The sequence below is a fragment of the Siphateles boraxobius genome, unplaced genomic scaffold (assembly GCF_051911475.1).
Source record: "Siphateles boraxobius isolate OS27281-9 unplaced genomic scaffold, OSU_SipBor_1 119, whole genome shotgun sequence".
NCBI classification, from domain to species: Eukaryota; Metazoa; Chordata; class Actinopteri; order Cypriniformes; family Leuciscidae; genus Siphateles; species Siphateles boraxobius.
This window is the reverse complement of record NW_027508721.1, coordinates 2,071,966-2,127,997: the sequence shown is the minus strand read 5'-3', so window position 1 is coordinate 2,127,997 and position 56,032 is coordinate 2,071,966. Positions and strand designations below refer to the sequence as shown.

The window sequence follows — 56,032 nt, the reverse complement described above, 5'->3', positions numbered from 1 at the left end:
AAAAGAAAGCTTTATTAAAATGCCAATCACATGCACAATAGTCACATAAAAGTCTGACCTGCAGTGCAGTCATGAAATAAATCACAAGGGATGCTCTGTCTCACACCACAGGTTATTCAGACAGACACAACTCAGTAAGTTTACAGCCCTATAATCATAAAGGCGCACCGCTGAGCCTTGGTCACTGTAAATGGAATTTAAAATGCTGTTAGTCTGTTAGAGTGGTTGCAAGGGGCATGTGACTCTGCATAAACGTGCTGCTAATGAACAAAGTGCTCAATTGCCAGATCAAAGCACTCTGACTGTGAGAGAGTAATGAGTATAAAAGCTGAGCTGCACTGGTTTATCAGCACGGGGAGGACTAGATAAAACTGAGACTGACAGAGAGAGAAATACAGACCCTCTCTCTAATGGAGCACAGGAGAGTTGTACGGTAGGCTGTGAAATCATTTTTGTGCATTTTTACTTCCAGGTCAAGTGTGAGCTGACTGATTAATAGCTTTTCACATCAAATATATGTGTGATTTTCATTATTTTTACAAATAGCTGATATATGAGTATGCAAGGACTAAACGCCCATTAAGGAATCTTTTTTTCTGTTCTCAAAATGCATAATGAAATCATATTAATTTGTATTAAACATTAGTGAAGCAACATGTAAAAAGAAGTTTGTTTTGATTAAAAAAAATGTAAACATGAAAGCAACTATATTTTATAATACAATATAAATATATTATAATAAAACATTATTTATATCATATTTATTTGTAGAAAACATTGGTAAAGCTACATGTAAAAAGGTAGTAAAAAGTTTGTTTTGATAAAACAATTCCGTAAATTTGAAGGCAGCTAGAGACAAAATGGCTAAAATATATAATATAATAAAACATAAATTATATTATATTTCTTTGTATTAAATATTGGTAAAGCTATGTGTAAAATAAAAAAAGTGGTAAATTGTTTGTTTTAATAAAAACGCATGTAAATTTAAAGGCAGCTATGGCAAGAGGCCTAAAATAAAAACTAGAATAAAACATAAATTAAAATGTATAATAAAATTCATACATTTTATAAACTCTTCAATTTATATGTATTAAATATTGGTGAAGCAATTGGCCTTTGTCTTTTGTGTCAAAATATCTTATAGTTTCAGCGGTTCTGATTTGCTATATACATGTAACCTTTACATTTGCTAGTTCATTATTTTATTTTATTTCACTATTTGTAGATTGATTATTGTATTTGGGGGAAAAAGAAACAGATATTAAACAATAATAATTTATTTAAGAAAATGTTTTTCATACATTTTTATTTGTCTTATACAAAGTTTTATATATATTGGTGTAGAGATTATTTTGTGCTCCTGCCTCTTTAAGGCAGGGCATGCTGGAAAAAAAGAAAAAGAGAAGTGAAGTGAGTTGTATGTGAGTTAGGCGACTGTTCATGCTGTTATGCCTATGCTTCTGATAAAAGAAGAAACGTGAATTATCACCTTTGTAACCCGTGTTTCATTTATGTTACCCACGATGAATAGAATAGATGGAGTAATCGCCGATACGGTATCAAGAAATAAGGGTTACAAAAATTAAAAAAAATATATTTAATGTTAATCAAATTACTTCAAATTCGACCTCTTGAATCATGACAGTTCAACAGTGTATAATAACAAAGAGGCAGTTTAGAAAGTAAGGGCATTTAATGTAAGTGCCCTCAAGTAAAGGACATTATGGTCCTTTAGATCTCTCTGTAATTTAAACAAAAACATAAATGTAACAACTCCAGCATCACAGCTGTTTAAATGCTCTGTAAATAGCAGGATAACACCATAATTAAAGAGCTTTGTGATGATAAAGGACAGGTTTATGAGAGGTTTTCATGCTAGTAAAACAAAAGTTGCTGTGTGGCTTGGACAAGCATAATCTAACAGAAGCTCTGCACACTAATGAATTATTGAGTGATAGGCTCTTCTCTTTACTTCCAGTCGACTTGACTGAGATGCGTGTGAGTGAATGTGCACACAAGTTTGCATGAGCATTTACTCTCTTCCTCATGTATTTTGGTGACCATCGTCAGATATGTATGGCACTATGATATGTATGTTTTAGGTTTCCAATCTAACCTGAATAGAGACAGGGGTGGCATATTTAGTAGAATGAATGACATCTGTATGTGACTGTGCCTCTGATTTGTGCTTGTGTGTGTTGGACTGTGAACTCTTTACACTAAACACACTAGAGGCTTAAGCAGATGAACCATCCAAAAATCACACCTGGGGCCCTTTTATACTTCATGTGTGCCAATAGCTAATATTCTCTTACTGTGTAATTTTTCGGAAATTACTTCAGTGATGAGCACACTGCTTTTAGAAAGAGTGCTCACATTGATTTATCTATAAAACATTTCCTTGTTAAAGCCTTCTGAGAGATCCATTAGACATTTAAAAGCTCTTTATCCCTCCATTGTGTCTCTATGTGTGTGTGGAAACCAACAAACATTCATCAGCTTTGCTTTATATCCCTGTTAGAAAAAGAAGAAAGAAAATAATAGTATAAACACAAAAGACAGTGGGGGTACAAGGAGGGTAAAAAGTTTGAGTTTTCATTTATTTCCACTGTTTGAGAACGACCATACACAAAGGCAAATACATAGATCAGTGCAGCATTTAGTGTTCTGTGAGTTAAAATGAGGTGATGTCCTTGAAAGACCAGCAGTGACAAGATAATAACCAAGCTAGTCAGTCAAGCTTAGGAAATGATTCTGCATGCCTGATCAAAACAGGACAGAGAGAGGATTTTATAATGTAGTTTGAAGAGAAAGAGAGACAGAGTGAGTGAAACGCCTCAATGCTAATGTAAATGACAGGCTGTCCTTAGAGATCCCCGAAACTCTACTGACTTATCATGTGCCACCTCTTGAGAATATAACAGATAAAAACAAAAGTTTTAAAATTGGGATTATCAAATAAACTACAGTTCCTTGGGCAGACACATGCTACAAATAGGTCAGTCCACCATGAACCAACTAGACAGCAGAAAAATCTGTGTTTGAGTTATGAAGGTATGTTGTTGCTGTAGGAAGCACTATGATTGGGGTCTCTGGTGTAGAATGTCATACTATGATCACTAGCCTTGAGTTTGGCATTAATAAGAATCCCTGGCCTCTTACTATGAGATGGTACAATTTAATCATCTAGACCGAGGACTATGTAAAAACACAGCAGAGGCAAAGCAGGTGGTCAGTCATATAGGTAACTTTTTCTTCATATTGGGATACTCATATACTATTTAAGTCTCTAGGTGTTTTGCCAGCCATGTCCTGTTCTGCTATTTATCTTTATGGTCATGTGCTAGTGATTAGTGGCCGCTGTCCTTGGTTCTGAATGGCTGCCTTCAAAAAAGTGACTCAAGTGTTTGCTTGTTTGCTTCACTATAAAGCAGACAAGGTCAATCTCTCCTGCAAACATCACCTTCACCATGCCCTAATATTTGAGCTCTCAAAAAAATAACACAAACTACAGGATCCTCAGTTCCTGCTGGCTCAGCCCATCAGCGGGTGTGTGTGTGTGTGTGTGTGTGTGTGTGTGTGTGTGTGTGTGTGTGTGTGCGTGCGTGCGTGCGTGCGTGCGTGCGTCCGTGCGTGCGTGCGTGTGTGTTTTGTGTGTTCTTTAGAACACATAAACAATACGCTTGGAGAAGGAGGCTTTGCTATTGGATTATTGGCTATGGTTGCAGTGACAAAAGCTTCAGATTCCATATATAGTGACTAGCCTGGACCATGGAGACCAAGGCACACCACAACAAAGAGCTCAAAAACAACTACTAAAAAAAAAAGGGTAACAATAATATGACAACAGCACAATGTTGCCTGACTAATCCAGGAAAGACGGAAATGCAGTATTTTGAGGCAATCATGACCTCAGAATTTAAGCACTGCAAAAAAAAAAAAAAAAAAAAAAAAAAAAATCTTCTAAGAGAGAGGATTGCAGGAAGGTAAACATGATTTTTATTTAAAGATCTTATGTGCTCTCATGCTGAGCCACAAACATCCAGCTTGGTAAGCAACCAAAGGAATAAATGACAAAAGAAGAGTAATACAAATGCAAAAACATGCAAATGCACAAACAAATGTTAATTTTAGATATGGCTTCACATCCACAGTAATCTTTATAATGATTCAGATGAGAACACAGAAATGAAGAGGGTGAGAGAGAAATGGGGTTTTGATGAGCACTCTTATTTTCAAACTATCAAAAAAATTAACTTGATGTTCATCCACTTGAGTAAACAATTTTCTAATTGCCCATGTCACGTGTTCATCAAAAGACATCTAAATGAATAAAAACATTTATTATGATCACTGAATGAAAACACAGATCTTGGACTATTATGTGTCCCAAATTCTACTCTAGACCTATGTGAAGGACAACAATTGTGCTTTTTTATTCTGTGACTGTGTAAAGTGTATTGCATTTTGTTTTGTGTGGTAGCAAGTGCCAGACAAAGCACTTCACTTATACCCCAAATGTTATTTGTATTATGCATTAAAGTGTGTCCGCAAGGTATGATTTTCCTTTTCCACACACATACACAGGGGCAGATATGGTGCATTTTCCCCTTGACAGCCCTCTAATGCTCAAACAAACAAACCCGAAGACATTTTCCTGCATTAGTCTGTGATTTTCATAAAACCTATGATAAAGTGCATCTGCTCCCTGAAGCCATATATCAATAATGAGCAGTTTTATGGTCTTTAGCGTAATGCTAATTCCAGCCAAATTTGGGTAATTAGCTATTTTCCCTGCATCAATGTGAAAGCATATTTTTCTTTGGAATGAATGCATTACATAAGCTTTTGGAGCCACGGCCAGATGTTGGCACATATCAAAGATGCTGTTCCAGTCTGTATGCTTGAGTCGATATTGATTCAAGACAATTCTGCTGATATTAAGAAAAGAAGAAAATAGACATTCCTGAACATAAAAAACCCAAAGCAGTCTTATAGTGTTTCTACCCTATTACATTTGCCATATCTTTGTTCTCTCTCAAAAGATAGCCCTGTAGGAACACATACCATTTTTAAAAATCATTCTCTTGCAGTAATTTAAACATGGAATTATGAATGAATTGCTGATTAGGATAGCTACATTAAATACAATTTTTGAATAATTAAAGTAATATGATTCATCTAATGCTATATTTTCACAATTTGTTTAGAGCTTCTCTACTGCTCTAAAGTCATATGCGTACATTCCATTTAAATTGCAAAAATTTTAATTTCCACACACCATAAACAGTGGTATAGTACAGGATTATATTGTGCTAGAATTAAGTCAGATATTCTGAAGCTGCTTTTACACTTAGGAAATGATTATAAAAATCTGCTACTTCAAAAGGCCTAATACTACTAAAACCAATCATAAAACCAGAGGCACTTTCAACTTCTGCTATAGCAGCCAAACCAAGATAAGCATGTGCGTTTCACAGACATACGCTACGTTTCCCAGTCATACACCACATCACACTCATTGCTTGCTGAGTTCAACACACAGGCAGTAAGACAGAGAGATGATAGTGTGAACAAACAAAAAAAATAACTTATTTTTATTTGAAAGACATCTTTCTAAAAAAATGTTTTACAAAAGTGTCAGAAGCTGACAAGTGGAAGTGGAAAAAAAAACATTGAAATGTTGGTATTAAAGAGGGGATTATGTCTCTGATGGAGCAAGAGAGAGAGAGAGAGAGTAAGATAAGGGATAAGCAGTCACAGCACTAAAAACAGTAATGGATTTAGACATTATGGTCAATACATCTGCTTCAAATGAAAAAAATTAAAAACTTCATGCAGTATCATAGGGATGAAATACACTTAGAAAAAAAAGATTCATAAATCTCATTCTAAACACAAATAATTTGGCATAAATGGGGCTAAGTAGTCATTTTTATTCTGGAATGCAGCCATGCTACGACTCACAGCTATTTAGAGATAACTCATATTCTTGACGAATTTCATCCCATAATCACACAGCTCACTGTTTATCCTCAGATATTTTGGTGAACTAATCTACACAACACATTTTTTTGTGTTTAAACTAGATTTCCGCTATTCCCCCAGGCAAGTAAAACATCACTGTCTGTTGCAGATTTTCCTGAGTGACTGTTGAGTAGTTGGTTGAGAGAAGATGGACTTGTTGTTTGGTATAAAACACCACATATAATGTGTGTGTAATCAGAAATTGTAAGTGGAATGTGAAATTGTGAGTAGTGGACACAGAGCACCAATCAGTCCGATTAGTCTTCTTATGGGCATTGCAGTGCTTCAAGATGGAAGGTGATTAGAAAGGCAAGCAGTCTTTAAGTCTTCAATTGATTAGTGGCAGAGAGAAAAACAGAACACCTTATTAGCTATTTTCTTTTTGCGTAAGGAAACCAATATATAGTTTTAAAAGAGCTTTGTTGTAGTTACGGAAAACAATTAAATATGGAGCATGTCAGTGACTCAGATAACTGTTGGTTAAAACAGATAAGCTGGCATCTGTGTTTCATAGTTAATTATGAGAAGAAGCCAATTAGAGGTTGTAGGAAAAGCCCCAGAGTTCCCAGCACACACACCAGCACAAAGACCCAAAGGAAGATGCGGTCAATCACCATGGCAACATACTTCCAATCATCCTCCACCTAAGAGAGAAAGGGCACACAATAAATAGTGAAAAAAGAAAGATTCGGATTTTTAATAAATGAAAGAAAAGAGAGGTCAGAGGTAACAAGGAAAGAAAATGAGAGAAAGAAGGAAAAGGAGAACACGTGATGTGAAATGTGATTCAGTAGTGAGGCTCTGAGCCAAGAGTGAAGATGAAGGATTAAGTGGTGAGACTTTCCGTATCAAAGTGTGATGTCTCTGTTGAGGGATCTAAAGCACTTATTGTCAGTGAAGCACTCAGTAAACATTTCCACTGAGAGTAGAGGAGTCTGTAAGCTTATGCTTGATGTCTGTGATGTATAACCTGTCCTTCTGAGGATATTACAACCAAAACATGGTATGATATTGGAATTCGAGTCAGACACTAAGTGGGAACCTTCCTCCAATGGCCAATGAGGATCTTTATTATAAATACATTATGATATCTGAATGGACAAGTGGATGGAACAATGGCACTGCATGCATTATCATGTGAGTAAAGGTACAGTTAAGCATACAATTACTGTTCCCAGAGGGAAACAAAGTACAACACATTGACTATTAGAAATTACACTTGAAATGCATGCTTGAAAAGCCTCCAACACACAGTGACACCAGGTAGCTACACTGTTACAAATTGCTGTAGTTTTTACAGCCAAATTGTTCAGAATATTACCGTTTAAACATTTTAGAAGATGTAGCCGTATAGGTTGCAATGGGTCAAACACCATTTTACAGTTTTATGAAGCGACGCAAGCGCTTTGTGCAAAAAAACAGAATTTGATGTAAGAGCAGACATTGATGCGTGAACGCATGTCAGAGATTAATATTTCGTAAATAAAGTGGTAAGTTTTGTTTTTGTAAATTATGTTAAGCACTAGTGTTGCTTCATAAAACTGAGGTTAAACCCCTGGAGTCACTGGATTACTTTTACTTTAAGTCTTTGCTAACTTTTTAGGGGTTTGAAAGTAGTAGTTGCGTAGGTGGTCAATGGAGGGTCAGAAAGCTCATCAAAAAGATCTTCATTTGTGTACTGAATTTGAACGTCTTCTGAAAGTTTTATGGGTTTGGAACAACATGATGGTGAGTAATTAATGACAGAATTTTCATTTTTGGGTGAACGACCCCTTTAATAGAAGATAAGCTCAAACAACATATTTTGTGGCATACTATTGATTAAAGCATTTTATTTTAATCCTTTTCTTTAAGAAAAATCTGTGCTACAGTGAGTTTCAACAGGAGTCAAATTTATTTTTGGGTACCAAAATGGCCCAAATTCTGTATTTGACCTTAATTTCTATTGAAAGTTAATGTTCTATTCAGAATATGACTTAAAATGGCTTTTTAAAAATAGATCGATTTTTTGATACTATGTAATTTTTATAATAAGGTTTTAACAGTTTAACAGACTGAAAATGTTATTTTAGCAGTAAAAGCCTTGCAACGCCTTGCTGCCAGTTTTAATAAATATTTACTTCCAACACCCTTGATTTGGTTTTTATTCATTTTTAAATTTATATTCAGATAGTGTTCATCCTAATGCATTTAAATCAATGTATTACAGTTTTCTGTTAAATTTATTCTTTACAGCATTTTCTATCTTAACATCATCTTGGATTTTGAGATATTTACAGGATTTTATTGGCAAATTTAGTTGACAAGTAAATACTGTACTTTAGTGAAATTATAAAATATTGCTGTAAAGTAAACTACAAGTTTAATTCAATGTTACTTTAAAAACGAATTACTGTATTTTACATACAACAATGAACTGTAAATTGCTTTGCAGTATTATACTGTAATCTATTTTACAGCAAATAACAACATTGTACAGGACTTTATAGGCAACTTTTTTGCCAGTAAATTTCTGTCAATTCTACAGTACATTTTTTTCACAGTCTACATCCACCTGGCAGGAATACAAATACTGCTGTGTACATCATTCCCACCGTTCGTAGAGGCTCTTCACTTAGAGTGGGGATGTGATGTCTTGAATATCGTCCCCCTGCTTCTAGGACAGTCATTATGTATTCATAGTTATAAATAGTTGATCTACTCTGTTCAATACATTGACTAAAGGACAAATATCTAGCAAATATAGAACAGGAATAAACACGACAGCTTGGAAACAGCCATCCCACGAGTTGAATGACTGTGCAAACCCTCAGGCTGTTACAAGCCAAGAGATATCTTCCATAATTCAGTGAGAAAGACGTTACTTAGACTGCGCTGTACAATGAGCCAGATTGGCAAAAGAGACAAAGATTTGATCTAACAATTGAAAAGGTCTTTAGTTTAAGGCACCTCACATTTCTCAAGGGGAACCCCACAGATTTCCATATGGCATGCTGGAAGTTAAATAAAAGGGGAAAATGAATAACAAATAAAGGTATTTATATTATATTCGCCATTATGAACTCTAGAGACAACACTGAGCCCACAACACTGACTTCAAAGCCCACAGCTCTGGATAGGGATGCAGAACTTCCCCCTTTGCTTGGGTGAGCAGAAGTGCATTAAATAGGAAACACTAAGGGGCAGATCTACTAAGAGCTTGTCCAAGCGCAAACCCTCTTTTGGCCTTAAAAAACTGATGACAGGATTTACTAAAGACATGCGGTGAAAAATTATCGCTGAAAAGGCTTGGACAGTTATTTTGCGGCTGACCTTATTGCATATGCATTTGTAGAAGTTTCCTTTTCAGGCGCCTCCAATTTATGGGAGGAGAGTATTTAAATGAATCTCGCAAGGAGATTTACTAAGGTTTGCGCTCATCAATGTACTGGTGTTTATGCCATTATTTACCGCCCCAAAAAAAGCATGTCTTAACCAAGACTCTACCTGATAGATAGCGTGGGTCATTATGTAAATGATCTGGCTGCATCTGTGTTCTTTAATTTGCGCGTCGTCAGTAGATCACGCGCAGAGCTTTGAACTCCCATCGGTGCTGTTTTGGAATTGCGCTGTTATGCTAATTTTCCCTGTTTAGTCAATCTGCCACTAAGGCAGACCTACTAGAAGGTTAATGATGTCAGCATACCATGTTTTCCCTCCATGTGACTATGTCACTCCCACCATCCTGTCAGCAGGATATACACAGACGCCTGGACAAAATAGAGCACTAAACAGGAAGCCTAACTACTACTATCATAGAGGTCATCAGCCCAAGCAGGCGCAAAAGTCTAGTTTGCTGCCCAGCTTTCACTAATGTGATAGTTGTGAAACACAACTCTCTGTTGTGACAGAAAAGCTCTATTGCAAGTGGAGTCAAGTTACATGACAAGGAATCTTATATGTTGGCAGGGGAATACAATTTTGGCAGTATGTTTATCCAAAAGAACAGTTTTTTCATAGTCAATGTGTTATACAGAGTGTATTGACTGAATAGGAACCTCTTTACCTCTTTGGCTTTGTTGCGGCTCCTCATGTTCTCAGCAATATACTTCACACTCTCAATAGCCTGTTTGATCTCTGGTGACACCACAGAGAAAGCCACGACTGTGTTAATAGCCTGTGGACTCAACTGACGACTCACTTTCCCACAATCCCCCTCGGTTGCCTCTTTCATTGGGTGACAAGGGCATCCCCCTTTCTTTCCTTCTAATGCTGCTTTCCCTTCTCCAAATTCCAAAGAGTTCATCGCTCCCTGTTGGGGGCCACTATTTTTCCTCTTCTTTCCCTCTCCACCTCGTCCAGCTGCAGTCCCAGACGAGCTCCCGCTTTCTAGTCCTCCTTTTCCAGGGGACTCTGATAGATCGAGAGGCCGGCGCATGAGCATGATGCGGGGTAATGCTCGGAGGAAGACAGTACGTACCCAGCTAGGCATAGTATGGGTCATAGGGGTGCGATAGTGCACATTCAATACAAAGACGGTGATGACAATAGAGAGGGTGACGAAAATCATGGTGAAGAGAAGATACTCGCCTATCAGAGGGATCACAAGTGAGGTGGAGGGGATGGTTTCTGTTATGACAAGAAGGAACACAGTGAGAGAGAGGAGTACAGAGATGCACAATGTCACTTTCTCCCCACAGTCTGATGGAAGGTAGAAGACGAGTACTGTCAGAAATGAGATGAGGAGGCAGGGGATGATAAGGTTAATAGTGTAGAAGAGGGGTAGTCGGCGTATGTAAAAACTGTAGGTTATGTCTGGGTAGATCTCTTCACAGCAGTTGTACTTGATGTCATGCTTATAACCGGGTGCATCAATGATCTCCCACTCTCCACTCTCCCAAAAGTCTTTAAGGTTGACCTTTGAGCCAATGAGAACCAGGTCAATCTTTGCCTTGTCATAGGTCCAGGAACCAAACTTCATTGAGCAGTTCTGATAGTCAAAGGGGAAGTAAGTGATGTCCATAGGGCAGGATGATTTGAAGATTGCAGGAGGGACCCAGGTGATGGTTCCATCATATTTCAATAGAGCTTTGGTTTTGTCTTCCACCAAGAAGTCCCCAACAGCACTGTGTTAGAAAATTTTTATTTTAATGTTATGACATTATGAAATTTACCCCTTAGACTATTAGCTCAGTTGATGCTCATTTCGCTCCAAAAGAAATTAAGAATTTGAAAATATCCCCCAAATTACTACATTTCTAATATTTTAATATTCAATTTATACAAGTTGCATGTTAAGTTTGAATACTTGACTCACTTGTTGTAAAGTACAATGTCAGGCCTCCAGATTTTATTTGATGGAACTCTGATGAACTCAATTCCATCAAACTCTGCTGGTAACCACTTCAGCTTGTAGTCATTCCATATCTATGACAAAATCACAAAAGATGAAATCTGCCATTTACACTGGTATGTGCTCCTCAGTCATCTGTGCCCTGTCATAGTCTTTAAAAGTCTTTAAGTGTGTTTTTGCGTGTGGACATCGCTCCATCTGCAAGGGGAAAAAATGCTTTTTCTGTTCAAGCAGGTATATTGTCCAATACCGTTTACTATCAGATGTGTATACAGAGCTGTAAATGTTTATAGTGGTTTATTTGCATAGTTGGGAATCTGTGCTCATTTTGGGTGCACATCAATGTTTTCTGGCATGCCTGTGTAGATATATCTTATTAAGACTGCTTATATCTATGTGTTGATACTGAGATACTGCTATCAGGCGTTGTACAATACTAAAGGATTTTAACACAAGCACACACATTCTTAGAAAAAATTGCAATAATCCAAAAATGCTAATTTAAGCAGTAAATTCAGCAGTCATGCAGGAGCATCTTGTATTTTTGTAGAATTTAAATATAACCAGACATTTCCAAAGAAACCCTATTACTAATAAGGTGCAATATTATTTTCATTATAAAATAATAAAAAACTGCAGCACTTTAGACATATAAAGCTATTTTTATTAATTCATATGATTCATCATATGTAGATGGTAAAAATAGGTTGACTAAATTAATAAGTTCTAAACTAAATAATTAACAAAACTAATTAAAAAAACTTTGCTGACTGTGAAATTACCTTTCAGAACAGTAGTTTATAATTATTCAGCTGATTATTAAAAACAAAGTGAATTGTTTGATCTAGTTAGACTAAACCCTTTCTGCACATATTTTACCATCTTTTTAACCTCTTTCTTTCCGTTGGTTTTGGAGATAACAACTGTGCTAAAGTACCTCTCAGTTTTCAATTATTTACATAACAGATACCTTCTCATCTGTTCCATCTATATATCTACTTTATTCTTCTTTCCCTGCATTACTCAATTCCATCCTATTGAATGTTTATGCTACACAGATTTTCTTGTCACAGTACATTCTTACCGTCAATGAGACAACAACGAGATGCACAAGGTGCAACGATACATGCTGCACACATACATCACTTACATGTCTCAGCCAAAGGTTTGTTTCCATAATCTGATTGACTTCATCCTTTAGAGAGAAAGACACAAGCAAAGACAAAGACGAAGAAGAAAGACAGCCATGCTCTATTATTTAGAACGGAACATGTTCTAGCAACTGTTAATTAATGGGAAAGGGAAATCTGACAAGATCTTAGAAAAGGTTTGGAGGGCTACTTTCATTAGTTATTAGTTATCTTAAAGTGCATACTGTATGCCATTCATCACAGAACCCTCAAAAGTGATAATAGCTTCCGCATATTCACTAGAAAACATCTGATAAAAAAATAAAAAAAAAACCTTGTTCAGCAGAAATCCTTAATCCTGTGAGTGAGTATATTCCAGGATATAATATAATATATTCCAGTATAATCCAGGATTTTGCTCCATATAGTGATGGGTTATGGCTTGTTAATCTCTCAGGTGTGTGAAGCAAGAATAAAGGTGTGATGATTATCTTGGCCGCTTTCCCCTGGTGAAGTGGAAATTTAATCCAGGAGTTACAAGAGGCATAATGATTTTGTATGACGCCAGGGAAAGCACAGAGTCTGCACTACTTCCTGTAACAGCCGGGCACAAAGGCTTTTAACTCAATTGCACTTTCTGACCACAGTAAATGAAACAAAAAGCCCTCACAACAACTGAAAACAGCACAGAATTCCACTCATAGAAAGCAACCTGTGCAGAAAACAACCTTGCACTATATCCAAGCAAAAAAATCCTATATTGAGCTTTATTAAGAGGTCAAAAGTGCTTGCATTTGATTGAGCTTTTGTTTAAACAACTAATTTATTTGGACAAGAACCTTCTAGTGTTTAGATGCTATGTCTCAGCTTTGCTTGATTCTCTTTTTTCTATAATGCTTAACAATATGATGATTTTTAATTGGATGTCTTAGAGGGTTCCTTCTTTAGATAAATATTAACTAAATATGCACAAATATATAAAAAGTCTGTCCAGTCCAATACTGATCAGGTGCTCTTACATACCAAAATACTGAAATTGTACACTATTTTGTCACCATAAAAAAAAACCCAAAACAAAACAATTAATTGTTGTAAATTCTACAAGTTATTGTAGGCATCACAACATTATAATGGATAGTATGAAGAATGGATATTCATATTAAGATTGGCTAAAGATAACATTTGAATGTTATTAAATGTATGTTATTTATTCAATTATTGTTTTTAAAGATTTTAAGTAAATGGGTGTTCAATGATTGCAGACATAATAATTTTTTTTTTTTTTTTTGAAAACGTTAATACTGACTAATAACCAATATATTACGTAGTGCTAGTAATACTGACCACAGTTCAGGTGAGAGTTCCATCTTATCACAAATGTCTGAACAAAAATCAGGTTAAATGTTTTGAGGCCATGGACACTTTTTCTTACCACTTTAACAAGCTGTGAGATGGAGACCTCAAACTCCACAGTGACAGGGTCAGACACATTTTCGACTGGCCGAATGAATTGATTATACCTCCTGAATAAACGACGAAACAGCCTGTCTTCTCCTTTAGATGATAAACAATCTGCACAAACACACACATACAGAGATAAACACATACAGGAACAGAAATCTATTTTAGTATGCAGTCCACTGGGTGGGACCCAGGGACAGACTTCATTCATTATACAGTGGATGGCGAAATAGAAGAGAATGAGGCACATACCGTATAACATTCGGAATCGGGAAAGAAATGTATACGTAAAAGTGGTTGACTGATATGAGTTACAACCAAAGAAAATCAAGAGAACACGGTCGATATCTTTATTTCAATGAAAGCAAGTAAGCCAAATTTGCGGAAGTTATATGATTATTTTACAAAATATCTACTTAATTCACACACACACACACACACACACACACACACACACACACACACACACACACACACACACACACACACACACACACACACACACACACACACACAGACACACACACACAAAAAAAACTTAAAGGGGTGGTTCAGGATTTTGGACATCGGACCTCATTTCCAAGTTGGCCTAGGTGTTATTTATCAGTGGAGACATTTTTCGAAAATTTTCATCCAATCCTTCCAGTTGCATAGTTCGCCGGTGCTAGGCTAGCACGAGTCAACGGTATCTGCTAGACTGCCATTAAAACAGTTTTACCCACTCCACAGTACACCAAAAGCAAATAAATTATAACGCCACACTATCGACGTAAATGTCTGTTAAGAGAATAATGTTAGAAATCAAACTACCCTTTCATTGCATTGCAATAGTTATACTTTGTTCCCTGTATTTATTAGCACAGTCTACAGCAGCAGCGGAGTGTTCTCTTACGAGAGTATCTCTCGTACTGCGTAATATCTTACACTATGGGGAAAACCTCTTTTCCACGAGATATTGAAACCAAAAATGATCCTTAATTTTGAATCAATGTAAAGCGCGTTGCGACAGCATGCAGACATAGGCAAGGCGGCTCACGTGCCTATTGGCTGACCTGTGGCAACAGCAGCAGTCTATCGAGAGAGGCCCTGCGTGACGTGATACCCAATGGGGACGCTTCACGCCCATTTACGTCAAGTCCCGCCAGAATAGGCGTGGCCTTGGCCTATAAATATAGCTCGACAGGCTGATACACACTGATTTTCATCTCTTCAGTGAAGCACTGCTGCATCGCTGGATCCGTAGTGAGAAGCCGCGCCGTCTGAGAAAAAGCCTTCTGCGGGCCGAGCCTTCGAGTCTGAAGCCGCTGGCCTTCACCTCGCCGCCTTCAGCCGCCGTACCTGCTACGCTTTACGGCGTTTATATCCTTTCACTGCTAAGAGTGTGTGTTCGCCGCTGCGACTCACACTCTCTCTCTGTCTATATCCCTCTCCTAAAAGAGCTGTTCTTTTTAAAGATGCAAAGATCCTGCGGCTCGTGCCGAGCCACAATCTGCGACGGGGACCGCCATGTCATCTGCGCCTCCTGCCTGGGTAAGGACTACGCGGCTCTCGATTTCGCTGACGGCGGATGCCCTTCATTGCGAGCTGATGCCCATGGTGACTCTGAGGACTCGCCTGGCATCCTTCTCAGAGCCTGCTCTTCCGCCTACTGTAGTGCCGCACCGTAAAAGCGCCGTACTCAGCGGGTCCCCGAGCCTTCTCCAGCCAGTGAAAGCTTGCCGGTTCGCCCGCCAGCTTCACCAGCTTCACTCGAGTCGCTCACTGACGGACACGGCCGCCGCCGCTTCCACCGTTAATGACGACGAGATAGCTGCATCTGTAGAGAAGGCCACCTGCTATATCCTGGCGTCGGACAGTGAGGATTGGGCGAGCTCTGTGGACCTCCCCCCTTCTGCTCGCGAGTCGTCACGGAAACGTGCCAGTATCAAAACCGTGGCTAGCTTTCTTTACTTTATAAGAAAGCTACCCTGCCCCCCGTGGGCATGCGTCACCGGCGAAATGAGGAAAGAGTGTGTTTTAGTCCCGCCGAGGCCGGACCAATCTCCATTTCTCAGCTCTTCGTAGTTTGAGCGGCTGAAAATGTCAATATTGCAGCAATGAGCCTGTTTTATAACACGCACGCCTGCAAACAAACGACGACACACACAAAACTGTGATGACGCTCTCTTAACCCGTGGGCATGCGTCACTGGCGAAATGAGGAAAGGGTGTGTCTTTAGTCCCGCCGAGGCCGGACACACAAAACTGTGATGACGCTCTCTTATCTGGTCAAGCTAATTTAAGCTTTTGTTGTTCCCCCCTGTGGCTCAGTGGCGAAACCCAATGCCTTCGCAGGGGAGACCCGTGTTCAATCCCAGCTCTCGCAGCAGATAAAAATTTTGTCTCACCGCAGCCAGACTTCCGCCAAAACTTTTCGCTCGTTCAGTTCCAGAAAATGCGACTGTTCCAGTGTATTTTGCAGTAAACAAGCCGGTACCATGCCCCGCTTGCCTGCACACAAATGCCGTTTCCTGGTATTCCGGCCACAGCCGATGGTGTTATGAGTGTAATAAAAATGCCCACAGCCCAGTGTTCATTTCTACTCACAAACACAGCCTGCCACAGTGCAGGGCTCGCACAAATGAGATTGAATGTGCACGCTGACGACGGTGTTTAAGTTTCGCCGCGGCCAGACTCCACCGAAACTTCTCACTCGTTCAGTTCCAAACAATGTGACTGTTCCAGTGTATTTCGCAGTAAACGGTACCACAGCCCGCTTGCCTGCACACAAATGCCGTTTTCACGGATACCCAGATAAATCCCAAAAAGAGTGTACTTTCTGGTGTTCCTGCCACGGCCGATGGTGTTATGAGTGTTGTAAGAATGCCCACGTCTCAGTGCCCATTCCCACACACAGACACAGCCCGCCACAGTACAGGGCTAGCACAAATAAAATCGACTCACGTCGATTGTGCATTGTGGCAAGGGGGGTGAGGTTTTGCAAAATCTGTAATGAGAGAGGAGCCAGTGTCAGCTGTGCGGTGAGTAAGTAGGTCAAGTGCAGATGATGAACACCTGTGTCTGATTGCAGTGATTAGCGTGGAGAGACCGCATATAAGCCAGTAGGAATGAGAGAGCGGGTGAGAGAGAGCAGGACTCGGGACTCGCACGCTGCACACGGACTGAGAGCTGGAGACACAGTTGAGCTGGAGAAGAGTTTGTTCTGTGAACGTTGCTGTAGCTAAGTCTACGGTGGAGGCGCATGTGGCGCAACTTTTGTTTTATTTACTTGTTACGAGTCAATTAAGTGCGAGTCCCAGTCAAGCCGACCCTGTCTTCTTCCTTCCACACACATTGAACCTCACTACATGCATTAAATGTAGTGAATGTGCCCACGACGCAGTGCCCACAAACCCTACACGAAGCATGTCCCACGGTTTCTGTAAAAACGAAACCAGCACACATTCAGTCAGCTCAGGCCGACGGTGCTCTCAGTGCAGTGAGTGTGCCGCCCACATTCCCTCACAGACATGCTAAACCCCACGGGGTTCGTCCCGCTCACCCTCTCTCCACAAACTGTCATAGAGAAGTTGAGCGCGGCCAGGCTGCCCGCTGTGATCAGCGCGCCCCCCGCCTCGTACACTGCATCACAGTGTTTATTTCTCAGCACAGCGGAGCTCTCGGGCCGCCGCTATGCCGCGGCGAGAGCCCAGATTTCATTCTACCTCTAGCCATTCATGCAGATGCGTGGGCAAAGGTTCCCGGAGTATCAGAATGGGTGCTGAACACTATAAAAAGAGGCTATTCGCTGCAGTTCGCATGACGTCCCCGCCGTTACACGACGAGATTCGAAACTATGGTAAAAAACGAAGTAACTCATTTACTTTGAGCCTTTATCTCAGGCTCAGAGCGAAGGGGGTGTATACAGCAGATATTTTTTGGTACCGAAAAAAGACGGGGTTCTGAGACCCATTCTAGATCTGCGACAGCTGAACAGAGTGCTTGTGAAGCACCAGTTCAGAATGCTTACAACCAGGAAAATCCTCGAGCAAGTTCGCCAGGAGGACTGGTTTATGTCAATAGATCTGAAAGACGCCTATTTCCAAATACATATAGCGTCACGTCACAGGCGATTCTTGAGATTCGCCTTCGAGGGCCAGGCATATCAATACACAGTCCTGCCGTTCGGCCTGTCCCTGGCACCCCGTACGTTTACGATGTGCATGGATGTGGCTCTCGCACCCGGGAGACTTTGGGGCATGCGAGTTTTGAAATACTTGGACGATTGGCTGATTCTAGATCGATCACACTCAGAGCTAATAGAACACAGGACCACATTACTCGAGCATCTCGAGAATCTGGGTCTCACAGTCAATTGGGCGAAGAGTTCGCTGTCTCCCAGTCTGAAAATTTCTTTTCTGGGAACAGTGCTGGACTCGCTCTCCATGACAGCACGTCTGTCGCCAGAGCGCGGACTAGACATTCAGCGCGCCGCGAAATCCTTCCGCCGTGGCTCTATAGTCCCGCTCAAAAGGTTTCAGAAAATGCTGGGCCTCATGGCCTCAGCGTCTTCGGTACTCCAGCTGGGTCTGCTTCGCATGCGCCCACTGCAGTTATGGCTGAAAGCGCGAGTTCCACTCCGGGCATGGACCTCTGGTCTGTTTTGCCTCTAGGTCGATCTAAAATGCGTCTCAGCTCTGGAACCTTGGAAAGCAACCGACTGGTATCAGTCAGGTGTGAGTCTGGGGACTTCCTCGAGTGTGAAGGTGGTGTCCACCGACAGGGCAGACCGTTCTTTGGCCGGTGGTCAGAACGGGAAAAGTTTCTACATTTAAACTGTCTAGAAATGATGGCAGTCGACAACGCGCTACGGCGCTTCTGTCCCCAGATAAAAGGTCACCACGTCTTGGTCCGGTCGGACAACATGTCAGTGGTGGCATACATAAATCACCAGGGTGGCATCAGGTCCCGAAACCTTTACAGGCTGATAGAATGCCTCCTGGTCTGGGCTCAGCAAAACCTGCTTTCACTGAAAGCAGCGCATGTGCCTGGTCGCCTGAATCTGGGACCAGACAGACTGTCCAGAAACAATGTTCCAGCAGGAGAATGGTCGCTGCACCCGCAGACGATCTGTCTGCTGTGGGAGACATTCGGCAGAGCGCAGGTGGACCTGTTCGCGTCCCAAGAAAACGCTCACTGTCCGAACTTTTTCTCCAAGAGCAGGGATGCGCTGGCCCACTTATGGCTCTCGCTTCAGTGAAGCGCATAGGGGACTTACAGGCGCTTTCAGTAAGTGCGTCATGTATGGAGTTTGGGCCCAATGACTCAAAAGTCTTACTCAAACCAAGGCACGGGTATGTGCCCAAATCCCTCAACACACCATTCAGGGCCCAAGTTATTTCCCTGTGCGCCCTCCCGGTTCATGATGAGGAGGAGGATGCGAGTCTCCTTAGCCCTGTCAGGGCACTGAGAGCTTATGTGTCCCGCTCGTCTGTCTTCAGACAGACCGAGCAGCTCTTCGTTTTGTTTGGCGGACGCTCCAAGGGACTGGCCGCATCAAAACAGAGCCTATCCAGATGGATAGTCGATGCTATAGCGCTGGCTTACACTTCTAAGGGCCTGCAGTGTCTTTTGGGTGTCAGAGCGCACTCCACGAGAGGCGTGACCTCGTTGCGCGCGTTGTCTAGCGGGATTTCCTTGCAAGATATCTGTATGGCGGCAGGCTGGGCCTCGCCATTTACATTTATAAGGTTTTATAACCTAGAGGTTCGCGCCTTACAGGGCAAGCTGCTGTCGGTCTAGAATTCAGTACTATCTGCCCCACTGCTCCGGCGCAGAATGCTGAGTTTTGCTTGTGCATCGCTCAACTGATCGATAGAACAGCTCGATGGGTGTTGAATAACCCGTACTGTTACCCAGTTCAGGCTGAACACGTTCACCCTGTCTGTTTGAAACACTGTTAACATAACTAGCTCCTGTAGGATGCTATTTCATGGGGAATGATGCTTGCAGCCTCTCTTCTCCGACTCTCTGTGAGTCTATGGTGATTATGCACTATATGAGCCCCGGGTTTCTGCCCTTGGGACTTTGGTGTCGGATCCCAGTACGCACGGCGTGTTGCATTGTGTTCCCCATAGCATAAGATGTTACGCAGTACGAGAGATACTTTCGTAAGAGAACGTACTCGGTTACTAACGTAACCTCGGTTCTCTCTAGAGTGGGAACGAGTACTGCGTATCTTGCCGTGCATACAACAGCTCTGGTTCGCTTCAGCGATGAAAACCAGTTTGTATCAGCCTGTCGAGCTGTATTTATAGGCCAAGGCCACGCCTATTCTGGCGGCACGTGACGTAAATGGGCGTGAAGCGCCCCCATTGGGTATCACGTCACGCAGGGCCTCTCTCGATAGGCTGCTGCTGTTGCCACAGGTCAGCCAATAGGCACACGAGCCACCTTGCCTATGTCTGCATGCTGTCGCAACGCGATTTACATTGATTCAAAATTAAGGATAATTTTTGGCTTCAATATCTCGTGGAAAAGAGGTTTTCCCCATAGCGTAAGATATTACGCAGTACTCGTTCCCTCTCTAGAGAGAACCGAGGTTATGTTAGTAACCGAGTACGATATTACAGTTTTTTTCGATTGCTAAACGACAGTGAGCACAACTGGAGCTACATGTGCAAAACTCTAACTACAGTCTGCACAGCAGCGGTTCATGTGGACCAAACTTTAGTTCGTTTTGCATTGCTTGAACACAGTTTTCAAAACTCTACACACTTATCCCATGACTTTAACCACAACTTGCACAACACTGTGGTTTTACAGCACTTTGTCCAAATGCTAACACACTGCTGTCAAAACTGTGAACCACACATTCAAAACAGAATAGATTTCAGCCTTGTGCCTTTCAAACACTGCTGATTGCAATTTCAGCTAAAAGGCTAAGCAGGTGTCTTGTTTGTTATTTGTTCGAATTACAGTGTGTACTTTTAGATTCTACCTTTTTTTTCTCATTACTGTATTCCGTAAATTACTACAGACTATTGAAGCAAACTGCTAATTTTAATTTACCTTAAAGAATTGTTATGTTCTAAAAATTTAAATAAATCATGTGAAAGAATGTCACTCTTTTATTTGAAGAAAATATTACTTTGTATGAAGTCACTGAAATTGTTCAAACTGTAAAGATGAAAAGTTTGTATTTTCTGTATTGGTGTTTGATGCTAGTGTTTTTACTCTTAGTGTGTTCTGAGTGACAGTGTGTGTTATCTCAGTGAGGGTTGTGCATAGTGTTTGGCTGCACTGAGCCTGTTTTGAGCCATGTGTTAAGAGTTGTGTTGCTTGGAATGAGTTTAGCAGGTGATGTGAACTGTTTAGCTCAGGTGACTGTTGGTAGTGCAGACTGTAGTTAGAGTTTTGCACATGTAGCTCCAGTTGTGCTCACTGTTGTTTAACAATTGAAAAAAACTGCAAGTTACCTAGGCAACTGAGAGAGCCGGTCCACATGACAATCACGCAAGTGTATTTACCTGCCTCTGTATTTAAAATTTCGAAATGCACACCGAATCCCCATGTTGCCAATTCCTTCGTTTACAATCGAATGTTTCAAATTCGTTGTTCAAGGCTAGTACTAGTTAGCTAGACGTCCCGACTGTAGTGCGCTTCTGTTCTGTGTTAACTTTTCGGCACAGTACTACTAACCGGAGCGAAGTAAAATTCAGCCGCTGCTGAGAAACTAGTTCCTGTAAATGTAATGCGATCATTGAGATGCAAGAGTAGTTTGATTTCTAACATTATTCTCTTGACAGACACTTACGTAGATAGTGTGTCGTTATAATTTATTTGCTTTTGGTGTACTGTGGTGTGGGTAAAACTGTTTTTAATGGCAGGCTAGGAGATACTGTTGACTAGCCTAGCACCGGCGAACCTTGCAACTGGAAGGACAGGATGAAATAGGCTAACTTGGAAATGAGGTCCGTTGTTCAAAATCCTGAACCACCCCTTTAAGGTGGAATTACCACTTATGTTAATAGCCCAAGGCCCCAAGCACAGTTGTCAGCTACTGTCAGTAATCCAAAACGGGCAAATAATTTTGTACTTGTATATGCCTGTGAAAATGTAGTTTTTTTTTTTTAATGTCCCCTCACTCTATTTCTGGTTTTTTATTTCGAATGCGTGTTTTTTTGTAAGAATGTGAGTGTGTTTACTCTGGTTGCTTTTAGCATATTCCTTGGGGTCAGAGTCAAAGTCCTAACACCAGACACTATAGGGTCCAAATATAGCTCTCAAGGTTAGAGGTCATCATCAGCTATCACCAAAGAGACCAGGTGTAATCAAGTGGAAAATGGAACCACTTTAAAATAGTGCACTCTGATGGACCTAGACAAGTCTGAAGTAACACTGAATAACAGACGACGAGTCAAGAACAGGGTAGGGTCGCACTTGAATGTAGGTATTTACTTAAAATGGGATGTACAACTTAACACTATATAGGATTAGTTTTTAACTTTGAACTTAACTTGTTTGCACCGTTTCTTCTTATTCAATCTAGACAGTCTAGTAGGATACTGGTCGTAAGCGTAGTCACATAATGAGGTTTGCCTGTACTAATGCAAAAAGTGGCTTTCAAATTTTTAAACAGATGCAATGTCCAGAAGCTTACATTTCAGTGTATCTTGATACTTGTCGGTGTACTTTTGTTTCTTTTGCCTCAACTTTTTCCTTTTCTATTGAAAGATGATATATATATATATATATATATATAAATTATTAAACAATTATATTTAAATATATAAATAAGATATAGGAATTATTTTATCAAATGATAATAGGAAATAAATAAATATTTAAAATATTTGTAAAATAAATAAATGTATAAATAAATACATTTATAAATAATAATTTTATAATACACATTTATTTAATTCGCTTTTTGTCGACAGGGCGAAATGCAATGTTTAGAGACACTTAAACTAATTATTAACATCTTTCTTAAAATATAAATGAGTGTGAAGGTCAATATTATAATATACAGTATGTCTATGAATGTTCTGTCCAATATCTGTTGTAATTCAATCACCATTTTATTCTTACTGTTATAGCTTCTGTTATAACTATTTAGTAAATATAGTAAATATTTAGTCCATACATAGGGTTACATTTCAGCTAAACTTAATGATGCAATGTTCAAATATTCAATAGTGTGTAAATTGTAACTTGGTGCTAAAAAAGGTCTGAAAGAAGCTCAAGTTTCAATAAAACCATAAAGCTGCTTTCTTAAAACAGTGGCTTCCATGTATTGTTGCAACAAATTAACTTTTTAGATTTATATTAAATAATGGATTAGCAGTGATATAACATACATTGACTTTGCATTTTGCAAACACTCCTTTGCAGTAATCGTTTCTGTAAACCTAGCAAAAATGGAATAGGACTGAATGCAGTGAGCCTTATAGAAAAGCCATATGCTGTGAACTTTAAACACCCAAACACACTCATGGACACTCAGAGATTTCAGTGCTGCTGTCTCATGCGTATAGCTCTTGTTTTAGTTTCCTTCTCTAATTACTTCAACTAGTTAACTCTCCAATGGCACCCTCTGTTAATGGGGTTATCCAAGGATAGCAAGGCCTTGCTTCCATTAATTAAATGGACTTAACCCTCACTGAAATGCATAAGATATAAAGTAGGGTCTTGAAGTTTATAGTTAGTTTTCTGAACCCCATCAAGCTTAAGATAACCCTTTTAAATTAAAGTAGAGCAGTGTCTGCATGGACCATAAAACCTTTTAAAGTTGAACTCTTATGTAGACCCCGGTGGGAAACTTAAAAGGATAGTTCAGCAGTAAATTAAATTTCTGTCATGATTTACTCGCCCTCATGCCATACCAAACCTGTATGAGTTTATTCTGAAGAACACAAAGTAGAAGATTGTAATCAAAGAATGTTCGTTACCACTGACATCCAATGTATTCTTTTTTTTTTTTTTTTTTGACAAATATCTCCTTTGTTCCACGAAAAAGTCATACAGGTTTGGAAAAAATGAGGATGTGAAAAGATGTTCACTTTTTATAACTTTTCCAGTGCCATTGGTGAATTTTGAGGATTCTGTGTATTTACTAAAACTGGCAAATCATGAAAATATTTGCCAATTGATAATATTTTATATTAACACTGTCAGTTAAATAAATAAATACACACACACACACACACACACACACACACATATATATATATATATATATATATACATATACAGGTGCTGGTCATATAATTAGAATATCATCACAAAAGTTGATTTATTTCAGTAATTCCATTCAAAAAGTGAAATTTGGATATGATATTCATTCATTACACACAGACTGATATATTTCAAATGTTTATTTAATTTACTTGTGATGATTAAAACTGACAACTAATGAAAATCCCAAATTCAGTATCTCCGAAAATTAGAATATTACTTAAGACCAATACAAAAAAAGGATTTTTAGAAATGTTGGCCAACTGAAAATAATGAACATGAAAAGTATGAGCATGTACAGCACTCAATACTTGTTGGGGCTCCTTATGCCTGAATTACTGCAGCAATGCGGCGTGTCATGGAGTCGATCAGTCTGTGGCACTGCTCAGGTGTTATGAGAGCCCAGGTTGCTCTGATAGTGGCCTTCAGCTCTTCATTGTTGGGTCTGGCGTATCGCATCTTCCTCTTCACAATACCCCATAGATTTTCTATAGGGTTAAGGTCAGGCGAGTTTGCTGGCCAATTAAGAACAGGGATACCATGGTCCTTAAACCAGGTACTGGTAGCTATGGCACTGTGTGCAGGTGCCAAGTCCTGTTGGAAAATGAAATCTGCATCTCCATAAAGTTGGTCAGCAGCAGGAAGCATGAAGTGCTCTAAAATTTCCTGGTAGACGGCTGTGTTGACTTTGGACCTCAGAAAACACAGTGGACCAACACCAGCAGATGACATAGCACCCCAAACCATCACTGACTGTGGAAACTTTACACTGGACTTCAAGCAACGTGGATTCTGTGCCTCTCCTCTCTCCCTCCAGACTCTGGGACCTTGATTTCCAAAAGAAATGCAAAATGTACTTTCATCAGAGAACATAACTTTGGACCATTCAGCAGCAGTCCAGTCCTTTTTGTCTTTAGCCCAGGCGAGACGCTTCTGACGCTGTGTCTTGTTCAAGAGTGGCTTGACACAAAGAATGCGACAGCTGAAACACATGTCATGCATACGCTGTGCGTGGTGGTTCTTGAAGCACTGACTCCAGCTGCAGTCCACTCTTTGTGAATCTCCCCCACATTTTTGAATGGGTTTTGTTTTACAATCCTCTCCAGGGTGCGGTTATCCCTATTGCTTGTACACTTTTTTCTACCACATATTTTCCTTCCCTTCGCCTCTCTATTAATGTGCTTGGACACAGAGCTCTGTGAACAGCCAGCCTTTTTAGCAATGACCTTTTGTGTCTCTCCTTCCTTGTGCAAGATGTCAATGGTCGTCTTTAGGACAGCTGTCAAGTCAGCAGTCTTCCCCATGATTGTGTAGCCTACAGTATTAGACTATGAGACCATTTAAAGGCCTTTGCAGTTGTTTTGAGTTAATTAGCTGATTAGAGTGTGGCCCTAGGTGTCTTCAATATTGAACCTTTTCACAATATTCTAGTTTTCTGAGATAGTGATTTTGGGGTTTTCATTAGTTGTCAGTTATAATCATCAAAATTAAAAGGAATAAACACTTGAAATATATCAGTCTGTGTGTAATGAATGAATATAATATCCAAATTTCACTTTTTAAATGGACTTCAAAAAATCAACTTCAGAAATAAATCAACTTTTTGATGATATTCTAATTATATGACCAGCACCTGTAAATGTGTGTGTGTGTGTGTGTGTGTGTGTGTGTGTGTGTGTGTGTGCGCGCATCTCTATTTTATGTCCAAGAGACTATTTACAAAATCTGCCAATTATATCACATTTATTCCATTTCAGAGCCTTAAGAATAGAGCAGAAATGACATACTTTATCATACTTGCAAGAAAGCCATCAGTGGCCACAATTAGGATGGAGGCTGATCAAAAATAGCTGCGGTACGTACGTTAAAATTACAGTTCATAACAGTTAAGCCCAACATTTGACTTGGTCCACTGGATTCAGCACTGAAGCCCTTAAAAATTGCAATTACATTAGAAAAAGCCACAGGTATGAGTCTCCGTTGAATTTATCCCCCCTTTACTGAAATTAGTTAATTGTATTATTTTTTTCGCAAACAGATATTTTATATATTGGATTCTTTTTTTTTTGTTTTTTGTTTTTTTGAAGTCCCTATATGGAATTTTACATGTATTAAAATGTTTTAGTAAAACATGTTGTAAACACTGCTTTTGTTTTGTTTTGTTTTCTATTGGTGCAATATAAATAAAAACAAAATCAAAATTAAATTACATAAAAAAGATAGATTTATAGAAACATTTTAGAAAAACATGGCAAAAACGGCTGTTTGGTCAAAATTAATCTAAAGCCATTTTCGAGCAAATACGTGTATTTCAAGATATCTTGAATATCATAAAAACGCTAAAAAATATATTGATATGATTTTAACCATATTGCCAAATCAATCTACCTGAATTTTCCAGAAACTGGTTTGATGGAGATCAAAGAGACACACAAACAGCGGTAATGAAGAGTGTTCATTTGGTTGGAAAGACTAAAGAGTAATCTGTAATAATACAAAGCCATGTCACTCCTGAACTGCTGCTGAGCACATATTCCTCATTTAGAAGTAATGAGTGAGAGAAAGTGAAAGAGAGAAACACTCCTCTCTGCTCTTTCCCTCAACGTGAGTAGGACACTAAGTGTGTTTCTCTGTCAGTGGAGGAAAAGCCTTACAGATAGAATCAGACAGGTGAGCTGTCCTTGTTGCCCAGAGACTTGAGCCTGCAGTAGCGTACACATGCCTGTTCCCCACAGCAGACTGTGTGTTTCTGTATGTGTGTGTGAGGTGCTGTCAGGGCATGCGTCACTATCTGTGGTGCGCGTGTGTGTATGTGTGTGTGTACGCGCTGTATAGCTTCTATCTGGAACAAAGAGTATGTGAGTTTGTGACTAATTCTGAATGCAGGAGGTTTGACACTAAGCCATCTGGAAATATTCACATTTCAAGCACTGTCATCCATTCTTTAAAAAGTGAAATTTTCTGCTGGTCTCAAAGACAAACTTGGGGCGATCATTTTCTATTATAATTTCTTCTTCTCTCAGTTCACCCTACATATGAATTGAAGCGTTACCTCTGATCACACTGAAACATATAGAATTGTGCAAGTGCAGGTTCCTGGGGCTCCAAGACCCCTGACACCATATATAAATAAACCAGCCTCAGGAAGGCAGAGGAAACTGAGGTGGCAAAGCTGGTATGAGAAAGAAGGAAAGAAAAAGAAAGATAAATGATTCAAAATGTATTTACACCTATCCTCGAGGTGAGGTGATTTTCTCTTTTCTTTTGTTTACTTTCTTTTGCCTTTTTCTCCTCGTTTGGAGCAGAGGGGTTTACCTCCTACAATTTCTCTCCCTGCTGGAACCTCATTGATTTCTCTCTTCAGTACCAAAACACAGATGTGAAGCTATAGAAAAAGAGCATTTGAGTGGATAAAAAAGCAATCCTCCCCCAAGGATGTTCCTCCTCAGCAGTGGCGGAGCCAGAATTTTTTCATAGGGGTGGCCAGGCAGGGGCCATCAACGAATCTGGGATGGCACAGAAATTTTCATTATTTCAACATAAAAATGAGTTAGACTATAATGTACTGGACTGTTTTATGGTATACAACATTTTTACTATTACTACTGATTGTAATTGAGATAGCAGTGAATTGAAATAGTGACCAGATGTGTCGCACAATTTTCATCAAGGTTAACATTTTTAAACTTGAGCTGCATAACTGACCTGGTTCAGCTGACTTAGATCCAAAATAGGCCCCCCATCCTTCTTTGTAATGATGAAATAACGGATGTAGAAACCTTTTTCTCTGTCGAGGGGTGGTACACGCTCTATTTCCCCATTCCCCAACAATGCTTTCACCTCTTGTTCCATGGACAGATCCTGCTCTGGGCCTACCACAGTGGGCAGGACCCCATGAATCTGGGCGGGCGAGACCCAAACTGAATACTGAAACTCTTTTCGACAGTGTTTAGGACCCAACATGATATATTTGGCAAAAGCTTCCAGGCTTTCAAAATATCTACTAAGGGAACCAGTCTCTCAAGACTGGCCTCTGGTGTTGGTTGAGTAACCAATTAGGTGCCCTTAAGTGGCAAACCCGTAGGGAACAACGGAACTGGTCGCTCTGGGACCCTCCACAGAGGTGGAAAGCATCCAAGCACTGCTACATTTCTGGGCAGACACTGAAATGTGAGCTCACTGAAGACTGCTGCGCCCCGAAGCACACAAGGTGGCAGGGTTGTCAGAATGGCCCCCTGGGGGCACAGAAGGGAAATGGGCACCATATAATCAGATGTTGACCACTGCCCACCGGAGAGGACAGGCCTCTTTCCCACAGCCTTCTTGGAAATAATAACGGTCCTCAGATCCATTTTACCCCGTGAAGGCAGCGTTTAAGAGCGTCAACCTGACCCCCATTCTTTCTGTGGTGAGGGGGCTGCTCGGGTGGCAATGCTCTGTTTTTGTGTGGCACAGTGTGAGGAGCTAGCAGATGTTTGGGGCTGCTCCCGTCCAACAGCCCCTGAAACATGAGAGCGGCGGGGGAGAAGTTTTTGGAATGCCCCTACCTGTTTGCCAGCCTCCTGAAACCTCTCGAAGACTGTGTTGACAGCGTAGCTGAAGAGGCTAGGAGGTGACAACGGAGCATCCATAAGAAAACTCTTATCTTTCTCTTTAATGCTGCTAAGGTTTAGCAAAAGATGTTTGCCATTTCCTTGATTGCCCAGAGAGAAAGATCTGTGGCCCAGCACAACTCTCTCACTGCGTCCAGACTCATACTCTTAGGATGAACGCTGAACTATGAACTCATCCTCTCTGCTGGACATTCAATGTTCAACCTGGCAATAGAGTCACAACCTCCATAAGCTCCTCATATACAGGAGCGTGAGGTGGCGAGTCCTCAGCATCTCCTGCATCCATGCTTACAACATCCAATTCCTCAGAGCTGTATAATTGTAACACCGGTGTCTCACTCGGGGCAGAAGAAACCGCAGCGGGTGCTTCCAAACCCTGAGATAAAGCACTGCTTCATCCATTTGTGATCCCCACGACCTGAATAGCCACCGCGAGGAATGCAAACCTGAGTGCCCTCCTCAAAGAGTGCCAGGCGGCAGCAGAGCATCCGTAATGGAAGAAAATCACAATGCTCACATTTATATATATTCTTGAGTGACAAAAATAGCAAATAAGACATATGATTTTACAGATAGTGATTACTGAAGACACAGAAGCTAGTGTTGCACTGTTTGGGTATGCTTTAGGGTGCTTTTACACTGGGCTCGTTTGCTGCGGTCCGAGGCCGAGCGCGATTGTTCCCGACGCCCCCCGCAACGTTGGTCTGGTTTCACACTCAACTTGATTCTATCGAACTCTGGTGCGTTTGCGTGCATCTTACGTCATTGGAAACGTGCACGGCGCATGATAGAAAACACGACGTGGGTCAATATATTGTGTTTTTTATTAATTTGGTGCTATTATGCATAGCTGAGTAAACAACACAGGTTTACTGTGTGTGTGTGTCGCATAAGCTGTCTTTCCGCTGCTTGCAAATGGACTCTTTTGAGTAGACAGTGAATTTCCATTAATTTGTTGCCCTGATTGCATGCACTATGCGCGAATACCCTGCAGACTCACTCTTGCTCGTATGCAAGGTAAATCTACATCCCTTACGTGTGTTTTATTTAACTAAATACATCATAATCGGCTAAAACGCATTCGCAGGTTACTTTACTTCCTGAACCAGTGCGCACCCGAGTCCGTGTTGCTTTCACATACACGGGAGCAACCGAACTCAGACCACCTCCTCCAGGTAGTCTCGGGTTCGGTACCCCAGTGCGCACCCGGGTCCCATTACAACGTTCACATTAGCGATTTTTCATGCGAACCGTGCCCCGTTCCGAACTAAACTGCCAGTCTGAAAGCCCCCTTATAGTTTCTTAGTCAAACTGTAAGAACCGATTTTCCTGCTAAGACAAAAGCTGAGATAAAACTCACCATAAAGCAATAAAACGCACCCTGGACAGAAGATCGCAAAGACAGAGCACAGGACATTGTCTTGTCCAAACGTTTCTCCTATCTTATCTCTGCATCCCCCTCTGCCTCTCCCCCTGAGTCAAGTCACCAAAAGTTCACTAAGAATGCTTATATATCATATATGATGTATCTTGGGAATCTATTGTTTTTCCTTTTCGTGTTTGGTATCATTTTAAGTGTCTCGGTGCGATTGGTAAAATGGTCTTAATTTCATTGCAGTCATTGGTAATATGAGAAGGATTGAGGACTTAGGAGAATCCTGTGTTCCTCTTTGGGTGGTGTTTCTTCAAGACATCTCCCCTCTCCCCCGAGACCAGGTGCTACCCCCTGGGGTACAGGAACTGACCCAAAACACACTGGGAAAATATTGGTACAACCCTTTTTCTGGTCTGGGTATTTAAGGCTAGGTAACAGAGCAATCTGTGGGACCTGTAACCAGGAAAACCCCCATGCAGTAATGTGTCAGTGTTATCCCCTTGGAAAGCTCTCACACACTACTGTGTGTCTCTGTCAGGAATGCATTGCTTACTTTTAGAATCATCTTTGAGTAATTGATGTCATGCATTTATTATTTCTGAATTGGATTTTAATCATTTACTTGTGAAATTGGCACGGTACATTTTTCCTGACAAAAATAAATGTTAACCTTGATTATTCTGAAGTTTTCTGGAATCATTATTTCTAGTAGATTATGTGTAGTCTGTTGTTCCCGCAAATCTCTGTCCAGGATAGATCACACCTAAGGCACTAATGAATGGAGCATGGGGCACATCATTAGACCTTCTGATTCCTGACTATCTCCTAACTTAGCATGTTGTACGCTGCAACTATTGAGAAAAATTACACCTATGAGTCAGCAGTGAGCGGCCGCGTAGGGTAAGATAGTTTGCACTGCACCCTCTGACTATTTTAGGACTGGCTAGTTTGTGATCGTGAGCGCACACTCGCGACGTGACGTCTCAAAGCGACACCAGGTCCTTAATGAACGAATATTTGAAATTATGAAATGGCCAGAATAATCAAAGATCTAAATTAACTCATAATCAGTATTTATGACTGTTTTCTAATAAGAAACACAATCTAAATTTGATTAACATTTGAAATTGGAGTCAGATTAAGCGTAGAGCTAAAGTATTATTTAAACTAAATTCCAATAAATTAAGTGAACTTCACTGGAGCGCTGAAAAGACATACACGCATTATTCCTTCGACCATACCATTGGATTCCGGTGTTGGGCCAATGGGTGGACCTTACAAAACTAATCAGCCATGATCATATCCACCTGTATGTCATTACCTTGTTTAGCTCACCCCATATAAGCCAGAGCCTCGGCCGTCATGGCCGCCCTTCCAGAGTCCTTGAACAAGATGGCTGCTGTGCCTGAGTCAGCTCCGGATGATACAGCTTTGATTATCATAGCAGCAACTATTTTGTGTGTGTGGCCAGCAGACACATCAACTCCATTCCCGTGACCCCTCAGCCAAGATGACTGCCCTTCCAGAGTCCTCAAACTGGCCGCCCTTCCAGAGTCCTCGAACATGATGGCCGCCCTTCCAGTGTCCTCGAAGAAGATGGCCGTCGTGCCTGAGTCAGCTCCAGATGATACAGTGCTGATCATGGCTACGGCTATTTTGTGTGTGGGCAGCACACACATCAGCTCCATCCTGTGACCCCTCAGACAAGATGGCCACCCCCGTTCCAGAGCCCTCGAACAAGATGGCCGCCTCTATGCCTGTGTCTTCAAGATGGCCGCCTCTATGCCTGTGTCTTCGTACAAGATGGCTGCCTCTACGCCTTTGTCTTCGTACAAGATGGCAGCCTCTACGCCTGTGTCTTCGTACAAGACGGCAGCCTCTACGCCTGTGTCTTCGTAATAGATGGAAGTCTTTACACCTCTGTCTTCGGATAAGATGGCCGACTCTAGGCCTGTGTCTTCAGACAAGATGGCCGACTCTATGTGTGTGTTTTTGGACAAGATGGCCGACTCTACGCCGGTGTCTTTGGACCGCCTCTGCGCCTGACCAGACGGCGCCTCCCTGGCCCCCTGAACCGTCGGTGCCTTCTCCGCCCTGACCCCCTGCACAATCTCCGTCTCCAGTCTTTCCCCCTCTCCACGGACCTGGCCCTGCATCCCGCCCCTTTGTCCATCTCCGCTCTGCCTCCCTTCTGGACTTCTCTATGTTAGGAGCATCTGGAAGCCACTCCTTAGGAGGGGGGCAATGTAACGGTCACCAGCTGGAGTGCCCTTGAGAGCCACCAGAGGGCACTCCACATCAGACTATTGTCATTCCCTCACAAACTCTATTCCCCATAATACTTTGCCCAGACTAATCAGTCATGATCACATCTACCTGTAAGTCATTACCTTGTTTAGCTCACCCCATATAAGCCTGGTTTTCTCATTCATTCTCTGAAAGTCTTGCATGTGTCTCCCTGCATTTCAGAGCATGTTTGCATCCTGTTTCTCCTGTGTCCTGGTTCTCTTGATTCTCTGCCTGTTTCCTCTTTGCCTCAGCCCTGATCTGTTATTGTTTGGATTGTTTGTTTGAGTATGACCCTTGCCTGTTATCTGGATTACATATTTGGATTACCTTGTTCAATAAATACTGCATTTGGATCCTCAACCTTTGTGTCTCAGGGCAGTATGTGACAGATAATAAGGAGGTACCCGGTAGAGCCAAAGGGATGGAGGGCTGAGTTACAGCCAGAGGCCCGGAAGTCCACTACAGAACCAGGGTGAAGAGTGATCAAGGTGGAGCAAGAGGGATGAGGGTGTCCGGTGAAGCCTAAGCAATGTCACACCATGGCGAGGCTGAGGGAGCACAGAGCCAAGGTGAAACCGATGGGCTCACAGGCCAAGGTGGAGTCATGGGCCTGGAGGCCTGAGGCCAAGGGATCCGTCTCATAGAGCTTAGCTGTTGGAGAGGAGACCTGAGGCGGAGCTGGAGAGGTAGTGGGAGTCTTTGGCGGAGTGGAGGCAAGGCGAGGAGCTGCATGACACCAGCGGAGCCGGTGAGTCCTGGGCACTGGACAGAGCCAGTGGTGATGGCGGGGACAATGGGGTGGGCAGGTGACAGGGTGGGAGTGAAAAATCTAAAAGATTCAGGGGACTAGACAGAACCAGCCATGATGATGAGGACAGCAGAACAGGTAGGAGACAGGATGGGACTGGGTCATCTAATATCGTCACAAGGCAATGCTAAGTTGTATTTAAATTTAAAATCAGTGCTGTCATAAGTCAAGCAGATGGTAAAGAGAATTCTCGTAAAACTAAGGACTTAAGGACCTCTTTTCAAAACAAACTGCCAATGAGGTATGTTTCACTTGTTTAATGTATTTTGTAATGTACAATGTATCATTTTGTATCTCATTTACTTTCAGACTACACATTGTTTAATCTGCTGATGTGCTTATACTACAGGTCCTTCTCAAAAAATTAGCATATTGTGATAAAGTTCATTATTTTCCATAATGTAAAGATAAAAATTAAAATTCATTGCACACCAACTGAAATATTTCAGGTCTTTTATTGATTTAATACTGATGATTTTGGCATACAGCTCATGAAAAACCAAAATTCCTATCTCAAAAAAATAGCATATTTCCTCCGACCAATAAAAGAAGTGTTTTTAATACAAAAAAAGTCAACCTTCAAATAATTATGTTCAGTTATGCACTCAATACTTGGTCGGGAATCCTTTTGCAGAAATGACTACTTCAATGCGGCGTGGCATGGAGGCAATCAGCCTGTGGCACTGCTGAGGTGTTATGGAGGCCCAGGATGCTTTGATAGCGGCCTTAAGCTCATCCAGAGTGTTGGGTCTTGCGTCTCTCAACTTTCTCTTCACAATATCCCACAGATTCTCTATGGGATTCAGATCAGGAGAGTTGGCAGGCCAATTGAGCACAGTAATACCATGGTCAGTAAACCATTTACCAGTGGTTTTGGCACTGTGAGCAGGTGCCAGGTCGTGCTGAAAAATGAAATCATCTCCATAAATCTTTTCAGCAGATGGAAGCATGAAGTGCTCCAAAATCTCCTGATAGCTAGCTGCATTGACCTTGCCCTTGAACCTTTGATAGACGCTGATGGCGTTCACATGCGCATTAAGAATTGATTCTGTAGTTATGTGCGTTTGAATATATGTGCGCAGGTTTGTAATTCCTTACAAACCATGCCTAAACAAACTACTTGTCTTGTCTATACATTTTTATGCAGAATTTTATTTTATCTTATCACTTCGGGTAGGTACGCGAACCAAAAAAATCCACAACGCTTTATCTGTAGAGTGGTATAGGGATCCTCCATAGGGAGAGGCTAGTTGGCACTTCAGCACTGCATTGTCATCGGGTCCAGGCGAAAGTCCTTCGTCAGATCTGGAAACGGGCTGGATCCGGCAGGCTGCGGGAAAACCTCGGGATAAACAAAGACACTAAAATTAGCGTAGATGCCATTCTTCTTATGATGTAACGAGTACATCAGGATTTAAGAGAAGTGTTCCCATTTCCGGCTGACCTAACCTAAGCAGCCTAATATTGAATTACAGAAGTCTATAGAGTGTTATGTGAATGCTAGTTCAAAGAGATGTGTTTTTAGTCTAGCTTTGAACTGACAGACTGTGTCTGCTTCCCGGACAATGTTAGGAAGATTGTTCCAAAGTTTTGGTGCTAAATAGGAAAAGGATCTACCGCCAGCAGTCGATTTAGACATTCTAGGTATTATCAACTGGCCACAACTTTGAGATCGCAATAGACGTGAAGGACTATAATGCGTTAAGAGCTCGCTCAAGTACTGGGGAGCTAAACCATTTAGTGCTTTGCAAGTAATCAGCAATATTTTAAAATTTATACGATGTTTAATAGGGAGCCAATGCAGTGTTGACAAAACCGGGCTAATATGGTCATACTTCCTGATTCTGGTAAGAACTCTAGCGGCTGCGTTTTGAACTAGCTGTAGTTTGTTTATTAAGCGTGCAGGGCAACCACCCAGTAGAGCATTACAATAATCTAGCCTTGATGTCATGAACGCATGAACTAGTTGTTCCGCATTTGTCATTGAGAGCATATGACGTAATTTAGATATATTTTTAAGATGGAAAAATGGAGTTTTACAGACACTAGACATAGGGTTGCCACCTTCAATACAAAAAAATAAGGGACTCCTGCCACTGCAGGGGCCAAAGCCCTCAGGGCCACAGGCCCGACGGTATGCCAATGGGTGGTATATCATAACTCAAAACATATTTTCAGGAAAGTAATAAGATCAGTACCAATGGCCATTATAATAAGCTATCTGCTATTGAAATCAGTGTGAATAGATGCAATCACTCTCTTTCACAAACAACGTTAACAAAGTGACAATGAGACCACAAAAATTTTTAATTATAACACTTTTTATTATTGGTAAGAAAAACTATTTATGTATTTATTTATTTATGTATTCAGACCTATTGTTAATTCTGTAGTATTAAAGGATGAAATTCTCAAGATTTGTTAAGCATAAGTTATTTTCTTCACACATGCAAATTTTTATTATTAAATATGTATTGAATATATCTCTCTCTTATTTCTTATTTAAAACATGCATGTGTTTGACTGTAGCCTACCTTAACCATAATAAACAAATCATAATATATGGATATAATTCATTTACATTGCAACATTATTTCTTAACAAATGGACATAGGCAGCATATGAAAACGTAATCAATCAGAACATTATTGAGCTGATTAAAAAACTGTCATTACACTATCTGATTCGGGAGATGCTTGAGGTATGAAGAACTGTGAGACGGTGCTTTGATTTCTCTGAGGCGATCTCTCTTGCTATCAACTCTCTGCCAAAAGACCCGCCCTCCTCTGAGTCTGATTGGCCCTGAACCTGATGGTATTATACAAACCAATCAAACCAACAATGGCAGCGAGTATTACCCAATCAAGGGTAGAATAGGACGAGTCTCCACAGAATGCGGGTGGAATGATTTGCATGGGATGATGCGTTTAAGACAACTCGGAAATACGGGACAAACCGTGTCAAAACGGTACGCGCTGTTTACAAATACGGGACAATTTCGTATTTTAAGGGACGGGTGGCAACCCTAACTAGACACGTGACTTTCAAATGAAGGATTGGTATCAAAGAGCACACCCAGTTTCCTAACTGGCGACGAAGACTTTACAGAGCAGCCATCAAGTGTTAAACAGTATTCGAGGTTATTACGTGTGGAAGTTTGTCAAATAATTAGAATCTCTGTTTTTTCAGAATTTAGTAGTAGGAAATTACTAGTCATCCAATTTTTGATATCAACTATGCATTCTGATAATTTTGTGAATTGGTGAGTTTCGTTAGGTTTGGAAGAAATATAGAGCTGAGTATCATCAGCATAACAGTGAAAGCTAATTCCATGTTTCCTAATGATATCTCCCAAAGCTAGCATGAACAGAGTGAAAAGCAGTGGTCCGTGAACTGAGCCTTGTGGTACGCCATACTGAACTTGTGATCGATAAGACATCTCTTCATTTACTGCTACAAACTGATAGCGGTCAGATAAATATGATTTAAACCATGCTAATGCAATTCCACTAATGTCAACATAGTTTTTTAGTCTTTTTTAGAGAATGTTGTGGTCAATGGTGTCAAATGCAGCACTAAGATCAAGTAACACTAATAGAGAGATACAACCACGATCGGATGATAAGAGCAAATCATTTGTGACTCTAATGAGAGCTGTCTCAGTGCTATAGTGCGGTCTAAATCCTGACTGGAAATCCTCGCAGATATCATTTCCTTCAAGAAAGGAACACAGTTGTGAGGATACTGCTTTTTCTAATATCTTTGATAGAAAAGGTAGATTTGAGATCGGCCTGTAATTGACTAATTCTGTAGGATCAAGTTGCGTTTTTTTAACAAGTGGTTTAATCATAGCCAGCTAAAAGGTTTTTGGTACGTATTCTAGAGACAAAGACGAATTAATGATGTTAAGAAGAGGATCTATGACTTCTGGAAGCATCTCTTTCAATAGTTTAGTCGGTATAGGGTCTAACATACATGTTGTCGATTTAGATGAATTAAAGAGTTTACAAAATTCTTCTTCTCCTATGGCAATGAATGAATCAAATTTTACCTCAGGGAGACTATAATGCACTCCCTGATGTGATGCTGTAGTAGACGGTTGCATAGTTATAATTTTGTCCCTAATATTATCAATCTTATAAGTGAAGAAGTTCATAAAGTCATTACTGCTGTGTTTCTTGGAAACTTCTGGGCTTGGAGCTTTCTTTTTCGTTAGTGTAGCCACTTTTTTAAATAAATACCTAGAATTATGTTTATTTTCTTCTGATAGGGTTAGGGTGAGTTGCGCTCCATTTTTCTGGCTGCTCTCTTAAGGGCCCGGGTGTGCTCGTTGTACCACGGCGTTGGACTATTTTCTCTAATCTTCTTTAAGCGCAACGGAGCAACTGTGTCGAAAGTGCTGGAAAGGAGAGAGTTAAAAGTTTCTGTTGCAATATCAAGTTCTTCTAAGCTATCTGGGATGCTGAGATGATGAAACTGATTAGGAAGATTATTGATAAAGCAATCTTTAGTGGCAGAAGTGATAGGTCTAACATACTTGAAACACGGAGTTGGCTTTGCAGCCTTGGCTAAATGTAATTTACATGAGACTATTTATCGTTTACATTATATATTTTTACATTAAGCACCAACACTTCAAAATATGTATATTTAAAACTAGATTTTTTAGTGGTTTTGAAATATTACTATAAATTGCAGCAACACCTCCCCCTTTACCTTTCAGGCGAGGTTCATGTTTATAACAGTAATCTTGGGGGGTGGACTTATTTAAAGTAATGTAATCGTTTGGTTTTAGCCAGGTTTCTGTCATACACAGCACATCTAGGTTATAATCTGAAATCATATCATTAACTATGAGCGCTTTTGAAGTAAGGGATCGGATATTCAGCAACCCAAGCTTTATCGTTTGTTCATCTGTATTATATCTATTTTTTTATTTGTTGAATATCAATTACATTTTTAACCTTAGATCGGTTTGGAAGTTTTTTTGGATTTCCAAATTCGGGGAACAGACACAGTATCTATATGATGATATGTAGGTGAAAGAGGCTCTATGTGATGGGATTTATCTGACCTTGGTGACGCGAGGCCGCTAGCAGACGGTCGGTTTAGCCAGTTTGTCTGCTTCCTGACCTGAGCCCCAAATTGTCATGTTTTGTCTGTAAGACTATGAGCCAAATTACTAGAGAGAAGAGCAGCACCATCCCAGGAGGGATGAATACCATCTCTTTTCAACAGGTCAGGTTTGCCCCAAAAACCTTTCCAATTGTCTATGAATTCTATATTATTTTGCGGACACCACTTAGACAGCCAGCCATTGAGTGATGACAATCTGCTAAACTATCTCATCACTCCTTCGAACAGGAAGGGGGCCAGAGCAAATTACAGTGCCTGACATCGTACTTGCGACTTCAAACACCTCTTTAATATTAATTTTGGTGATCTCCGACTGGCGGAGTTGAACATCATTAGTGCCGACGTGAATAACAATCTTAGAGAATTTACGATTAGCATTAGCCAGCACTTTTAAATTTGCTTTGATGTCAGGCGCTCTGGCTCCCAGCAAACATGTGACTATGTAGGCTGGTGTCCCTATTTTCACGTTCCGTGTGATCGAATCACCAATTACCAGGGCACAATCAACAGAATTCTCAGTGGGTGTTTCACTGAGCGGGGCAAATCGATTTGCTATGGTAATCGGAACGGAAGAGTGGTTTTTTGATTCGCAACTAGAGCGATCCCTCACCGTCACCCATTTGCCTTGCTGCACAGGCAATAATTCAGCCGGAACCGAATCATGTAAAGAGTTCACTATGCTAGGCGCATCCAAAATAGTATCTAAAGCTCTAGCACATTTACTATCCTCAATTAAAGTTTGGATGCGTGTTTCTAATTCTGAAATCTTCTCCGTCAACCTGACTGTCTCCTTGCATTTATCACATATAAACCCTATATTGCAGACGGGGAAGGCTATGCTAAACATGTAACATGAAGTACAGGTGACAATAACAGGACAAGACATTACTCATTGTGTTTGTTGACGGATTCTTACTCACCTGGGCTTTTTATGAACTCAGAGGCGTGGGCGCGCGAGAGAAAAAAAAATAGATAACTGAGCGCACGGGTGGCGCGTTAACAGGCTAGCGAGTTACTAGCGTGTTGTGCTAACAATAACGGAAGCTAGCGATGTCAGGTTAATCTGAGATGTTGTCCAAGCTGTATTTAGTAGTATAAACAACTAGAAATGGTAGTAAATGATGGTTCAAAACAGAAAGAAATACAAAGCTAATACGAGGCTTAGACGGAGCTAAAACTCAGCAGGTAGCTAGGCAGACAGGAGCAATCGATCAGGATCAGCAATCGATCAGAAGCAGACCACTGAGCAACAGTCCAGTGCTGCTTCTCTGTACCCCAGGTCAGGCGCTTCTGCCGCTGTTTCTGGTTCAAAAGTGGCTTGACCTGGGGAATGCGGCACCTGTAGCCCATTTCCTGCACACGCCTGTGCACGGTGGCTCTTGGATGTTTCTACTCCAGACTCAGTCCACTGCTTCCGCAGGTCCCCCAAGGTCTGGAATCGGTCCTTCTCCACAATCTTCCTCAGGGTCCGGTCACCTCTTCTCGTTGTGCAGCGTTTTTTTACCACACTTTTTCCTTCCCACAGACGTGCCTTGATACAGCACTCTGGGAACAGCCTATTTGTTCAGAAATTTCTTTCTGTATCTTACCCTCTTGCTTGAGGGTGTCAATGATGGCCTTCTGGACAGCAATCAGGTCGGCAGTCTTACCCATGATTGTGGTTTTGAGTAATGAAACAGGCGTGGCGTTTTTAAAAGCCTCAGGAATCTTTTGCAGGTGTTTAGAGTTAATTAGTTGATTCAGATGATTAGGTTAATAGCTCGTTTAGAGACCCTTTTCATGATATGCTACTTTTTTGAGATAGGAATTTTGGGTTTTCATGAGCTGTATGCCAAAATCATCAGTATTAAAACAATAAAAGACCTGAAATATTTCAGTTGGTGTGCAATGAATCTAAAATATATGAAAGTTTAATTTGTATCATTACATTAAGGAAAAAAATGAACTTTATCACAATATGCTAATTTTTTTAGAAGGACCTGTATGATCATTTACATATGTTCTCATGGCGAAAACAAGACGAGCCTAAAAATTAAACGCCCATTTGAAGGAACCATGTGTCTATGTTGTTGTGAAGCGAGCTACAAGTTGAGAACCACTGAATTAAAAGGTATTTGTTCATTGGGCATTTTAATGGAATTTTCTTTACTGCATTTAAAATAAAACAAATTATACAATTTTCACATGAATATTTACAAACATTGTATGCATAATTATAAGATTTATTGTACATTTCAACATTTATATTTTGTATAAATGGAACAATATGGATACAGTGTGTGTGTGTGTGTGTGTGTGTGTGTGTGTGTGTGTGTGTGTGTGTGTGTGTGTGTGTGTGTGTGTGTGTGTGTGTGTTTAATAAACATTAATTATTTTAGTTCTTTAAATGCCCCAGTTACTCAGATCATGATTTACTAGAGTACATTATTTTACAAGTTTATAACTATTGTAAGTTAATAAAAAAAAAACATTTAAAATGGCATTATTTGCTTATACCTAAATATCCTTTGGCTTAATTTGCTAAACTATTTGCATTGACCTTGCCCGACTCTGAAACATGTAATAAAAGAATATAATAAAAAAAATATATACTCATTGATGATAATAAATAAGTTCATGACTATTCCAAAGAAAATCTTTGTCATACAGTGATATGTACTATTAGTAACTCACTGCAGCAATCTCCACAACTTTATATGTGTGGATATCTCCAGAGAAACCTTTCCTATAACCACTCGTGTGCCTTTCTCCAAACTCAATCTCTCTGTCTGACTCTTCCCTCCTTCTCACTAAATACAGTGGCCTTGTAGTCCAGCATGGAGGGAACGCTTGCAGTGAGAATGACATACAGCTGGAGTTGAACAGAAGTTCATCCTCAGACAGCTCTTCTTCTACGCTAAAAACAGCAAAAGGAATTTAACGATGTGAAAACTCAACTGGATGAAAGAACAAAGCAGTGTTTCCTCTGAGTCTTTGCCTGTTTCTAAGTTTATCCCCTCAGTGTGTGACTCACTCTTGAGTGACATGGATGCATGGCAGTGACAAAAAGTAAAGCCTCTTGTTTCTTATTTACAGTAGATACAGATTTACCACCTAAACCAAACAAGATTGGAAGGAAACTAACAGCAGACACTTAATCCAGTGAAAAAAAAACTGGTGAACAAGACCAAACGTGGACATGTTGCAAATTTAAGGTAGGCTAAACAGCTTTCTCTGAGCCGAGAAGACAAAATATTTCAAAGCTCTGATGTTGACGAAAGTGGAAAGCGAACTGATTAAGCCGCATTTCATTATAAAAATGCCACTGGGCTCACCTACCGGTTTCATTCAGCCGATAAAAGGCTTTAAAGCGATTAAACAAAATTGTGCTATGTTGTCTAAAATAGCCGTGGGATCCCGCAGTTACTGTCTCCCGAGCCAGACGAATATGCGCCCGAAACTCCGCGTTCCGCGCGCACGCCAGCAGCGTGAAGAATGAATTTGACTATATTAATGTTACGCTTTGGCAAACATCTATAAGATTACTATCAAATCCACCTTTTGATAAATACTAATTAAGTACCACTGCCTCGCTGATTACTAATTAACATGCATAAACGACTTTAGCACCTGGTCATTTTTTGCATTAACGAAACCATGTTAAAGGGATGAATTACCCAAAATTTCTGTCATAACTTATTCACCACAATGCTGATTAAACCCTTTCTGACTTACTTTCTTCCACGGGATACAAAAGGCAGAATATTAGGCTAGTGACTAAGCGAGCAGTTGTCATTCACTTTCGTTGCACCAATGCACCTTTTTCCACATAATAAAAGTAGTAAATGATGACGGAGTTTGTCCTCTTTTTTCCACGGAAAAAATTCAGTCATACAGGTTTAGAAAAAAAAACTGGGTAAACGATTCAAGATTTTTCCTTTTGGGCAAACCATTCTTTAAAAAAAAAATACATCATAGAACTGAGAAAATGTTCTACATTCTCACCAAGTTTGGGCATTGTTTAGGCTAGGCTACTATAGTTCACGACTGACAGCATATAGGCTAATACTTTTTTCGCTTGTTCACAATACCATGAGGTCAGTGGGCACAAAAGAAGCAGAGCAAGTATACTTTTTCAAAGTTATTGCAATCATAAAATGTATTAATAAACTGAATACAGTGGAACTTACCTTGCGTGATCAGGGCAATTAAAAGAAAAAACAAAGTCACTCCCCCCGCAGAATTCATCGAGCTTAGCAGTTAGGGAGTCCGTCTCCCTTTCCAAAAGAAATCAACAAATTCGTGAACGAATCGAGAAGGAACAAACCGTAAAAAGGATGTTTGCGGATCCCGGTTGTGTGGCTGAGCTGTGCTTTTCTCTAGCAGAACGCGCGTGAGGTGGATTTGATTTCGTCCCTCCCCCTGGGCGCGTGCATCCTTCCCCACGTCTTCAAGCAAGTGTCATCAATGAGACGCACAATCACAGAGTCGTTTATTCAGCCATTTAAAGCGGTAATTCATGCAAATATTGTAATTATGTCATAATATACTCATCGCGACGTCGTTCACGTCCTACAAGATTGTCTGTAGAAAACAAAAGGACACATTTTGGAAAAATATGGGCCTTCGTTTGCATTGCCAATGCTGACTCACAGGCAGCCTTAAAAAAGGATGCAAAATCACCATAAAAGTAGGTAGTCCATGAACAATAATTGTCTTCTAAATCCATACGATAGCTTTGTGTGATAAAAAGCAAGTCGAATAAGTTAGATCGGTTTTGTGAACTCCATTTAAGCCATTCATTGATAAATTCCGAAACAAGAACCATTCCATAAACTTTCTTATCATCGCGCCAAATTTTTCACGACTTAAATTTGAGCTATTATGGCTACAGGGAAGAGACTGTAGTCAAGACAGAATTACTTTAAAGGTTGTTTTACTTCATGATATAGCCTATGTGAAATGTACTCACACATAGGCTACATTGTAGGCTTCTACTTATATAGAACTCTTCCAACATATTGTCATACCACCTAGGCAGAACATTTGAGAGAAACATGTCCGAGGTTTATTTAATTTAATTGCAAAATGGAAGAGGCTCTCTGAGTTGCATAAAGTTTTGTGTAAAAAAAAAAAAGCAGTCGATAAAGAGTTCGTGGCTGGTGGAACTCAGCAGGTGACTAACAACGTTGTGGGGAAAGCCTCTATATTGATTTAGCCCTGCTCATAAAAGCCTTGAGTGTTTATGAAAAGGTGTTTTAAATCTCACTTTTATTATACAGAGCAAACAAAAACACATCCTAGGGAGCTGAAAGATCAAGGTCTTTCATCTGTTCTGATTTCATATTTAACTTTTAAACGTAGGCCTGTACACGCATGCATAGGCCAAAGGGACGCACATGGCTCAGCAGCTGTTGTTGTGCTATTATTGTTTTCCCAACAAACGGCTGTGTTTATCTGTGCATGTTTGCTGTGATGATAATGGGAGAGGGACACTCTGATGTTTCACTGATGTGCACGAGCAAAGAGACCGTAAAACTATAAGCATCATGTGCAAATGGCTAGAAAATATACAGAGAGTTATTTGACCTTATTTAAAGCCTTTGTATAATGACAGGATAAACAGAAATATGTTAATTTCATCCATTTCATCAAGTGCTAATAGCAGCATACATTTTCACCAATTATATGAGAATGTTACTGTCTTTATTTTATTGCTTGTTGGTGGATGTTTCAGTTTATTGGGCTATATGCTCTCTCTATTTCAATTTCAGATTTAAAAGTTTAATTGGCGTAATTTTAATAACATTGCCAAATGTTAATAATTATAATAGATACATTCACATATAGACACGTCCCTCTCCTAGTATCTTTATCTGTTCTACCTCAGTCATGGCTGTGAAGTTCTTTATTAAGTTTGTGAATTTGTTTAAGTAGAGCTCTCTGATTGAACCGTATTTTCTCTCTCTCTCTCTCTCTCTCTCTCTCTCTCTCTCTCTCTCTCTCTCTCTCTCTCTCTCTCTCTCTCTCTCTCTCTCTCTCTCTCTATCTCTCTCTCTCTCTCTCTCTCTCTCTCTCTCTCTGTATGCATACACTAGAGGGAGCAGGTGCTGCAATTTAGAGCCCGAGCCCTGTTACAATCTTTACATAATTAGTTAAATCAAGGGTTTTTGTTTTTTCCTTCACACACGTATTTTTAGTTCATTTAAATAAATCAGTTAAAATTCAGTTTAATTATTTCAGCAAAATGTATAGAACTAATAAACTGAAAATGACACAATCATAGGTGGCATTTACAAAACATACAATGCATTATTTTATTTTATAAATTGTTGCATTCTAATCATTATACACATCTTCATGTTAGCACAATACAGAGCATATGCTTTAAAAAATGTTATCAGTAGGCCTATACACTCTTAAAAATAAAGGCTCTAAAAAAATGTTTGCAACAATTTTTTTTCTTAGTGTGAGGAAAAATGTAAAAATCTAAAGAACCATTTTTCCAATATGAAGAACTTTTTGTGGAATGCTTAGATTTCCATGAATGTTAAAGGTTTTGTTTTATGAAACCATTAATGCCAATAAAGAACCTTTATAGTAGATAGATAGATAGATAGATAGATAGATAGATAGATAGATGTTATGATTTAAATGAGCTAATATCATTATATCAAAATTGACATAAAATGCAGTATAAACTAGAGTCTGTCTGTCGATTTCTACTCATTTGACCGCTGTAACCCCATATTTAGTTCCTAATTTAACAGCAGTTGCAGCAGCTGCAGTATATATTTTTTTATACTATATGGGGGGATTAGACCATTTTATGGCCACAGCACTGCCACTGTCCATGGTGCTAAACACTGATTTGTGGTCGAAGCAGTGTCTATTAAGCTTTCCCTGTTTTTGAAGGAAAATGCAGTTGTCTGTAAACATAAATTGACTTATCATTGGGTTGATACTTTGAGGTGGCAGATACTATTGATATTTTGTAGCTTTTTACCTTTATGATTCTTACAATATTTGTAGCTCTTTGCCTTTAATTAAACAAGAAAGTGAGTGGTAAAAATGACAGCACAAATCTAATTTCATATGCAGAAGTGTTTAAATAAGAAACTTTTAATCCACCTAGGGCTTTGTGCCTTAAATAGATGTCCTGAGGCTTTTTGCCACTAAAGGGCAAACTTTCAATGTACTGATGTTACTGTTAAAGGGAAAATCCACCCGGAAATAAAAATTCTGTCATCATTTACTCTCGTAAATGAAACTCTAATGTCAATCCAAACCTCTTGGTAACCAAACTGTATTGGTTCTCACTGACTTCCATTATGGACAAAAAAAAAAACAATGGAAGTCAATGGAACCAAAACTGTTTTACCAAAATCTTCAAAATATATTATTTTGTGTTCCACAGAAGTAAGAAAGTCATACAGTTCCCTTTTGACGGGGAAACTCAACACTGCGTCGAGAACTCGACACTTTGGGGACGCTCCCTTAGCGTGCGCCTCTGAAGTAAGAATGAAACTAATCCAATCCTGATTGGCGTTGCGTCCTGACGTAACATGTGACGGCATAACCGGAAGTATAAAGGTTATGCTGAAACACACACATACCAGCTATCACTCTTCAGCAAGCGCTCTATGTTGAAACTGTCTGTCCTATTTATTGTTGTCTGTCCTTGAAAGTATGGCGAGTGAACAATTTACGAGATGTGTGCACCCCTGTCCTAGATTTATTACGGGTAGAGACACGCATCCGTTATGTGTAAATTGTTTTGGAGTGCAGCACGCACAGGCAGCTCTCGAGGGAGCCGCTTGTGAGCCCTGTGAACACTGTGAAGCACTCCTAAGAGTGCTGCGCTCCCGCTTGGCTATTTTTTTTCTAAAGATGGCCAAGCTCGCAATCCTTGCGGTTCAGGTCCTGCGTCTGTTGAGGTGGCGCGGAGGCTTAGATCGTGGGGATCGCAGAAGGATCTAGCAGATGAGAACGAGACTGCCGAGGCACTTTCTCTTTCGTCATCTGCGGATTCTATAACGCTCGCTCATGGTGCAGAAGCCCGCGCTGCAGCTTCTTCTGCCCGTGACGAGTGCCCGGTGCTTGAGCTGTCTGCTTCCGAGGAAGTGGATGTGCTCAGCATCGGGAGCGCGGAACATGAGTCACACTCGCCAGCTCAGGTTCCCGCTTATGAGGAACTGGTGGAGGACGCGTGCTGTGGCCAGACTCAACATCAGCTGGCCACAAGATAAGCAGGAGGAATCTCGTCAGATTAAATTAGACGAGAGATTCCTGCAGCACCGTTTACAATATCAGTGCCGGGGCTTGCCTTTTTTCCCAGATCTCCATAAAGAGATAGTTAGATCCTGGGAAAAAAGGCCCACTTGTCTTGCTTCTCACATAATACATTGTGTGATTATAGTAATGTTGTGAGTGCGAGAGAGGCGGGGTATGGCAGGATGCCGCGTGTGGAGGAAGCTTTAGCGAGCTATCTTTCTCCCGAAGCGGCATCCTCGCTTAAAGCCCCGGCGCTGCCCAGCAAACCATGTAGGGACACCTCTGCATTGGTGAGCAGGGCGTATATGGCGGCTGGTCGAGCTGGTGCGTCCCTGCACTCGATGGCTATTTTGCAGCCGTACCAAGCCGATATTCTCAAAGATCTAGATGAGGGGGAGGGACCAACACCTGCTGATATTGCTGAGCTAAGAAGAGCCGCAGATTTATCTCTCCGTGCCACTAAGGAGATGGCCCGTGCTATTGGCCGCTCCATGTCAGCTTTGGTGGCCACGGAGAGGCATTTGTGGTTAAATTTTGCGGGCATGAAAGATAAAGATCGTTCCTTTTTGTTAGATGCTCCGATATCGCTCTCTGGCCTGTTCGGCGACGCAGTATCTAATGGCGTCGACAGGTTTCAGGAGGCGAAAAAACAGTCGGCAGCTTTTCAGCAGTACCTCCCCCGCCGTTCTAGATCTGGGAGGGGTGGTCCAAGTGGCCAGCCTCAGCCATCAGCCAGCTCCTCTCATCGCCTGGAGCAAAAGGAGAGCGTTTCCTCTCGAGCCCCTCCTACGGGAACTTGGCAACAGAGAAAACTATCTCATTCTAAATGCGCTGGCCAGAAGGGCGACTTGAGGGCCGTCATTCAGGCTAAGAGGGCTTCAGGAAAGAGGTCCAAGCCAGAATAATAGGACCTCTAAGGGCTGTCCCCCCCCCCCCCCCCCCCCCTCCGCTGTGAGGCAACCGAGGTTGTTTTCCCAGCGGAGCCCTTTGGAAAAAGATGTTGTCCCGCCGTCACTGACGCTTCGGGTCGCATCAATTTCCAGCGAACGCACACCGTGGCGCTCGACCCAAGAGCTTGCAAAAGAGCACCACCTATGGTCGAAAAATCATTCTCGTCCGCTTCCTGCCAGTTCGCTGCTTCAGAAGGTCGAGAACAGTGCTCGAGAAACACCCGAGGCCAGCCTCGAGAGGCTGGTTCCCTTAGTAAATTTTTTGGAGTGGTGGCGCCTTCTTCCAAATAGTTCTATATGGGTCCTGAATATAATAGAAAAAGGGTACAGACTGCAGTTCGGTCACCAACCTCCCAGGTTTGCAGGGGTGTTACCAACTACAGTGGTTCCAGAACAGGCTCGGGTTATGGAACAAGAAGTACAGGCTCTTCTGGTCAAAGGGGCCATAGATTGTGTTCCCCTACCAGACAGAGAGTCAGGGTTTTACAGCTGATACTTTATAGTTTCAAAGGAGGATGGTGAGCTCAGGCTGATTTTGGACTTGAGGTACTCAGGCTGATTTTGGACTTGAGGTACTTGAATCAGTCTCTGAGGAGGTTCAGGTTCAAGATGATGACGATTCCCATCATTGTGAACCAAATCAGGTCCGAGGACTGCTTTGTCACAATAGACCTAAAAGACGCCTATTTTCATGTCTCCATCCTTCCATGTCACAGGAGGTACCTAAGGTTTGCTTTCGGGGGCGAAGCATATCAATATCGGGTTCTTCCGTTCGGCCTAGCACTCTCTCTCCGCACGTTCACGAAGTGTATGGATGCAGCTCTGGCTCCTCTCAAACTCCAGGGCATTCGTATACTGAATTATATCGACGACTGGCTTATATTGGCTCAGTCTCGGGAAATGGCAGTTCGGCATCGAGATGTCGTCCTTGGCCACATTCAGAATTTGGGGTTGAGACTCAACACGAAAAAGAGCGTGTTGGAACCAGCTCAGGAAACAACATTTCTGGGTGTGGTATGGAATTCGATTACGATGCGGGCACACATGTCTCCCGCACGTGTCCAGTCCATCCTAAATATGGTTTCAGGAGTACAGCTAGGTCAGGCCATCACTGTGAAGCAAGTTCAAAGAATGCTGGGCCTCATGGCAGCGGCATCCAACATTTTACCTTTGGGCCTTCTACATATGAGGCCCCTTCAGTGGTGGCTAAAAGCCAAGGGGTTTTCTCCCAAGGGGAATCCGTTTCGTATGATCAGAGTAACGCGCAGATGCCTTCGTTCTCTACAAATATGGAAGAAACCTTGGTTCCTGTCCCAAGGGGCAGTGTTGGGAGCGTCATGTCGCCGGAAAGCCGTTTCGACAGACTCCTCCCTCACTGGCTGGGGCGCGGTCATGGACAGCCGCTTTGCCAGGGGTCTGTGGCAGGACCATCATCATTCTTGGCACATAAACTGTCTAGAGATGAAGGCTGTGTTCAGGGCTTTGAGGAGCTTCCTTCCAGACATCAGAGGTTACCACGTCTTAGTACGATCAGAGAATACATCAGTGGTAGCTTATCTGAACCGACAAGGGGGACTCAGATCGCGCCCTCTGTGCAGACTGGCGCATCAGATTATTCTTTGGTCTCAGGGGAAAATACTGTCTATCAGAGCAATGTATATTCCGGGGGTTCAGAATCAGGGAGCAGACATCCTGTCGAGGCAGGGGCTGAGGCCTAGGGAATGGAGACTTCATCCAGATGTGGTGAAGTTGATATGGGAGAGGTTTGGACCAATGGAAGTGGATCTATTTGCGTCTCGAGAGACGTCCCACTGCCCACTTTGGTTCTCCCTCTCACATCCAGCCCCAATGGGGTTGGATGCTATGGTACAGGCCTGGCCGAGGCTTCGCCTGTACGCATTTCCCCCGATCGCTCTGCTTCCGGAAGTCCTGGAGAGGGTCTGTCAAGAGGGCATCAGTCTACTTCTGGTTGCCCCAATGTGGCCGACCCGAGTGTGGTTTTCAGACATGATATCACTCCTGATAGCCATGGCAGATTGCTCTGAGGAGGGATCTGTTGTCTCAGGCGGAGGGCACTATCTTCCACCCTAACCCGGAGCTGTGGAAACTGTGGGTCTGGCCTCTGAGGGGGTTCAGTACCTAAATGCTGGTCTATCAGCTGGGGTGGTTGAAACCATACTTAGTTCTAGGGCTCCGTCTACTAGGAGATTATATGGCCTCAAGTGGAATGTATTTGTCACTTGGTGTAGAGAACAGGAGTTAGATCCAGTAAACTGCCCGGTGGCTTCAGCTCTGGAGTTTTTGCAAGATCGTTTCTCTGCGGGTCTCTCCCCTTCCACGCTTAAAGTGTACGTGGCTGCCATTGCGGCTTTCCACGCACCATTATGTGATGGGCTTCTGGGGAGGCACCAGTTGGTCATACGTTTTCTCCGTGGTACTTGGAGGATGAGACCGACAACCAGGTCCAGGGTTCCTGTCTGGGACCTGGCGGTGGTTCTCGAAGGGTTATCCCTGGCCCCCTTCGAACCTCTGCAGTCGGCTTCGCCTTGGGATCTTACGCTAAAAATGGTATTTCTCTTAGCTATTACCTCTCTTAAGAGGGTGGGAGATCTCCAAGCCCTGGCAGTGACACCAGCTTGCTTGGAGTTTGCCCCTGGCAGAGTTAAAGCCTTTTTGCACCCGAGTCTGGGCTACGTGCCTAAGGTTTCTACGAATACGGCTCGGTCCACGGTCCTTCAGGCATTCCATCCTCCACCTCATGTGTCGGCAGAAGAAGAGAAGCTTCATTTGCTCTGCCCCGTCAGAGCTTTGAGCGTGTACCTCGAGAGGTCCTCTTCTTGGAGGAGGTCGGACCAATTATTGGTGTCTTTTGGGTCACCTAAGAAGGGTCTCCCGGCATCCAAGCAAACAATTAGTAATTAGATTGTTCAGGCTATTACCTCGGCTTACAAGGTGCGCGACTTGCCTTCACCTTTAGCTGTTAGGGCTCATTCGACTAGAGGCGTGGCTTCCTCTAGGGCCCTCCTTTCGGGAGTGCCCCTCCAGGAGATCTGTGAGGCAGCCGGCTGGGCTACCCCACACACTTTTATTAGGTTTTACAGTTTACACCTCCTTAGTACACCTGGCGCACACGTGCTTTCGTCCTAGTTGAGTTCGTGAATCAGTTTCACTCTGGGACAGGCCTTTTCGGTGCGTGGCCTAGTGGGCATTCGCTCCCCAAAGTGTCGAGTTCTCGACGCAGTGTTAGGTTCCCTCGAAAGGGAACGTCTCGGGTTGTGACTATAACTCTGGTTCCCTGAGAAGGGAACGAGACACTGCGTCGATCTGCCACGCCCGTTCTCGACGCAGTGTCTCGTTCCCTTCTCAGGGAACAAGGGTTATAGGCATAACATGAGACGTTTTGTAAGGACATGAGGGGTTTTCTTCTTTTCTTTTTTGTGGTGGTATCCAAACTAAAACTGAAACTAAGAGTATAAAAAATGTTCATTAATTAAAATAAAAAACTGAAATAAAAAAATGATGTTAGATTAAAAACTAACTGAAAGCAATTAATTGAAAGTTGAAATTTGAGTACTAAAATTACTAAAACTAAAACTGACCTAAAAATAAAATTAAAGCTAAAAATAAATGTAAAAATAAACTACAAAATAAAAAATGTAAACTAAACTTAAAATCAAGCTGAAAATATAAAAATAAAAGCTAATTCAAAATAATAAGTACATACTATAATAATTTATAATAAATAATACTATATTAACATTGGAGTTTAAGAAGTTGGTTTACAATCTGTATGAAATCTTTACAATCCATATCAAATTGAACTAAAACTACAACATTTTCATCCTTCGCCATTAGGATTTAGAAGTGGATTCATGGGTGATGTGTCCATCATAAATCAGCCGTGGAACTAGTATCGCACTATGATTTTTTTCTCTCTTTTCCTCCTTTTCTTTAATTCATGGCTTCCTAAAAGCAACACTTGGTGATTCGCAGAGCCATTAATGTCTCACTCTTTTCTCGTCTCTCCCTATCCTGCTCTCTCGAATCTGCGTGTTTGCTTTTCCTGTCTCTCCAGTCCCAACCCACCATGCCATATCCCAAACACTCCTTTAAAAGCTTCTTCTATCTTTGGAACAGAATTGCCATCTTCTAGTGCATATTAAAAATAGAAAAAATAAAGTTGCATTCCTCAATAGGACTTTTATGGCCTTGTAAATTATTCACCTCACACATCTACAATACCTAGACGATTATACCTGAGTGCTTTTATTCTTCACTACTAACAGGAATATCTGGAATCACGATTATCCATTATGGGTGCATCGCTGGCCTGGTGTTGGGTAGAAATCCAGACAAAGCAGAGACCATCATCACAGCCTCAGACAACCATTATCAAAACTCATTAGGATATTAGGGTCAGGATTAAGGATTAAGAATTAGGGTCATGTTCCATGAAGATATTTTGTAAATTTCCTACTGTAAATATATATAAAAAATTTATTTTATTTATATGGATGCGGCAAAATCGCAAACATAAATGGACAACTTTAAAAGCGATTTTCTCATTGTTTAGATTTTTTTGCACCCTCAGATTCCAGATTTTCAAATAGTTGTATATCGGTCAAATATTGCCTTATCCTAAACCATACATCAGTGGAAAGCTTATTTAATCAGCTTCAAAAAATTGACCCTTGTAACTGGTTTTGTGGTCCAGGGTCACATACGTATTATAACAGTGGACTCTTAAACAGTGTTGGGCAGTGCGTCACGTTTTACCATTGTAACTATCAATGTAACTAATTACTAATAAGATTTCAGTAATAATATTACATTAGCTCATTACAGCATTACTGTCAGGCGTGGCTGTATTGAAAGCACACGACGAATGAGTAGAGAAACAAAATAGGCTTTATTATAATCCAACAACTAAAACACAGGAAACCGCTAGAGAATAAAGTAACACAACAACTTAACATCAAAGACACTGGACAATGAAACACAGGAAATTGCTAGAGAATAACGTAACACAACCACTTAACATCAAAGAGACTGGAGAATGAAACACAGGAAACTGAGAGCTTAAATACATTGGGTATTGTTGACTGAAATAGAGCAGGTGTGTAAGACTAATTAACAAATGAGGAAACTAACAAGCAAATCATGCAGACAAAATGAGAACAGAACACAGAGAAACAAAACCAAAACCGATTACACGTGACTACACCCCGCGCTGTGCGGTAACAAGTCCAATTGAGCAGGGAGGGAGGGGGCTCTGGAGGAGGGCAAGCGAATACATACACGTGATATCACCATTGCAGATACCCACACTTGCCATTGCAGCAAGCTAGCTTGGAATATGGAAAAGCTTACATTCAGTGGATGGAAATATTGCCTTTACTTTGACTTTGTCGCGAGAAAGATGAAAAGAACACTGTTGTCAAATGTAAGTTTTAGCATTCTTTACTCTGGCATTTCATGGCTCACATCCCTTTGATCCCGATATACATTGTGCCTACCTATTACCTAAAAGTCTTTATAGAAAACAAAGCAAAACATTTTCTTACAACCTTACGTGAATTCTTTTGACAACATACATCATGAAGTATAATCGTACCTGGATAACTAGTGAATTATAGCTACAATTAGCATCAAGCTACACATGAAAATGTATACGCTTTTACCCAAAACTCACTGTAAACCACCATCGAGTGTTTGTAATATGATGAACTTCGTCATCGGAAGAGACAGAGCGGTCTTATCAACATGTAGAGTACTTCTTAAATGAAAGGCTGCATCCTAGTAAGGCTACATATCTCAGCTGCCACGTCATCAAGCATCGCTGAAGGCCATCTCAATTCGAAGAATCCTTCGAAGACAGCATTCATTTCGTGCCCTTCATTCAGCTAATTTTAAAGGACGCATCAAGTGTATCCTCCGTGTCCTTAGATCACACACAATCCTTTCCACACATTCCAATTCATGAAAAAGAGCTGATGGAAAATTAGTAGGCACTGAGCTTGTCTGAGTTCATTATGAAATGTAAGACACAAATAATGCTTTCGGAAATGAAGGCATACATGTTATCTTTTGTTTTGTAAATTAATCACTTAACATTAAACTGCCAATAATGTAGGACACTGGGAGACCACATAAAGTTATCATTCATTGTATTGCATTAATAGAAAGCCAGTTAATAGTATTCTTCCAAAATTAAGTTTAGTGACCGAGGGGGCAGGAACATGTGTGTTGCAGCCAGCCATGCGAACATACTAAACAGTCTCATTCTGTCATTAAATGCTGAGGAGGACTCTAGCCTACAAGCCTCCGAAGAACTGGGCCAAGAATGAAACAGCCTCAATAGGATGCAGCCTTCTGTTTGAGAAGCATCCCTAGTGAGGCTGTGTCCAGTCCAGTACAGTCCTATTTTTATCATTGATAACATCTCCACGGTGATTACATTTTTTCTAAAGCTTCTTATATTAAGTATAAAGCTAATTTATATTACATATTATCTGTATATATTTATATTCCTTATTCATTCATTAATTGTGACTGAAAATATAATTATACAATTAATATATAAATAATATAAAGTTGCATCATTTGAACATCCATTCTGATTGGTTTAGTCCTGAGAGCCATGCTGTTATTCTCCTTTTGTCGGTTCAGGGTGTTTCCCCTGTCTGAGTCTGTTGGCGTCTGTCTGAGCTTGTTTTCGCCAACTGAACATGCTGAAAACTTAGAACATCTTTACACTACCAACACAGACTGAGGCACACAAAGACAAATACAATATTGCAGCTATACAGTACATAACACAGTGACTCAGAGTCTATTGCCCCAAGTATTGCCAGTCTTTAACCAGCTTACAGGAAGCACAGAGGCCACCATGACTTTTACTGGCTGTGACAGTCAAGGGAGGAAATAGATTTCCTCTTTCTGTCCCCTTTTTCTACCTCTCACTCACTTTTTTTCTTGGCATGGGCTACCAGAGTGAACCTAATCACCTTAAAGGGTTTATGGATGGTGAAGGTTATGTAAAGAGATGTGTTGGCAGTTATATGATTGGTTGTAACCTGAGACTATCTTTTCTGAAATAATATATCAATGACAGGTCATTCCAGGATCTTTAGGAATAGTTGGGATACTTCATGCCAAAAAGAAAATTCTGTCATCATTTGCACCCTCATGATCTTCCTGTCACAAATCAGAACGACACAAACAGGTAAAGTAAGCAAAAGGTTTATTTATATGCACTCGGGGACAGATACGGCAAGTGAGAAGCAAGTTTGAAGTCAGAGGAATATATGGATGGTAGCGTAATGGTTGATGGTCTCTTATCTGATGCAGGGTGATGAAGATATGGAGGAACCAGACAACTGGGAAGATGAACTGGTGTGGCTTTTAAGCAGTGGTGAAGTGAATGCGGATTGCAGACAGGTGGTGATGACAGGTGCGGATGATTAGAATTCGGGTGAGGCTGAACGAGTGGGCGGAGTGTAGAAGTCTGGCGCTGAAACTGGTGTATCCGTGACAGTAACCCCCCCCCCCATCAAGTTTTGTGAAGACGCGAGCACCACGGAGTTGTTCCAAAGCGGCTGGGCCCAGAGGAAGGGGATCGTGTAATCAATACAGGGGCGCAAGCCTCCGTCCTTTTTTCCAACGAAGAAGAAGCTGGAAGCGGCAGGGGACGTGGATGGCTGGATGTAATCCTGACGGAGTGCCTCCTCGATGTACTCCTCCATGGCCTTCTGCTCCGGGATGGACAGTGGATAAATTTTACCACGCGGGAGCACCGCCCCAGGCAGCAGGTCGATCGCACAGTCCCATGGCCGATGAGGTGGAAGCTTGGTCGCCAGTTGCTTGTCGAAGACATCCTGGAACGCCCGGTAAGGGACTGGTACCTCAGTGAGTTCGTCGGTAGGTGGACTTTCGATAGAAGTGGAGCCAATGGAGATATCAGGAACCAAAGTGGATGATGAACGAGGAACCTTTTTAACGGAGTGCAGGCAGCGATTGAAGCAGTCATCTCCCCATTGCAATATCTCACCTGAGGACCAGTGGATGTTGGGAGAGTGGAGTTCCAGCCACGGGCGTCCCAGGATGATCTCTGCAGTATAGCCCTCCAGCACCAGAAACGGAATGTCCTCCTCATGTAGACAGCCGATCTTCATGGGAACGAGGGGACTGCTATGTCCGATCCGCCCACGACCGAGTGGTTTCCCCAGGATGGATTGCACATGGAGAGTCTGAGGAATGGGTCTCTTGGCAGAGTCGATAGAGAAATGAAGTTGCCCGCGGAATCAATTAGCGCTTGCGCTGGATGAGATCGTTGTTGGCAAGTAAGGATAACTGTAGTGTATTTCATTGGTGAAATGGAACACTGGAGACGGACTGTACTCACCGCCGGTCGTGGGGGACGAACAGGGCAGGAAATG

At 41.3% G+C, this 56,032-nt stretch overlaps 1 protein-coding gene across 2 annotated transcripts; it reads right to left on the bottom strand.

Annotated features, from left to right (window-relative positions):
* Nucleotides 1-5,568: 5,568 nt before the first annotated feature.
* Nucleotides 5,569-42,833, bottom strand: chrna6 (cholinergic receptor, nicotinic, alpha 6). 2 transcript variants are annotated; one of them, XM_077203965.1, is made up of 6 exons: nt 42,561-42,833; nt 13,925-14,064; nt 12,513-12,557; nt 11,327-11,436; nt 10,076-11,135; nt 5,569-6,674 (listed from the first exon to the last, which is right to left on the bottom strand). In XM_077203965.1, exons 1-6 carry the CDS (start codon nt 42,616-42,618, stop codon nt 6,549-6,551), a joined length of 1,539 nt encoding a protein of 512 aa, XP_077060080.1. In that variant the 5' UTR covers nt 42,619-42,833; the 3' UTR covers nt 5,569-6,548. The 2 variants fall into 2 exon arrangements, with proteins under 2 accessions (XP_077060080.1, XP_077060088.1); XM_077203973.1 differs by having other exon boundaries at nt 42,698-42,833.
* Nucleotides 42,834-56,032: the final 13,199 nt, after the last annotated feature.

Excerpts from the sequence above, each read along its gene's own strand:
- chrna6 (XM_077203965.1), bottom strand. The coding sequence starts at position 42,618 with ATGAATTCTGCGGGGGGAGTGACTTTGTTTTTTCTTTTAATTGCCCTG. Across the intron at positions 11,437-12,512 it reads CAAACCTTTGGCTGAGACAT|ATATGGAATGACTACAAGCT; the intron begins GTAAGTGATGTA and ends ATTTTGTCATAG. Across the intron at positions 11,136-11,326 it reads GACATTGTACTTTACAACAA|TGCTGTTGGGGACTTCTTGG; the intron begins GTGAGTCAAGTA and ends TTTCTAACACAG.